This window comes from Nerophis lumbriciformis, linkage group LG28, assembly GCF_033978685.3.
Source record: "Nerophis lumbriciformis linkage group LG28, RoL_Nlum_v2.1, whole genome shotgun sequence".
Taxonomy (NCBI): domain Eukaryota; kingdom Metazoa; phylum Chordata; class Actinopteri; order Syngnathiformes; family Syngnathidae; genus Nerophis; species Nerophis lumbriciformis.
The window spans coordinates 28,036,048-28,098,031 of NC_084575.2; the positions used below are offsets into that span (position 1 = coordinate 28,036,048).

The 61,984-nt window shown below is 39.4% G+C and overlaps 2 protein-coding genes and 1 long non-coding RNA gene across 4 annotated transcripts; 1 reads left to right on the top strand and 2 right to left on the bottom strand.

Annotated features, from left to right (window-relative positions):
• Positions 1-9,095: 9,095 nt before the first annotated feature.
• Positions 9,096-10,612, bottom strand: ppp1r3db (protein phosphatase 1, regulatory subunit 3Db). Its single transcript, XM_061923481.1, has one exon. It carries the CDS (start codon positions 10,122-10,124, stop codon positions 9,219-9,221), a length of 906 nt encoding a protein of 301 aa, XP_061779465.1. The 5' UTR covers positions 10,125-10,612; the 3' UTR covers positions 9,096-9,218.
• Positions 10,613-14,393: 3,781 nt separating this feature from the next.
• Positions 14,394-54,237, top strand: LOC133571026 (solute carrier family 41 member 1-like). 2 transcript variants are annotated; one of them, XM_061923995.1, is made up of 10 exons: positions 14,394-14,714; positions 31,583-31,690; positions 35,696-35,767; positions 43,657-43,801; positions 43,873-44,019; positions 44,986-45,130; positions 45,209-45,288; positions 50,979-51,113; positions 52,192-52,340; positions 53,785-54,237. In XM_061923995.1, exons 1-10 carry the CDS (start codon positions 14,595-14,597, stop codon positions 53,947-53,949), a joined length of 1,266 nt encoding a protein of 421 aa, XP_061779979.1. In that variant the 5' UTR covers positions 14,394-14,594; the 3' UTR covers positions 53,950-54,237. The 2 variants fall into 2 exon arrangements, with proteins under 2 accessions (XP_061779979.1, XP_061779980.1); XM_061923996.1 differs by lacking the exon at positions 14,394-14,714 and adding an exon at positions 27,192-27,386.
• On the bottom strand, positions 27,276-59,237 carry LOC133571027 (uncharacterized). The gene is made up of 4 exons (XR_012051414.1): positions 58,941-59,237; positions 45,001-45,224; positions 43,841-44,011; positions 27,276-27,418 (listed from the first exon to the last, which is right to left on the bottom strand). It is a non-coding gene; the product is annotated as an uncharacterized lncRNA (long non-coding RNA).
• Positions 59,238-61,984: the final 2,747 nt, after the last annotated feature.

Below are 61,984 nucleotides of genomic sequence, written 5' to 3' on the forward strand. Positions count from 1 at the left end.
ACAATCTGTCACTCCTAATCGCTAAATCCCATGAAATCTTATACGTCTAGTCCGGGGGTCGGCAACCCGTGGCTCTAAAGCCGCATGCGGCTCTTTAGCGCCGCCCTAGTGGCTCTCTGGAGCTTTTTCAAAAACGTATGAAAGATGGAAAAGATGGGGGGGGGGGGGGGGGAATGTATTTTTTGTGTTAACATGGTTTCTGTAGGAGGACAAACATGACACAAACCTCCCTAATTGTTATAAAGCACACTGTTTATATTAAACATGCTTCACTGATTCGAGTATTTGGCGAGCGCCGTTTTGTCCTACTAATTTTGGCGGTCCTTGAACTCACCGTAGTTTGTTTACTTGTATAACTTTCTCCGACTTTCTAGGACGTGTTTTATGCCACTTGTTTTTCTGTCTCACTTTGTCCACCAAACCTTTAACGTTGTGTATGAATGCACAAAGGTGAGTTTTGTTGACGTTATTGACTTGTGTGGAGTGCTAATCAGACATATTTGGTCACTGCATGACTGCAAGCTAATCGATGCTAACATGCTATTTAGGCTAGCTATATGTACATATTGCATCATTATGCCTCATTTGTAGCTATATTTGAGGTCATTTAGTTTCCTTTAAGTCATATTAATTTACTTTATATCTCATGACACACTATCTGCATGTAATATGGCTTTTAATATTTTGCGGCTCCAGACAGATTTGTTTTTGTATTTTTGGTCCAATATGGCTCTTTCAACATTTTGGGTTGCCGACCCCTGGACTAGTCTCTTACGTGAATGAGCTAAATAATATTATTTGATATTTTACGGTAATGTGTTAATAATTTCACACATAAGTCGCTCCTGAGTATAAGTCGCACACTATGAAAAAAACTGCGACTTATAGTCCGAAAAATACGGTAATAATGAATATTTTTCTTAGTTAAACGGTCAATAAGATTAAAGTGCAAATGAAAATATAGCTTCACCACATTAGTCATAATTCTTGCGCTTAAGAAACTTCTTTATGGCTTTAGTTGCAGACTTTTTCTGTTTGATATTGTCATTACTGCCACAAGTGGTGGAAAAGTGTATTACAACAGAGTACCGCTGCAGCCCATACCGACCACAGGTATTTTTTGGTGGCCCTCTAGGGGGCGCTGGCGGCCCGAACAATGGTTGAGAATAGAGATGTCCGATAATGGCTTGTTTGCCGATATCCGATGTTGTCCAACTCTTAATTACCGATTCCGATATATACAGTCGTGGAATTAACACGTTATTATGCCTAATTTTGTTGTGATGCCCCGCTGGATGCATTAAACAATGTAACAAGGTTTTCCAAAATAAATCAACTCAAGTTATGGAAAAAAATGCCAACATGGCGATGCCATATTTATTATTGAAGTCACAAAGTGCATTATTTTTTTTTAACATGCCTCAAAATAGCAGCTTGGAATTTGGGACATGCTCTCCCTGAGAGAGCATGAGGAGGGGTTGAGGTAAGGGGGTAGGGGGTGGCGGGGGTGTACATTGTAGCGTCCCGGAAGAGTTAGCGCTGCAATGGGTTCTGGGTATTTGTTCTGTTGTGTAACGGTGCGGATGTTCTCCCGAAATGTGTTTGTCATTCTTGTTTGGTGTGGGTTCACAGTGTGGCGCATATTTGTAACAGTGTTAAAGTTGTTTATACGGCCACCCTCAGTGTGACCTGTATGGCTGTTGACCAAGTATGGGTTCTGGGTATTTGTTCTGTTGTGTAACGGTGCGAATGTTCTCCCGAAATGTGTTTGTCATTCTTGTTTGGTGTGGGTTCACAGTGTGGCGCATATTTGTAACAGTGTTAAAGTTGTTTATACGGCCACCCTCAGTGTGACCTGTATGGGTGTTGACCAAGTATGGGTTCTGGGTATTTGTTCTGTTGTGTAACGGTGCGAATGTTCTCCCGAAATGTGTTTGTCATTCTTGTTTGGTGTGGGTTCACAGTGTGGCGCATATTTGTAACAGTGTTAAAGTTGTTTATACGGCCACCCTCAGTGTGACCTGTATGGCTGTTGACCAAGTGTACCTGGCATTCACTTGTGTGTGTGAAAAGCAGGAGATATTGTGACTGGGCCGGCACGCAAAGGCAGTGCCTTTAAGGTTTATTGGCGTTTTAAAAAGTCGTACATTTTAATTTTTGAAACCGATAGTGATAACTTTGAAACCGATACCGATACTTTCCGATGTTACATTTTAAAGCATTTATCGGCCGATAATATCGGGCTGCCGATATTATCGGACATCTCTAGTTGAGAACACACATTTTGTTGCCTGAAGTCAATAAATATCAACTATTTGTCACATGGCGGACCTCCAAAGAAACAGAGGGAGTAAATAAACGATTCGGGGTCAGCACATCAAAGTGCAAATTCAGCAAATAATTTTGTAGAGCCACAAAACAGAAGAGGAGGGTTTGATAATCAGAAGCGGCGCAGAGGAATGCCACTCATTTTGTACACATGTCGCTTATCTGTGCAAAGGTGATGTCATCAGGGTTATCTTATCCACGTAATCAAGGTTTATGTGGAAAGTTAACTCAAGTAAGACCAAAAAAACACAAAAAAATGTGAACAAAGTCCAGCGGTGGACGGTTATGTGTGTTTTTGTTTTGAAACAAAATGTAAGTCTGACAAAAACAAGAACAAAAGTCCACTGCAGAGGACGTTCATTCTCAGGAAGTTATGACACATTTTTTGTACTTCTGAAACTATGACGGACATTATATGTGACAAATTGTCGGTTATTTTTAATACAAGTTAATACACTCAAAGTTCGATATTCTATAAAACGTGATCGTGCCATAGACCCAGAATTTTCCCCAGTTTACATCACAGTCTGGTGGCTGAGCTAAATCCGGTATGCGTCCTAGCCAGCTCACCGTAGCCTGTAGGCCAGGGGTGCTCATTACGTCGATCGCGAGCTACCGGTCGATCTCGGAGGGTGTGTCAGTCGATCACCAGCCAGGCATTAAAAAAATAGTCCTAAAAATGAGCGATCATAAATCTTCACTATGACGTCACTTTCGTCACTTGATTGACATTCACGGCACCCTAGGGTCTTCTGAGATGACGCTGGCTGCTGCCAGCTCATTAAAATTACCGACTGGAAGGCGAGAAACACTTTATTTCAACAGACTCTGGCGCCGTACCTGTCGTCAAAACTCCAAAGACCGACTGCACAGTTGCACAGTTGCGCTAACAAAACAAAAGTCTCAGAAAGCTGGCGTGCACAAGCTAGCAAGCTACGGAGTTTGCCGACAATGTATTTCTTGTAAAGTGTATACAAAGGAGTACGGAAGCTGGACAAATAAGATGCCAAAAACCAACCACTTTCATTTGGTATTGGACAGAAAGGAGGACTTTTTCCTCCTCCATTCGAAAATGCGGACGTTTTTAGCACCACTGTCTGATTCCAATCAATGCAAGTCATCAGAATCAGGTAATACACCAACTTATATTCTTGTCTTCATGAAAGAAAGGAATCTATATGTGTTAAACATGCTTGTATTATCTTTAAACACATTTAACTTATTAACAATATTAACTATATGTGTTGAACATGCTTGTATTATCTTTAAACACCTTAACTTGTTAACAATATTAACTATATGTGTTAAACATGCTTGCATTATCTTTAAACACCTTTAACTTATTAATAATATTAACTATATGTATTAAACATGCTTGTATTATCATTAAACACCTTTAACTTGTTAACAATATTAACTATATGTATTAAACATGCTTGCATTATCTTTAAACACCTTTAACTAGTTAACAATATTAACTATATGTATTAAACATTATTGTATTATCATTAAACACCTTTAATTTATTAACAATATTAACTATGTGTTAAACATGATTGCATTATCATTAAACACCTTTAATTTATTAAAAATATTAACTATATGTGTTAAACATGCTTGCATTATCATTAAACACCTTTAACTTATTAACAAAAACATATATTTCATAAATAAGTAAATATAAATGATATATATGAATGAGGTAGATCCCCACGACTTGATCAATTGAAAAGTAGCTCGCCTGCAGAAAAAGTGTGAGCACCCCTGCTGTAGGCCGTTTAGGACTGCTACAAACTGGGCTAGTTAGCTCAATACGGCTAATGCTAGCAGGCGTGTCCTCTGTATCATTCAGAATCTTAACAGTATTTACCGTAATTTCCCCATCTGTATTTGAGCCGCATCTACCAAATTTTAAATGAAATATATATTTTCACTGGCAGACTATAAACCGCAGATATATCCCAGTAGGAAATATTTGTTTACATACCTTAATTGTTTACAAACACTGCCTGTCACACAGCAGTAAAACGGCTGATCAAACAAAACAGAAGTCATCGTCATGGACCCACTAGCTAGGGAAGCTAGCTCTCCAATCAGCGTTTTGGTGAGTTTACAAAACTGAAACAATACAAAAAGGATGTCATTGGAAGTTAATAAATACTAACACTGACACTTGTCAGCACGTGTTAGCATATTTGCTAACGCTAACCACGCTGGTTTGATTACATTACAATAGCAAATGCAAATATGCATGAAAACACTCTTACAGACATCACACATGGGACGGTTTAGTAGGTATGAATTGTTTTAGTTGTATTGTAAAATGTACTTACTTGGAGTGATGAATAAAGAATCCTTGTAGACAAATAGTAGACGAAACGGGATATACTTCTGGAAGGAAGGAAGTGCATTTTCAACCTGCAGCAACTGCAGTGAGCACACTCGCCCAAAAGATGGCGCTATAGCACAAACTGTAACACACCATTTCAGTGTCTCTGTCGGTGTGACATGAGAACTGTTTATTGAATCCAAAACATTATGACCGTTAGCAAAGAACAATCCATAAACTAGCCGCACGGTTTTATAAACCGCAGGATTCACAGCGTAGGAAAAAAAAAGAAGATGTGGCTTATAGTCCGGAAATTACGGACCAAGGTGCTTTAGTTTTTATTGGCAAATGTGCATTTTTAAGATTGACAAACATTGCATTTAAATGTTGTGCAACTTCACTTCTTGAGCAAAGCACGAGAGCGTTTGAGAAATAAAAAGCAACCTTGACTTCCCTAACTTGGGGTGTCCCGATCGGTCCGATACCAGCAAAGAAATCGAACACAAGCAGTCCTGCAGCGTGTTTACTTGTGCACAACTGAACAGCCAGTTGGCATCTAAATGTCCTCCAATAAGCACACGCACTTTTGATATTTTATTGTATTTTACTCAAGTCATTTACAAAAAAGGTAAAAATGGCAGACTATAGGCTACTGGGAGCTCGCAGCTACACCACAGCTAAGCGCACAATAGCGCACAAGCTAGACATAAGAGATATCCGATAATATCGGCCGATAAATGCTTTAAAATGTAATATCGGAAATTATCGTTATCTTTTTTTTTTTTTTATCGGTATCCTTTTTTTTTTTTTTTTTTTAAATTAAATCAACATAATATTCTGGTTCCTACATTATATATCAATATATATCAATACAGTCTGCAAGGGATACAGTCCGTAAGCACACATGATTGTGCGTGCTGCTGGTCCACTAATAGTACTAACCTTTAACAGTTAATTTGACTCATTTTCATTAATTACTAGTTTCTATGTAACTGTTTTTATATTGTTTTACTTTCTTTTTTTATTCAAGAAAATGTTTTTAATTTATTTATCTTATTTTATTAATTTAAAAAAAAAAGGACCTTATCTTCACCATACCTGGTTGTCCAAATTAGGCATAATAATGTGTTAATTCCACGACTGCATATATCGGTATCGGTTGATAACGGTATCGTTAATTAAGAGTTGGACAATATCGGAATATCGGATATCGGCAAAAAAGCCATTATCGGACATCCCTAGTAATAAGTGTCCTTAATTGAACAATATTGCATTCTAGAACACAACACTTGTCACTATAAACACGTAGCAAGTAACTATAGCTGCATATTACTCACAGATACAAAGTCTCCCTGACAAAAGCGTATTAGAAAGTATCCAGTAACAAACGTGTCCGCATCTTTGAACCGTGTCATAAGCTTAACCCAGGGGTCGGGAACCTTTTTGGCCGAGAGAGCCATGAAAGCCAAATATTTTAAAATGTATTTCCGTGAGAGCCATATAATAATTTTTAACACTGAGTACAACTTAATGCGTGCATTTTTAAGTAAGACCAACATTTTTAGAGTATAATAAGTCTCAGAATAACATTGTTATTCTGAAGCTAACCATCCATCCATCCATTTTCTACCGCTTTTCCCGTTCAATAATAAGTCAAATGCTTCTTACCATTAATGCGACTTCTCGAACAGGTTATGTAGAAAACGGATGGGTGGATTAAAATGCATGAGATTGTTTTATATTTTGAACGTTATTTTTAACTCTGTGATTACCAGCGGAATTATTCATTATTTATCGTGTTAAGGCGATGTCAGCTAAGATTTATCTGAGAGCCACATGGCAGTCATCAAAAGAGCCACGTCTGGCTCGAGAGCCATAGGTTCCCTACCCCTGGCTTAACCTAATTAGGTGTTAAAAGAAAAAAACAATTACCACTCCACTTCAACTTAAAGACAGCATAAGTTCCTTCCAGACAGTTGATAATAAATAGGTTGGTGTCTTTCCATTTTGGCTAATTTCACTTGATAAAACCTTTTCTAACATTCCACTACTACAAAATAACAAAAGTATGTATAATTCCGGCTGATATCTTATAAGATCAATGTTGGTATCGACCAATACTCAAAGCTCCAATATCGGTATGTATTGTATCGGGACACCCCTACTTATAACCAGTGTTGGGACTAACGCGTTACTTTACGCCGTTAGTTTCGGCAATAACTAGTTATCTAACGCATTATTTTTTATATTCAGTAACTCAGTTACCGTTACTACATGATGCGTTACTGCGTTATTTTACTTTATTTTTTATGTAGTATCGGCTAGAAACAGAAGTGTTAGGATTGAGTTCAAGGCTGGACCCCGGGATGCAGAGAATGGAGGCAAGGTATGCGATAACAAATGAAAATATTTAATAAGTCCAAAATGGTAACTAAGGGTGATGGGGCAAAAGTGCACACCATGGGAAATATAACAAAAGTAGTCTCTTTCAGAGGTTGGCGGAGCAAAGGTCAGGACGCACACAGCGTGGCAAAAACTAGTCCTCTCAAAACAAGGTGGCTAGTAAAACAAAAACACAACGAGGTCAATATTACAGAAATATGCGAAGGCAACATACCAGGGAAGCAGAATCAAGGTAGCACAATGTCAGAGCAGAGTTCAGGAACAATAACCGGCAGGGACCAGCTGCTGGTGGAGACGCGCTTAAATGCTACCAGGAAGTGATTAGCAGCAGGTGTGCCTCGTTGGGGACAAAAGACTGGGGAAGAAACTGAAAAACCAATAGAGAAGGCAGGGAGAAGACAACAAACATAACAAGAAGATCTGAGTGTGTTTTATTGGAGCGCTGCAGTGTCGTCCTTCTGAATGTTCTTGTGTCACAAGCCGGAGGCGGGCTCTGTGTGTGTCTGGGCGTGTCTGTGTTTACTAACAACGGAGCCGTAGTTCTCAACACTCCACTCAAGTTTCTTAACATGGAGATATTCTCACTTCTTTTTTTTTGTCAAGCACAAAGAAAATAACATTTTAGTTAAATATACGTTGTGTCTTGGATCAAAGATCCTATCTACTGCCCAAAAACAACAAGTCAAATCTGCCTGGTTAGGCTTTGTGTATGTCACGTGTGCCTTCTTTAGGTGAAGCCAGGTTTACAGCTATGTTGTTATTATGCTGTTTGTTACTTATGTATGTTATGTTGCAGCTATTTAAAATAGTTTTGTCAATTTGTTCTGGCCTGAAATAAATTGGCCCTTTGAAACATATCTTTGTCTTTGTGTGTTGTATGTAGAGCACATTGCTTAGCAGAGTTCAGTGATGCAAATGCATGTCAAGTTGATCAACACATTGTATTATTCTCCAGTGCAATAACAGTACTGAAATGAAGGCTAAAAGGGCATTAATGGGAGCTTTAAAAAAAAAAAAAAAAGGGAAAAAAAGTAACTAGTTACTTTTCACAGTAACGCATTACTTTTTGGTTAGTAATTGAGTTACTTTTGAAAAAAAAGTAACTAGTAACTGTAACTGGTTACTGGTTTTCAGTAACTAACCCATACTTGCCAACCTTGAGACCTCTGATTTCGGGAGGTGGGGTGTGGGGGCGTGGGCGGGGGCGGGGTTGGGGGCGTGGTTAAGAGGGGAGGAGTATATTGACAGCTAGAATTCACCAAGTCAAGTATTTCATACATATATATATATATATATATATATATATATACATCCTGAAAATATGCAAACAAACTGTGTTTAGATAATTGATACTTCAAACTTGCATAAATAAATATTAAGGAATATAACATAACTTGGCTTCTGAGAGCTTCAAAATGTAATGAATAAAATGCTAAAGTTGTTGATAAACAAGCAATTATTTTAATAATTAAATATGGTCATTTTAAATGAATTATTATGATAATTTAAAATCAATTATTTCAAATATGTTTATTTTAATGTATAATTATATGGCTGGAGTCACGAAAAAATACAAATAAAAATACAATTAATTTTGATGTTTTTAGCAAAATATAGTAAAAATGTATTTAGTTTATTTTATTTTTTTAAATTAATAAATATATTTATTTTTAGGTAAAATAAACATAATACTACACTTTATCTCTAGCCTGGATGATTTAGTTCTTGTCACCCTGTTGTCCTCCAGTCATGAAAAAAGGCTGTCCTCACTCAGGTCCGCATGGAGCTGGAGGGGGCGTGGCTTCCAGCTCCGGCTGAAAATCGGGAGATTTTCGGGAGAATATTTGTCCCGGGAGGTTTTCGGGAGAGGCGCTGAATTTCGGGAGGGTTGGCAAGTATGAACTAACCCAACACTTCTTATAACATGTGAAACAAGGTAGTACATTTTTATGTAAATTGGTTATTCTACATTTCAAATGTGCTTTTATAAAGTCTTCAAACAGTGCACTTTTGCCACAAAATCCTCTTTTGTGCACAACTGGAGTTAAAAGGTCAATAAAAAGCAACTCACATGTGAGTCAACAGTCTCACAGCATTGTTGGCATTAGTGGAAGAAGCATGTCTGTGTGCAAATGTTGCATCGCCCCCGTGTGGCGACTCAGGTGAAATGCAGCATGCTGTCCTCACATTCCCTTGGAACGGTCACCTTGTAGCAGTGGCACGACAGTTTGTAATTGCGCCCACGGTTGTTGTCCCAGTGATCGGAGCCTTTCACACGGTAGCGGACGGCAAACTCCAGCAGTCCTCCCGGCTGCAAAATGAAAGGCGGCACGTGCAGACGAAACCGGAAGACGTCCGTCCCTGGACCGCCGTGGTCCCCCTGGGACCCGCTCGACACCCAGGATGCGGTCGTGTCGGCGCTCGTTCTCCAGTTGGTAAAAGAGTAGCGCACGTCCACCTTCTTCTCATAGTCTAAATTCAGCACTTGAACGGTGCCGGTTATTCCCAGATCCGTGCACGTGACCCGGTCCAGACACACAAACTGCGCGTGCACACGCTCCAGGAAGTCCGGTTGTGTCCCCTGGTTCTCGGGGAAACAGGGTTTGAAGTGAGGCAGGGACAGCTCCAGGGACGTCCCGAAGGCCATCTCGGAGCTCATCAGGAGTCGGAACATAACGTGCTGGGGTATCAGCGGTCGCTCTTTGACTTTGAACACCTTCACTTCCTCCAGGTCCAGGCCCAGCGAGTCCACGAAGCGAACCTGCGGGCTCCTGGGTAGACTCCTCCTCTCTGCGGGCACGGAGAGGGACTGAGCTCGTCTCCTCATGATTGTTTTAGTCGGAGGATGGCTGTGCGAGCTGAGCTTGGAGTCCGCAATTGCGGAGACGGGTCTCGGGCTCGGAGGGCGGATCGGGACCGGCGCCTTGGGAAGTTGAGGTTTGGGATCGTAGACGTATCGAAGTCTAATGGCGGTGGTTTTTGACATGGTTGTGGTGCCGGGCCCGCTGATGGGTTGAAGCTGGCTCCCGCTCATTGCAGCTGTGTTGCTGTGTCTCCACGCCATGTCCAAACATGCGCCGAAAAGATTCCGCACAAACAAATCGAACCTTTTCAGTCAGATGTTTTGTTCTTGACGTTTTTTTGCTCCAATCCCCGAAGAAGACCAAAAACACAACATCTCCAGCAGAAAACACTGCAGCTGATGATCCGGTCCTGAGACTACAACAGTGATATATCGCTTCAAGCTCCTTTGGGCCCAGCCCTTGACATATAACATGAGAAGTGAACTGGGGACGGGAGGTGTAGAGGGAATATTTATAGCAGATAGTGGTGGGCTGTCCTGTCCTTCTCTAATAATACTGCAGTGCCGTTTATTTCACTAAGTCAAAGGTTATCATTCTGTTATAAAGAATACTCAGGATGGAAATGCTGTTCAGAACAGGTACTGTACAATAGGGAAGGGATTTATTAAATGCAGTCTGCTGAAAATGATGGAAAATGCCACTCTACACAGTAACTGACACTGTAGTCAAAGCTGGAATTACTACAAAATATATTTTAAAGGGGAACATTATCACCAGACCTATGTAAGTGTCAATATATACCTTGATGTTGCAGAAAAAAGACCATATATTTTTTTAACCGATGGGTGAATTTTGGCGAATGAAACGCCTTTCTAATATTCACTCTCGGAGCGATGACGTCACAACGTGGCGTCACATCGGGAAGCAATCCGCCATTTTCTCAAACACCGAGTCAAATCAGCTCTGTTATTTTCCGTTTTTTTCGACTGTTTTCCGTACTTTGTATCAGTCCATCTTAGATGAGCTCAGGCCCAGCAAAGCCGACGGCATTTGTGGGTGTTGTTGATAAACGGTTTTCGCCTTGCATAGGAGAGTTTTAACTTGCACTTACAGATGTAGAGACCAACTGTAGTTACTGACAGTGGGTTTCTGAAGTGTTCCTGAGCCCATGTGGTGATATCCTTTACACACTGATGTCGCTTGTTGATGCAGTACAGCCTGAGGGATCGAAGGTCACGGGCTTAGCTGCTTACGTGCAGTGATTTCTCCAGATTCTCTGAACCCTTTGATGATATTACGGACCGTAGATGGTGAAATCCCTAAATTCCTTGCAATAGCTGGTTGAGAAAGGTTTTTCTTAAACTGTTCAACAATTAGCTCACGCATTTGTTGACAAAGTGGTGACCCTCGCCCCATCCTTGTTTGTGAATGACTGAGCATTTCATGGAATCTACTTTTATACCCAATCATGGCACCCACCTGTTCCCAATTTGCCTGTTCACCTGTGGGATGTTCCAAATAAGTGTTTGATGAGCATTCCTCAACTTTAGCAGTATTTATTGCCACCTTTCCAACTTCTTTGTCACGTGTTGCTGGCATCAAATTCTAAAGTTAATGATTATTAGCAAAAAAAAAATGTCTTGATCAGTTTGAACATCAAATATCTTGTCTTTGTAGCATATTTAACTGAATATGGGTTGAAAATGATTTACAAATCATTGTATTCCGTTTATATTTACATCTAACACAATTTCCCAACTCATATGGAAACGGGGTTTGTATAATCATTACAAATAAAGTGTACCTTATAATTATTCTAAGCATGTAATATATACATTTTCGTATTATGCAAATAAAGTAAATAGTCCCATTTTGGCAGAATAAACATAAAGCACCTTCCATACAATGTAAATTAACTTAAACAGCATTTAGGCTCCTACATCATCTATACCAGTGTTTTTCAACCACCGTGCCGCGGCACACTAGTGTGCCGTGAGATACAGTCTGGTGTGCCGTGGGAGATTATCTAATTTCACCTATTTGGGGTAAAAAATATTTTTTGCAAACCAGTAATTATAGTCTGCAAATGATGTGTTGTTGTTGAGTGTCGGTGCTGTCTAGAGCTCGGCAGAGTAAGCATAAATAGATTAACGTGGACCCCGACTTAAACAAGTTGAAAAACTTATTCGGGTGTTACCATTTAGTGGTCAATTGTACGGAATATGTACTGTACTGTGCAATCTACTAATAAAAGTCTCAATCAATCAATCAATCAAATTGTGTAATACTCTTCCATATCAGTAAGTGGGAGCAGGTAGCTAATTGCTTTGTAGATGTCGGAAACAGCGGGAGGCAGCGTGCAGGTAAAACGGTATTTAATGCTTAAACAAAAAATAAACAAAAGGTGAGTGCCCCTAAGAAAAGGCATTGAAGGAAGGGAAGGGAAGGCTATGCAGAACGAAACTAAAACTGAACTGGCTACAAAGTAAACAAAAACAGAATGCTGGACGACAGCAAAGACTTACTGCGGAGCAAAGACAGCGTCCACAATGTACATCCGAACATGACATGACAATCGACATAGTCCCCACAAAGATGGATTAAAAACAACTGAAATATTCTTGATTGCTAAAACAAAGTAGATGCGGGAAATATCGCTCAAAGGAAGACATGAAACTGCTACAGGAAAATACCAAAAAAAGAGAAAAAGCCACCAAAATAGGAGCGCAAGACAAGAACTAAAACACTACACACAGGAAAACAGCAAAAAAGTCCAAATAAGTCAGGGCGTGATATGACAGGTGGTGACAGTACACCTACTTTGAGACAAGAGCTGTAGTGATGCATGCTTGGTTATGCTTTAAAGTCATATCCAACAATTGCGACAACGACTTTTTACTGTCAACTGAGTTTCGTTTTTTAATGATTTCTGCTGGCGGTGTGCCTGTGGATTTTGTCAACGCAAAAAATATGCCTTGGCTGAAAAAAGGTTGAAAAACACTGATCTATACAACATTTTGACCAAAGAACCACCATTACATGTTATGTAGACCCAGTGACGTGCAGTCACTAGAGGCAGGTGAGGCGGGGCCTCACCTGCCATGAGGGAAAGAAAAAAAATGTAAAAAGGAAAAAAATTAATTAAATTGTTATATGTATCCAGTGATTATACTATAATGTTATTTTCCATTTAACTTCACCAGTTTTAGATTATTTGTATTCAAAATCGCTGAATTTTCACATTTGCCGTTCAAATACTGAGAATGAGGCACGTCACTGAATTGTGCCTCACCATGGATTGCGCAATGACTCGGCTAACTGCTGGCCTGCTGTGCAGTGAGACCGTATTGCTATATGAACTATATTATTGCTATATGAATTATATTATACATTTCCATAGTTTAGTTAGCTGAGGTATATAATGTACAGTGTGTTTTGTCAACAACTGTATGTGTGTAACGTATTTCTTGTGCTGAGCGATCATAAAACTGCTGCAAAGACGCACTGTGTGAGGCTCGCAGTAATCCCGCCTCCTGGTGCCGGTTAATGCACCCCCGACGGGAGTGCCACACCAACCAAAGCCCACACCCAAACCCTCCACGTGCAAGACCGAATCCACCCAAAAAAAGTCACTTAACAAGAAGCCAAAAAGTGCAAAAACAACAATGCTCGCGCCGGAGGAGCCGTGAACGACTGCAGGGACACAACATTAGGTACACCTGCAGACTGCAGCACGGATTTCATATTTCATTCATTCACAACTCCTCCAACACAAACACCACTGTTCCCGCACTTATAAGTAAAGGTAAGACCATAATAACGTTTTTTTTAATTAAATGTGCTTTTTTGTGTGCTACAGTTTGTATGTGTAAAGTTAAAGTTAAGTTAAAGTACCAATGATTGTCACACACACACTAGGTGTGGTGAAATTTGTCCTCTGCATTTGACCCATCCCCTTGATCACCCCCTGGGAGGTGAGGGGAGCAGTGGGCAGCAGCGGCGCCGCGCCCGGGAATAATTTTTGGTGATTTAACCCCCAATTCCAACCCTTGATGCTGAGTGCCAAGCAGGGAAGAATGCTGGTATGAGCTTTTAAACATAACCCGTTAACTGCTGCCAATCAAATGGTGAATAAGATACTCTTTAGGGTTCATATGTTTGTAAATCTGACTGTGATGAAGTCCGTGCCTCACCAGCCATGAACCTCACCACACGTCACTGTGTAGACCACAAGGAAGTGTTTTAAATGGAAAGAAAAAAATGCATATAATGACCCCTTTAATGTACTATTTGTATGAAAATAGACCTGAAAAGACCCACTCTTATAATCCCATGTGCCCTATGGTCCGAAAAATACCGTACTGCATATGGAGTATTATTGTTGAAGATGTTTGTAATGCAACAGTGGCCAAAAATATTACATATACTTGTTAAAAAAACAAAAACTCTGGCTTGTTTTTAATGAATACTTAGGCCTACTACGCTACTGCATTTTAATGTTGGTCATTCTTGTGGCACTTGCAGAGCCTTCTGAGGTGGTAGTTGGTGAAAAAGAAGTGATATAGAGAGTACAGAAGTATTCCCTCCTCCTTAGTGGAGATAACACTAAAGAGTGACTCGTCATAGAAGAGTCCATGCAGGGGGACAGAGCTGATCTTTGGACTTTCAGTTTGCAACACAAAGTTGGCACGCCGGCCATCGCCACGCTGCGGAAATAATCTCAAGTCACGATGCTGCTTGAGGGGAAGTTCAGAGAATCCTCCAGAATCATCTGCCTTCAGGTGATGCCTACGTACGTGCTGGCCGGGGTCGGCATGGTGACGGCCGGCATGCTGCTGGACCGAGTGCAGGTCAGTGACACCCGATATCTCCAATTTAGTATTTAATGAGTGCATGCAGTATGTCTACATTTTAGATACAGGTTGTTAGGGCTGCAGCACCTGAAGGCTATGACCTGCATGAAGGTGTGAAGGGTTTGTTTATATGGGACTGAAAGTATCACAGAGCCCTGGGCAGCAAGTCGGGTACAGCTTACCGTCTGAAGCCAAGTAGGACATAAAATATAATAACGATCTAATCCATCAAGTGACTACAAGCTGTCAACATCTGTCTGTCGGTCCATGCTCGCTGTGCCTCCTACGTTTGATTTGTGACATTCAGCTGTTTGGAGGCGTGTGTGTGGCCTTGCAGGTGACCCTGACCTCGTGCAAACAGAAACACTGGCAGCAGATGTACTTTGTCGTACGTGGCGAGTCCAATCTACTTCATTAAAATAATACAAATTGCATGTACGTGCGGGTTAGCTTTTTTCAAATAGATAACAGTAAAATAAATGATTGAATTTACCTAAAAAACAAAATCGCACTAATAGATTTGAACTAAAGTTATATTAATATTAATGCTGACTCATGTGTTTAAGTAAAACAGCGCTCTTTTTTAAACATATTTTTAATGTCTTTATTTATTTATTTATTTTTGTCCACATATGGAACAAATTTAAAATGCCGGAGTCCACTTGGATACTTTCCACATTTTAGTTTCCTCAACATGCAAAAATAAATCTACAGGACCGTATTTTCCGAACTATACGGTAGAGTCATACTTGCCAACCTTGAGACCTCCGATTTCGGGAGGTGGGGGGGAATTGGGGGCGTGGTTAAGATATATACATATAAGAAATACTTGACTTTCAGTGAATTCTAGCTATATATATATATATGTGTGTATATATATATATATATATATATATATATATATATATATATATATATATATATATATAAATAAAAGAAATACTTGAATTTCAGTGTTCATTTATTTACACATTTACACACACATAACACTCATCTACTCATTGTTGAGTTAAGGGTTGAATTGTCCATCCTTGTTCTATTCTCTGTCACTATTTCAGAACACACACATTATACAAATATGCATTATGAAATCAATAAGAAAACGGGAGCTCTAATTTGGGAGTCTGAATTAGGATCAGAAGTTCCTATATAAACATTGCGCACTCACGTCGCCTTTTTGTATTGATTACTGCAGCTGTGCACTGGATTCATTCACAAATACAAACTACAACTCACAAACACTTTAGAGTTAGGCTCCACCATCAGAATGTGTACTTAAACTTATAAAGATCACATGGATATTATTCAGTGAGTTGATTCACCAAAACTAACCTGTTATACAGGAGGAAAAAGCACACAGGACGTTTCAATTGTTCACAGACTGGTCGCGCTCATCAGAATGACAAGACACTTCCGGTCTGCAGGTGATAGCATTCAATTGGGAAGAAACGCCCTACTGCCCCCTACTGACCAATGTGAATACTGATAAATGTGTAATGACAGCTCCAAAAACGAATTCAAACAAGAAAATAAAATAAATAAATCAACACAAAAATGTGACACATTATGGGTGGGTCACATATGCATGTACAGTAGATGGCAGTATTGTCCTGTTTAAAAGTGTCACAACATTGCTGTTTACGGCAGACGAACTGCTTTAAGGTAGACGAAAACTTGACTGCTGTTGTTGTGTGTTGTTACCGCGCTGGGAGGACGTTAATGAAACTGCCTAACAATAAACCCACATAAGAAACCAAGAACTCGCCCTCGATCATTAGCTGTTTATATGGTGGGAAAGCGGACATGAGAACAGGCTGTCAACACGTCACTCAGGTCCGCATGGAGCTGGAGGGGGCGTGGCCTCCAGCTCCGCCTGAATTTCGGGAGATTTTCGGGAGAAAATTTGTCCCGGGAGGTTTTCGGGAGAGGCGCTGAATTTCGGGAGTCTCCCGGAAAATCCGGGAGGGTTGGCAAGTATGGGTAGAGTGCACCGGTATACGAGCAGAACCTACAAAATTTTAGAAGAAAAAATGTTTTTCCTTATATAAGTCGCAGACTATAAGCCACAGATACGTATATACAGGTAAAAGCCAGTAAATTAGAATATTTTGAAAAACTTGATTTATTTCAGTAATTGCATTCAAAAGGTGTAACTTGTACATTATATTTATTCATTGCACACAGACTGATGCATTCAAATGTTTATTTCATTTAATTTTGATGATTTGAAGTGGCAACAAATGAAAATCCAAAATTCCGTGTGTCACAAAATTAGAATATTACTTAAGGCTAATACAAAAAAGGGATTTTTAGAAATGTTGGCCAACTGAAAAGTAGATTTTGCGCTGTGTGCAGGCGCCAAGTCCTGTTGGAACTTGAAATCTCCATCTCCATAGAGCAGGTCAGCAGCAGGAAGCATGAAGTGCTCTAAAACTTGCTGGTAGACTGCTGCGTTGACCCTGGATCTCAGGAAACAGAGTGGACCGACACCAGCAGATGACATGGCACCAAACTTTACACTAGACTTCAGGCAACGTGGATCCTGTGCCTCTCCTGTCTTCCTCCAGACTCTGGGACCTCGATTTCCAAAGGAAATGCAAAATTTGCATGGTTGGGTGATGGTTTGGGGTGCCATGTCATCTGCTGGTGTCGGTCCACTGTGTTTCCTGAGATCCAGGGTCAACGCAGCCGTCTACCAGCAAGTTTTAGAGCACTTCATGCTTCCTGCTGCTGACCTGCTCTATGGAGATGGAGATTTCAAGTTCCAACAGGACTTGGCGCCTGCACACAGCGCAAAATCTACCCGTGCCTGGTTTACGGACCATGGTATTTCTGTTCTAAATTGGCCCGCCAACTCCCCTGACCTTAGCCCCATAGAAAATCTGTGGGGTATTGTGAAAAGGAAGATGCAGAATGCCAGACCCAAAAACGCAGAAGAGTTGAAGGCCACTATCAGAGCAACCTGGGCTCTCATAACACCTGAGCAGTGCCAGAAACTCATCGACTCCATGCCACGCCGCATTAACGCAGTAATTGAGGCAAAAGGAGCTCCAACCAAGTATTGAGTATTGTACATGCTCATATTTTTCATTTTCATACTTTTCAGTTGGCCAACATTTCTAAAAATCCCTTTTTTGTATTAGCCTTAAGTAATATTCTAATTTTGTGACACACGGAATTTTGGATTTTCATTTGTTGCCACTTCAAATCATCAAAATTAAATGAAATAAACATTTGAATGCATCAGTCTGTGTGCAATGAATAAATATAATGTACAAGTTACACCTTTTGAATGCAATTACTGAAATAAATCAAGTTTTTCAAAATATTCTAATTTACTGGCTTTTACCTGTACGTTGTGAATACAAAGAAAACATTTGTAAATGTTTATTTACGTACCATAACTGTTCCCAAACAGTGTCTGTAACACTGCAGTAAAACGGCTGATCAAACAAAACAGAAGTCATCGCCATGGACCCGCTAGCTGCGGACGCTAGCTCTCCAATCAGCTAAACAGACTCAATAAGTCAGCAGTGACGTTTTGGTGAATTTACAAAACTGAAACAAAACAAAAAGACTGCCATTGTAAGTTAACAACACTAACACAGACACTCCTAAACGTGTGTTAGTAGTATATTAGCTAATGCTACTAACGACGCTAGCTTCATTACATTACGATAGAAGGTACAAATACTGTATTTTTCGGACTATGAGTCACAGTGCGACTTATACTCAGGAGCGACTTATGTGTGAAATGATTAACACATTACCGTAAAATATCAAATAATATTATTTAGCTCATTCACGTAAGAGACTAGACGTATAAGATTTCATGGGATTTAGCGATTAGGAGTGACAGATTGTTTGGTAAACGTATAGCATGTTCTATATGTTATAGTTATTTGAATGACTCTTACCATAATATGTTACGTTAACATACCAGTTGGTTATTTATGCCTCATATAACGTACACTTATTCAGCCTGTTGTTCACTATTCTTTATTTATTTTAAATTGCCTTTCAAATGTCTATTCTTGGTGTCAAATAAATTTCCCCCAAAAATGCGACTTATACTCCAGTGCGACTTATATATGTTTTTTTCCTTCTTTATTATGCATTTTCGGCCGGTGCGACTTATACTCCGGAGCGACTTATACTCCAAAAAATACGGTAGTTTGTTCCACGCAATGTTGGTTGTACAATAAAGTTAAAGTACTACTGATAGTCTCACACACACACTAGGTGTGACAAAATTACTCTCTGCATTTGACCCATCCCCATGTTCACCCCCTGGGAGGTGAGGGGAGCAGTGAGCAGCAGCGCTGGCCGCGCTCGGGAATCATTTTGGTGATTTAACCACCAATTCCAACCGTCGATGCTGAGTGCCAAGCAAGGAAGTAAATGGGTCCTGTTTTTATAGTCTTTGGTATGACTCGGCCGGGGTTTGAACTCAGGACCTACCGATCTCAGGGCGGACACTAACCGAGACAGCATGCAAAAACCGTGGCAAACTTTGGACAAAAATGTTCGTTGAAAACTGAATCGTAAAAAAAGTGGGGCGTAGGGAAACTGAAGTACCGATAGAATAAAAAATAATATTATATTATTTGAATAAGGACGATACAGTTCAACATACAGTACAGGCCAAAAGTTTGGACACACCTTCTCATTCGATGCGTGTTCTTTATTTTCATGACTATTTACATTGTAGATTATTATAGTCCGAAAAATACGGTACTGTTTTTTGTGTTAAAAATCGGTTGACTGAGCTGCCAGTTTTTGACTGTAAAATCTACGGTTGTTGTTTTCAACGGTGCATTACTGTAAATGGAAAGACTGTACATTTGTTTTTACTAGGGATGTCCGATGATGGCTTTTTGCTGATATTCCGATATTGTCCAACTCTTAATTACCGATACCGATATCAACCGATACCGATATATGCAGTCGTGGAATTAACACATTATTATGCCTAATTTGGACAACCAGGTATGGTGAAGATAAGGTCCTTTTAAAAAAAAAATAATAATAAAATAAATAAAAAAATAAAAAATATTGAATAAAAAAGAAAGTAAAACAATATAAAAACAGTTACATAGAAACTAGTAATTAATGAAAATGAGTCAAATTAACTGTTAAAGGTTAGTACTATTGTGCTTGCAGACTGTATTGATATATAATGTAGGAACCAGAATATTAATAACAGAAAGAAACAACCCTTTTGTGTGAATGAGTGTTATTGGGGAGGAAGGTTTTTTTGGGTTGGTGCACTAATTGTAAGTGTATCTTGTGATTGTTATGTTGATTTAAAAAATGATACCAATAATAAAAAAAACGATACCGATAATTTCCGATATTACATTTTAAAGCATTTATCAGCCGATAATATCGGACATTTCGAGTTTTTACGGTAGAAAAACTGGCAGCTAAGTTGACAGAATAAAAAAAGAACTTGTACTGTTTTCCAATAACAATATAATGTTGTAAAAACCAATGTCAATTTAACACAAAAATTCTGGCAAGTAATCTGCCCGATTTTTCCGTTAACCCCCCCCCCCCCAAAATAACAGTGGTACTGTTTTTCCATTTACCATAAAATGTTGTAAAAAACACTATTTTACAGTAAAAAGTTGTAAATGTAAAGATTTTACTTTAAAATCGACATATATATATAATTAATAATGAAATCCAGAGGCAAATTCATACATTATTCACTGTTACAAGCGGCCCTCTGATGGCAGCCATAACTGCCATGTGGCCCTCAATGACAACCAGTTTGACATCCCTGTTTTATTATAGCAATGTCCAAACATAAACCAGTTTAAAAAGAAGTATAGGTACATGGTATTCCAGAGGTACAGAGATGAAGAAGGGCTTTGATATTGGCTTGTTTATGTTACAGAAGAGTGTGGGGCTGCCCATTGAGGCAGTGGTGTTGCTGTGGTGGCATCATACCATTTCCATGATAACTAGTGGTAATGGTGTGGCGATGTATGTGTGTAGTGTGTATATGTATGTATATATCTATAATTTATGTATATACAAGTTCATTAAGTTTGTACATTGAGTGAACAGGTAGTTCTAGCTCAGAGTAATTTAAGGGGTGGGATTAAATAAGTGTAAACTTCTTCTCACTCCTTTTCAAATATGTAAAAAAAAAAAAAGAAAAAGAAAGTCCAATGCTCATTTGTTTTTGTTTTTTCTTTTCCATTGTATTCATTTTGTTATAATGTCTGTTAAGGCTATAGTACTGTATTGGATCAGATTTGCTCTTGTTTTTATGCATATTTGAAATAAAAATATATCAATCAATCAATCAATTATAATAATATAGCTATTTTACAGTTCCCAACCACCCCTACCATGAATTGATTACATGGACCCCGACTTAAACAAGTTGAAAAACGTATTCGGGTGTTACCATTTAGTGGTCAATTGTACGGATTATGTACTGAACTGTGCAATCTACTAATAAAAGTTTCAATCAATCAGTTCTTACCCTACAGCACATATATAACCTTAACTTTCTATCATAGCTTTTTATTTCATAACATTTTTAACGTTAACATTATTTTTCTCATAGCCTTTTACAAATAGATAAGATTTTAAGAAAATGCATTTCCAGTCCTATTATTATGAGGAATCTGTAGCAAAAATGTACATGTTCTATCTCTCTTCATATTTCAAGTTGCAGCCAGAAGAGGGAGCTGCAGAGAACAAAAAAAACAAAAAACATTCTGAGTCATCATCCTGAGTCCCGAAGTCAAATTTCATCTTAGTCACGGTCCTGATTACAGTGCGGGAATACTGTTCTCATACGTATACACACACCGAAAAGGAGTAGGAAGAAGCAGAGTGTCCTCTGTGTCACCGAGCGTTTAACATGTTGACATTTATAGTTAAAAGCTATGGTTTATTTAAGTATGTTATACGCATTTTTATTCAAATGAAGCAAACAGAGCGAACTCTTTCAGGCACCTGCTGTCACCCACAAAGGACATGGAAGAGCAGCGGGATGAGGGGCTATGCAAAAGATAAGGCGGTGTGTGTGTGTGTGTGTGTGTGTGTGTCAGGAGGACCAAACGGCAGCATCCACCTGAACACACCTACAGACAGACGCCGGCCCCGTCACGGCGAAGCTCACTCCCCTCCGAAAAAACCCATCCTTAACGTTCATTTTGCAGCCTGACGAAAATGAGGAAGGCGCTCCCGATGAACCAGGAGGAGAAGAAGGAGCACGGGAGAGCTGAGAAGAAGCTCCTGGCCTTCTGGATGTCCTTGTCCCACAGGACGTGGACCCTTTTTAGGCCCCGTGAGAGACCTGGCTTCCGGCGTACTGGGTCGGCCGCCCGGCTCCTCAAAAGTGAGGCATGAGGGGAGTGTGTGTGTGTGTGTGTGTGTGTGTTTGTGTGTATGTGTGTTGGAAAGTGTCTGTCAGTGGCAGAGTGTTAGAAGAGGCCTTACAGACCCGCTGTCAACTGTTAATCTGTATGTGTGTCTGTTCTTGTATTTCTACCCTTCTTGAGACATCAACAAGGAAAAGTACCTTCCATATGAGGACCAGTGAACAAGTTAGGACATAAATCATGGTCCCAATACGGAAAACCATTGCACCTGATAGAGAATGTCTCATTTGCACCCCCGGTGGTGAACTCTATAAATTTTTTCAAATTGACTGTGTGTCGGTTTTAAAAGTGCTCCCCCTCTGGTCAACATATGAAATAACAAGTGTGTGTAAGAAAGTGAAATGCGCCCCCTTTGGACAAAATTAATTTAAAAAAATATATATATATATATATGTATATAGAGACATGCTGTAATAACTAGGGATGTCCGATAATGGCTTTTTGCTGATATCCGATATTCCGATATTGTCCAACTCTTTAATTACCGATACCGATATCAACCGATACCGTGACAAGCTTCTTCTGATTCTCTATCTTCTTGTTATGTGACTCTCATCCTCCGATGTTGCCATTTCTAATATAAAGTAGTGTAAAGTTCTTACTTATATCTGTCAGTGAACTAGCCATTAAAGCGCTAAAACATACCGGTGTAGTGACTATACATTATTCACCCAAGGAACTTTAGTTATTAGAGAGTTCCGGTCGGACGGTTTTTCATGGGCCTTGTTGTTGCATTATTGAGCCACGGATGAGACCACAAGGAAGTGTTTTACATTTAGAAAAAAATAATAATAACATGACCCCTTTAATGCGCCTTATAATCCGGTGCGCCTTTTGTATGAAAATAGACCTGACTAGATATTATTAATGTTGTAAATACAAATATTTATATCTAGAAAAGGTGGTCCTAAAGAGGTAGGCATTTTTCGGTCTCAAGAAGGTAACAAATACAATCATTTGTGTGTGTGTGTTCTTGAATTTCTATCCTTCTTGAGACATCAACAAGGAAAAGTACCTTCCATATGAGGACCGGTGAACAAGTTAGGACATAAATCATGGTCCCAATACGGAAAACCATTGCACCTGATAGAGAATGTCTCATTTGCACCCCCGGTGGTGAACTCTATAAATTTTTTCAAATTGACTGTGTGTCGGTTTTAAAAGTGCTCCCCCTCTGGTCAACATATGAAATAACAAGTGTGTGTAAGAAAGTGAAATGCGCCCCCTTTGGACAAAATTAATTAAAAAAATAAAATAAATATGTATATAGAGACATGCTGTAATAACTTGAAGTAAATAGAGAAGATTAAAAACCAATTACAAACAAAAAAATAACAAATCTTCCCTTTTTTATATTTGCATAGTATGTATATATTATTAATGTTGTAAATACAAATCTTTAAATCTAGAAAAGGTGGTCCTAAAGAGGTAGGCGTTTTCCGGTCTCAAGAAGGTAACAAATACAATCATTTGTGTGTGTGTGTGTTCTTGTATTTCTACCCTTCTTGATACATCAACAAGGAAAAGTACCTTCCATATGAGGACCGGTGAACAAGTTAGGACATAAATCATGGTCCCAATACAGAAAACCATTGCACCTGATAGAGAATGTCTCATTTGCACCCCTGGTGGTGAAATCTATCAATTATTTCAAATTGACTGTGTGTCGGTTTTAAAAGTGCTCCCCCTCTGGTCAACATATGAAATAACAAGTGTGTGTAAAAATTTGAAGTGCTCCCCCTCTGGCCAACATATGTAATAAGTGTGTGTAAGAAAGTGAAATGCGCCCCCTTCGGCCAAAATTAATTAAAAAAATAAAATAAATATGTATATAAAGACATGCTGTAATAACTTGAAGTAAATAAAGAAGATTAAAAACCAATTACAAACAAAAAATGACTAAAAGCTTCCCTTTTTTATATTTGCATAGTATGTATATATTATATTATACAAATATTTATATCTAGAAAAGGTGGTCCTAAAGAGGTAAGCATTTTTCGGTCTCAAGAAGGTAACAAATACAATAATTTGTGTGTGTGTTCTTGTATTTCTACCCTTCTTGATACATCAACAAGGAAAAGTACCTTCCATATGAGGACGAGTGAACAAGTTAGGACATAAATCATGGTCCCAATACGGAAAACTATTGCATCTAATAGAGAATGTCTCATTTGCACCCCTGGTGGTGAAATCTATCAATTTTTTCAAATTGACTGTGTGTCGGTTTTAAAAGTTGTCAACATATGAAATAACAAGTGTGTGTAAAAATTTGAAGTGCTCCCCCTCTGGCCAACATATGTAATAAGTGTGTGTAAGAAAGTGAAATGCGGCCCTTTGGACAAAATTAATTAAAAAAAAATATATATGTATATAGAGATATGCTGTAATAACTTATGTAAATAAGGAACATTAAAAACCAATTACAAACAAAAAAATAACTAAAAGCTTCCCTTTGTTATATTTGCATAGTATGTATATATTATTAATGTTGTAAATACAAATCTTTATATCTAGAAAAGGTGGTCCTAAAGAATTAGGCATTTTTCAGAGGTCTCAAGAAGGTAACAAATACAAGAATTTGTGTTTGTGTGTCTGTATTTCTACCCTTCTTGAGACATCAACAAGGAAAAGTACCTTCCATATGAGGACCGGTGAACAAGTTAGGACATAAATCATGGTCCCAATACGGAAAACCATTGCACCTGATAGAGAATGTCTCATTTGCACCCCCGGTGGTGAACTCTATACATTTTTTCAAATTGACTGTGTGTCGGTTTTAAAAGTGCTCCCCCTCTGGTCAACATATGAAATAACAAGTGTGTGTAAAAAATTTAAAAGGGCTCCCCCTCTGGCCAAGATATGTAATAACAAGTGTGTGTATGAAAGTGAAATGCGCCCCCTTTGGACAAAATTAATTACCGGTAAGAAGAAAAAATATATATATATATATGTATATAGAGACATGCTGTAATAAATAAAGATTAAAAACCAATTACAAACCAAAAAATAACTAAAAGCTTCCCTTTTTTATATTTGCATAGTATGTATATATTATTAATGTTGTAAATACAAATCTTTATATCTAGAAAAGGTGGTCCTAAAGAGGTAGGCGTTTTTCGGTCTCAAGTAAGTAACAAATACAATCATTTGTGTGTGTGTGTGTTCTTGAATTTCTATCCTTCTTGAGACATCAACAAGGAAAAGTACCTTCCATATGAGGACCGGTGAACAAGTTAGGACATAAATCATGGTCCCAATACAGAAAACCATTGCACCTGATAGAGAATGTCTCATTTGCACCCCTGGTGGTGAAATCTATCATTTTTTTCAAATTGACTGTGTGTCGGTTTTAAAAGTGGTCAACATATGAAATAACAAGTGTGTGTAAAAATTTTAAGTGCTCCCCCTCTGGCCAACATATGTAATAAGTGTGTGTAAGAAAGTGAAATGCGGCCCTTTGGACAAAATTAATTAAAAAAATATATATATGTATATAGAGATATGCTGTAATAACTTATGTAAATAAGGAACATTAAAAACCAATTACAAACAAAAAAATAACTAAAAGCTTCCCTTTGTTATATTTGCATAGTATGTATATATTATTAATGTTGTAAATACTAATCTTTATATCTCGAAAAGGTGGTCCTAAAGAGGTAGGCATTTTTCGGTCTCAAGAAGGTAACAAATACAAGAATTTGTGTTTGTGTGTCTGTATTTCTACCCTTCTTGAGACATCAACAAGGAAAAGTACCTTCCATATGAGGACCGGTGAACAAGTTAGGACATAAATCATGGTCCCAATACGGAAAACCATTGCACCTGATAGAGAATGTCTCATTTGCACCCCCGGTGGTGAACTCTATACATTTTTTCAAATTGACTGTGTGTCGGTTTTAAAAGTGCTCCCCCCTGGTCAACATATGAAATAACAAGTGTGTGTAAAAATTTAAAAGGGCTCCCCCTCTGGCCAACATATGTAATAACAAATGTGTGTATGAAAGTGAAATGCGCCCCCTTTGGACAAAATTAATTAAGAAAAAAAAAAAAAAAAAAAAATATATATATATATATATATATATATATATATATATATATGTATATAGAGACATGCTGTAATAAATAAAGAAGATTAAAAACCAATTACAAACCAAAAAATAACTAAAAGCTTCCCTTTTTTATATTTGCATGGTATGTATATATTATTAATGTTGTAAATACAAATCTTTATATCTCGAAAAGGTGGTCCTAAAGAGGTAGGCATTTTTCGGTCTCAAGAAGGTAACAAATACAATAATTTGTGTGTGTGTGTGTGTGTTCTTGTATTTCTACCCTTCTTGATACATCAACAAGGAAAAGTACCTTCCATATGAGGACGAGTGAACAAGTTAGGACATAAATCATGGTCCCAATACAGAAAACCATTGCACCTGATAGAGAATGTCTCATTTGCACCCCCGGTGGTGAAATCTATACATTTTTTAATTTTTTCTCTGGTCAACATATGAAATAACAAGTGTGTGTAAAAATTTGAAGTGCTCCTCCTCTGGCCAACATATGTAATAAGTGCGTGTAAGAAACTGAAATGCGCCCCCCTTAGCCAAAATTAAAATAAATAAATACCGCAACCCCAAAAGGGACAAGCGGTAGAAAAATGGATGGATGGATGTATATAGAGACATACTGTAATAAGTTGAAATAAATAATGAAGATTAAAAACCAATTACAAACATACAATTCACGAACTAAAAGCTTACCTTTTTTATATTTGCATAGTATGTATATATTATTAATGTTGTAAATACAAATCTTTATATCTAGAAAAGGTGGTCCTAAAGAGGTAGGCATTTTTCAGAGGTCTCAAGAAGGTAACAAATACAAGAATGTCTGTGTGTGGGTGTGGGTGTGTGTCCTGCTACTCCGTCATTTACAAAAGTGGCAGCTCGACGCAAAGCTTTTGTTGACGTTCAAGAAGGAAAAGGAAGTCGATCCCTCATGTGAAGATGGATCTCTGACGGACTGACCTCGGCACCGGCGAAGAAGAAGAATGCGTTAAGACGGACCCGTCATGGCGCTGACCCATCTGGCGCTGGAGCTGTGTTTCCAGGGGAAAAAGTTGAGGGGCTTCACCTGCAAACTGACCCGCTCAGCTCACGGCTTCCTCCCCGAGAGTTCTTGGATCATCGCCGCCCAGGTGCTGGTGCCGTACCTGGTGTCCGGTCTGGGCATGGTGGCGGCCGGCATAGTCATGGATATCGTGCAAGTATGTTGAGAATGGAGTCTCCGCTGTGGAATCTGACGTGGGTGGAGGAGAACAAAATTGTACTTAAGTAACAGTACTGTTACTTTAGAGCAGTGTTTCAAAATATATATGTTTCTCAGCTGTGATTCTGTATGGGCGGTACTCAGTTGTAATACACTTTTCCACCACTTGTGGCAGAAATGACAACATGAAACAAACCAAAAAAAGTCTGGAGCTAAAGTTATAGAGAAGTTTTTTTAAGCGCCAAAATTATGACTAAAGTGGTAAAGCTGCATTTTCATTTGCACTTTACTTTTATTGGCAGTTTGATTAAGAAACATGTTTATTATCAATTTAGTTTGAATAACTGTATGTGAATGTATTTTTCGTCCGTTATTTAAGACATACTTGCCAACATTGAGACCTCCGATTTCGGGAGGTGGGGGGTGGGGGCGTGGTCGGGGGTGGGGCAGGGCGTGGTTGGGGGCGTGGTTAAGAGGGGAGGAGTATATTGACAGCTAGAATTCACCAAGTCAAGTATTTCATACACATATATATATATATATATATATATATATACATCCTGAAAATATGCAAACAAAACTGTGTTTAGATAATTGATACTTCAAACTTGCATAAATAAATCTTAAGGAATATAACATAACTTGGCTTCTGAGAGCTTCAAAATGTAATGAATAAAATGCTAAAGTTGTTGTTAAACAAGCAATTATTTTAATAATTAAATATGGTCATTTTAAATGAATTATTATGATAATTTAAAATTAATTATTTCAAATATGTTTATTTTAATGTATAATTCTAATGCCTGGATGCAATAAGGAGTCAGAAAAAATAAAAATAAAAATACAATAAATGTTGATGTTTTTAGCAAAATAAAGTAAAAATTTATTTTTTTATTTTTATTTTTTTAATTAATAAATATATTTATTTTTAGGTAAGATAAACATAATAATACAATTTATCTCTTGTCTGGATGATTTAGTTCTTGTCACCCTGTTGTCATCCCGTCGTGAAAAAAGGCTGTCCTCACTCAGGTCTGCATGGAGCTGGAGGGGGCGTGGCCTCCAGCTCCGGCTGAAAATCGGGAGATTTTCGGGAGAATATTTGTCCCGGGAGGTTTTAGGGAGAGGCGCTGAATTTCGGGAGTCTCCCGGAAAATTCGGGAGGGTTGGCAAGTATGATTTAAGAGTCCCTTCTGATGCATTTAGTACTTATTTTTATAATCAGCCTGACCTAAGCCTAAATTGTATATGTTCAATCCAATCCAATCCACTTTATTTATATAGCACATTTAAACAACAAAATGTTTCCAAAGTGCTGCACAACAATATTAAAAACAATATTCAAATATTATCCTTAGCTCCACCAATGACTGAATAAAAACAACAAATAAATACAAAAAAACAATATAAAATAAAAATGATTAAAAATAATTTTAAAGGGTAAAACCAATTAAAACAGTAAATAGAAATCAAAATTTTAAAAACACAGAGGACAACAGAGGACCACACAACTCACGTAGTGTTAAAAGCCAAAGAATAAAAGTGGGTCTTAAAACGAGACTTAAAACACTCCACTGTGGGAGCAGTTTGAACATGGAGGGGCAGAGTGTTCCAGAGCTTAAGGCCGACCACAGAGAAGGCCCTGTCTCCCCTGGTTTTAAGTCTGGTCTTGGGCATATGTTAGATAAATAATCATCTTTGTCATTCAACATGGTTGTTATCCTGTTCAACTGTAAGTAGGTGAGATATGATTATTGAATACGATTGACCTAAATAATATGACTAATTCAATGCTAGTGTGCTCTGGGCCCCTCTGTAGTGGAAAAAAATGGGCCCTGAGGTAAAAAAAAAAGATTAACAACCCCTGCTTTAGAGTAATAAAGTAAAACGTAGGCATCTAAAATATCTACAGTAAGAGTGAGTAATAAGTAAAAAGAATACTCTGGCACTGCAGTAAAACGGCTGATCAAACAAAACAGAGGTCATCATCATGGACCCACTAGCACCCTTTAGGGTACTAATACCTAAAAATATGATTTTTGGTACTTTTGTGTGTGTTACTGAAAGTTAATACAATCTATTTTTTATTTTATTTAAAAAGGAGTTGATTATGATGACGGCTGTACAGTTGTTATTTCCTGTTCTCTTACATTTGTGAGTTTTCTTACAAGTAGACTGATAGTTACAACTCAAAGATGTTGGATAGCAGTAGTGTGTTGCCTAGCTCGTAAGTAGTCTTGTGCCAGTCTAGTCTAATGTTGCAGCTTACAAAGTGTCTGTACAGTACGTATTGTACTTATTACACATAAGCTGTTTGATTGTAACATGCATCTTAGTTGTAGTTTGATCAAATTTGGAGGCTTTGAAATCACTAATGCTAATCAGTAACATGTCTATGGCAAATACAATGTGAATTAGCATCAAGCTAGAAGTACAAACCCCGTTTCCATATGAGTTGGGAAATTGTGTTAGATGTAAATATAAACGGAATACAATGATTTGCAAAACATTTTCAACCCATATTCAGTTGAATATGCTACAAAGACAACATATTTGATGTTCAAACTGATAAACTTTTTTTTTTTTTGCAAATAATCATTAACTTTAGAATTTGATGCCAGCAACACGTGACAAAGAAGTTGGGAAAGGTGGCAATAAAGACTGATAAAGTTGAGGAATGCTCATCAAACACTTATTTGGAACATCCCACAGGTGAACAGGCAAATTGGGAACAGGTGGGTGCCATGATTGGGTATAAAAGTAGATTCCAAACAAGGATGGGGCGAGGGTCACCACTTTGTCAACAAATGCGTGAGTAAATTGTTGAACAGTTTAAGAACAACCTTTCTCAACCAGCTATTGCAAGGAATTTAGGGATTTCACCATCTACGGTCCGTAATAACATCAAAGGGTTCAGAGAATCTGGAGAAATCACTGCACGTAAGCAGCTAGCCTGTGACCTTCGATCCCTCAGGCTGTACTGCATCAACAAGCGACATCAGTGTGTAAAGGATATCACCACATGGGCTCAGGAACACTTCAGAAACCCACTGTCAGTAACTACAGTTGGTCGCTACATCTGTAAGTGCAAGTTAAAACTCTCCTATGCAAGGCGAAAACCGTTTATCAACAACACCCAGAAACGCCGTCGGCTTCGCTGGGCCTGAGCTCATCTAAGATGGACTGATATAAAGTGGAAAAGTGTTCTGTGGTCTGACGAGTCCACATTTCAAATTGTTTTTGGAAACTGTGGACGTCGTGTCCTCCGGACCAAAGAGGAAAAGAACCATCCGGATTGTTATAGGCGCAAAGTTGAAAAGCCAGCATCTGTGATGGTATGGGGGTGTATTAGTGCCCAAGACATGGGTAACTTACACATCTGTGAAGGCGCCATTAATGCTGAAAGGTACATACAGGTTTTGGAGCAACATATGTTGCCATCCAAGCAACGTTACCATGGACGCCCCTGCTTATTTCAGCAAGACAATGCCAAGCCACGTGTTACATCAACGTGGCTTCATAGTAAAAGAGTGCGGGTACTAGACCGGCCTGCCTGTAGTCCAGACCTGTCTCCCATTGAAAATGTGTGGCGCATTATGAAGCCTAAAATACCACAACGGAGACCCCCGGACTGTTGAACAACTTAAGCTGTACATCAAGCAAGAATGGGAAAGAATTCCACTTGAGAAGCTTAAAAAATGTGTCTCTTCAGTTCCCAAAACTTTACTGAGTGTTGTTAAAAGAAAAGGTGATGTAACACAGTGGTGAACATGCCCTTTCCCAACTTCTTTGTCACGTGTTGCAGCCATGAAATTCTAAGTTAATTAATATTTGCAAAAAAAATTTTTTTTTATCAGTTTGAACATCAAATATGTTGTCTTTGTAGCATATTCAACTGAATATGGGTTGAAAAGGATTTGCAAATCATTGTATTCCGTTTATATTTACATCTAACACAATTTCCCAACTCATATGGAAACGGGGTTTGTAGTTGCTCTCAAAATGTTGGTTGAATCATGTTTTGTTGTCCCCTTGTGGACATTTGTTCACAATGTCCGTCTTTTCAGACGAGGGTCAAATTTTGAGAGTGAAATGACTTATTAATAAATACAAAAAATTGCCTCACTTCCAAATGTGTCCAAAAAAATGTGGCATCTATTGATCTTTAAAGGAGACACTGTGCTTTGTTTCCAGCACTGGGCTGTGTTTCAAGAGATCTCCGAGGTGTTTATCTTGGTTCCAGCTCTAGTGGGGCTGAAGGGGAATCTGGAGATGACGCTGGCATCCAGACTGTCAACAGCAGTGAGTGGAAACATACAGTACAGGCCAAAAGTTTGGACACACCTTCTCATTCAATGCGTTTTCTTTATTTTCATGGCTATTTACATTGTAGATTGTCACTGAAGGCATCAAAACTATGAATGAACACATGTGGAGTTATGTACTTAACAAAAAAAGGTAAAAAAAAATGAAAACATGTTTTATATTCTAGTTTCTTCAAAATAGCCCTGATTACTGTTTTGCACACTCTTGGAATTCCCTCGATGAGCTTCAAGAGGTAGTCACCTGAAATGGTTTTCCCTTCACAGGTGTGCCTTATCAGGGTTGATTAGTGGAATTTCTTGCTTTATCAACGGGGTTGGGACCATCAGTTGTGTTGTGAATGAGAAGGTGTGTCCAAACCTAAGAACTGTAGTGTACGTCAACAAAAAACAAGGTGCCGCACTCACCAGAATGCACTTACTGATTAATTTTTACAAAATAACTTTAAATGGGACTTTGCATAATAGACAAAGTGTAGTCATATTGACGGTGAGGTATCGTCTGAAACTGTGGAAACAACATAGTGGGTTAAGTTTATGCTATTAGGGGGAATGTATATTTTATATTAATTGTTTAGTTGTACTTTATTTTATTTTATAAATAAATAACATTATAGATAATATACAGGTAAAAGCCAGTAAATTAGAATATTTTGAAAAACTTGATTTATTTCAGTAATTGCATGCAAAAGGTGTAACTTGTACATTATATTTATTCATTGCACACAGACTGATGCATTCAAATGTTTATTTCATTTAATTTTGATGATTTGAAGTGGCAACAAATGAAAATCCAAAATTCCGTGTGTCACAAAATTAGAATATTACTTAAGGCTAATACAAAAAAGGGATTTTTAGAAATGTTGGCCAACTGAAAAGTATGAAAATGAAAAATATGAGCATGTACAATACTCAATACTTGGTTGGAGCTCCTTTTGCCTCAATTACTGCGTTAATGCGGCGTGGCATGGAGTCGATGAGTTTCTGGCACTGCTCAGGTGTTATGAGAGCCCAGGTTGCTCTGATAGTGGCCTTCAACTCTTCTGCGTTTTTGGGTCTGGCATTCTGCATCTTCCTTTTCACAATACCCCACAGATTTTCTATGGGGCTAAGGTCAGGGGAGTTGGCGGGCCAATTTAGAACAGAAATACCATGGTCCGTAAACCAGGCACGGGTAGATTTTGCGCTGTGTGCAGGCGCCAAGTCCTGTTGGAACTTGAAATCTCCATCTCCATAGAGCAGGTCAGCAGCAGGAAGCATGAAGTGCTCTAAAACTTGCTGGTAGACGGCTGCGTTGACCCTGGATCTCAGGAAACAGAGTGGACCTACACCAGCAGATGACATGGCACCCCAAACCATCACTGATGGTGGAAACTTTACACTAGACTTCAGGCAACGTGGATCCTGTGCCTCTCCTGTCTTCCTCCAGACTCTGGGACCTCGATTTCCAAAGGAAATGCAAAATTTGCTTTCGTCAGAAAACATGACTTTGGACCACTCAGCAGCAGTCCAGCTCTTTTTTTCCTTAGCCCAGGTGAGACGCTTTTCGCGCTGTTTCTTGGTCAACAGTGGCTTGACACGAGGTATGCGGCAGTTGAAACCCATGTCTTTCAAGCGTCTCTTGGTGGTGGATCTTGAAGCACTGACTCCAGCAGCTGTCCACTCCTTCTGAATCTCCCCCACATTTTTGAATGGGTTTTTTTTCACAATCTTGACCAGGGCGCGGTGATCCCTATCGCTTGTACACTTTTTCTGACCACAGTTTTTCCTTCCCTTTGCCTCTCCATTAATGTGTTTGGACACAGAGCTCTGAGAACAGCCAGCCTCTTCAGCAATAACCTTTTGTGTCTTTCCCTCCTTGTGCAATGTGTCGATGGTTGCCTTTTGGACAGCTGTCAAATCTGAAGTCTTCCCCATGTTTGTGTAGGCTTCAGAACTGGACTAAGAGACCATTTAAAGCCCTTTACAGGTGTTTTGAGTTAATCAGCTGATTAGTTTGTGGCACCAGGTGTCTTCAAAATTTAACCCTTACACAATATTCTAATTTTGTGACACACGGAATTTTGGATTTTCATTTGTTGCCACTTCAAATCATCAAAATTAAATGAAATAAACATTTGAATGCATCAGTCTGTGTGCAATGAATAAATATAATGTACAAGTTACACCTTTTGAATGCAATTACTGAAATAAATCAAGTTTTTCAAAATATTCTAATTTACTGGCTTTTACCTGTACAGTCGTGGTCAAAAGTTTACATACACTTGTAAAGAACATAATGTCATGGCTGTCTTGAGTTTCCAATCATTTCTACAACTCTTATGTTTTTGTGATGTAGTGATTGGAGCACATACTTGTTGGTCACAAAAAACATTCATGAAGTTTGGTTCTTTTATGAATTTATTATGGGTCTACTGAAAATGTGAGCAAAGTATACATACAGCAATGTTAATATTTGGTTACATGTCCCTTGGCAAGTTTCACTGCAATAAGGTGCTTTGGTAGCCATCCACAAGCTTCTGCTTGAATTTTTGACCACTCCTCTTGACAAAATTGGTGCAGTTCAGCTAAATGTGTTGGTTTTCTGACATGGACTTGTTTCTTCAGCATTGTCCACACGTTTAAGTCAGGACTTTGGGAAGGCCATTCTAAAACCTTAATTCTAGCCTGATTTAGCCATTCCTTTACCACTTTTGACGTGTGTTTGGGGTCATTGTCCTGTTGGAACACCCAACTGCGCCCAAGACCCAACCTCCGGGCTGATGATTTTAGGTTGTCCTGAAGAATTTGGAGGTAATCCTCCTTTTTCCATTGTCACATTTACTTTCTGTAAAGCACCAGTTCCATTGGCAGCAAAACAAGCCCACAGCATAATATTACCACCTCCATGCTTGACGGTAGGATTAGTGTTCCTGGGATTAAAGGCCTCACCTTTTCTCCTCCAAACATATTGCTGGGTATTGTGGCCAAACAGCTCAATTTTTGTTTCATCTGACCACAGAACTTTCCTCCAGAAGGTCTTATCTTTGTCCATGTGATGTCAGATGAAACAAAAATTGAGCTGTTTGGCCACAATACCCAGCAATACCGTATTTTTCGGAGTATACGTCGCACCTGCCGAAAATGCATAATAAAGAAAGAAAAAAACATATATAAATCGCACTGGAGCCCGGCCAAACTATGAAAAAAACTGCGACTTATCGTCCGAAAAATACGGTATGTTTGGAGGAGAAAAAGTGAGGCCTTTAATCCCAGGAACATCATTCCTACCGTCAAGCATGGTGGTGGTAGTATTATGCTCTGGGCCTGTTTTGCTGCCAATGGAACTGGTGCTTTAAATGAGACAATGAAAAAGGAGGATTACCTCCAAATTCTTTAGGACAACCTAAAATCATCAGGCCGGAGGTTGGGTCTTGGGCGCAGTTTGGTGTTCCAACAGGACAATGACCCCAAACACACGTCAAAAGTGGTAAAGGAATGGCTAAATCATGCTAGAATGAAGGTTTTAGAATGGCCTTCCCAAAGTATGACTGGACAATGCTGAAGAAACAAGTCCATGTCAGAAAAAAAACAAATTGAGCTGAACTGCACCAATTTTGTCAAGAGGAGTGGACAAATATTCAACCAGAAGCTTGTGGATGGCTACCAAAAGCGCCTTATTGCAGTGAAACTTGCCAAGGGACATGTAACCAAATATTAACATTGCTGTATGTATACTTTTGACCCAGCACATTTGCTCACATTTTCAGTAGACCCATAATAAATTCATAAAAGAACCAAACTTCATGAATGTTTTTTTTTGTGACCAACAAGTATGTGCTCCAATCACTCTATCACAAAGAAATAAGAGTTGTAGAAATGATTGGAAACACTAGACAGCCATGACATTATGTTCTTTACAAGTGTATGTAAACTTTTGACCACGACTGTAGATTACCGACCTGTTTGCTTATGTGCAGAACAACTCTGCTCCTCCAACCTACAGGCCAACACCGGGCAGCTGGAGGAGCCTCAGCAGCTGTGGAAGACAGTTAGCTGTAATCTGGCTCTCATTCAGGTGACACACACACACACACACACACACACACACACACACACACACACACTATATGGCGTTATTATCATCGTGTTTTGGCGGACACCATAATGACATGCATGGAGCTACTTTGGAACTTCGATTAACAAACTTAATTAGGTCTTCAACATGGCGGTAAATCGAAAAGTTTGTACAGTGAAGCAGAGTTCACCATAAGAATCAATGTAAACATAAATAATTGATTCTACACTCGACAAAAGTCCCTATTTTAGTAAAAAACTGCACACTTTGAAGTAGGGTTGTGCGGTATACCGGTACTAGTAAAGTACCGCGATGCTAATGAATCAAAAACGGTACTATACCGCTTCTAAAAAGTACTGGTTTCCTTTTTTTTTTTAAACTGGCATTGCTGTGAGCAGAGGAGCATGTTCGGCAACGCACAATCACAGAGTACTTACAAGCAGACACAGTGTGTAGACAGAAAAGGGAGAATGGACGCATTTTGGCTTAAAGAGGAACATTATCACCAGACCTATGTAATCGTCAATATATACCTTGATGTTGCAGAAAAAAGACCATATATTTTTTTAACCGATTTCCGAACTCTAAATGGGTGAATTTTGGCGAATTAAACGCCTTTCTAATATTCGCTCTCGGAGCGATGACGTCACGGGAAGCAATCCGCCATTTTCTCAAACACCGAGTCAAATCAGCTCTGTTATTTTCCGTTTTTTCGACTGTTTTCCGTACCTTGGAGACATCATGCCTCGTTGGTGTGTTGTCGCAGGGTGTAACAACACGAACAGGGACGGATTCAAGTTGCACCAGTGGCCCAAAGATGCGAAAGTGGCAAGAAATTGGACGTTTGTTCCGCACACTTTACCGACGAAAGCTATGCTACGACAGAGATGGCAAGAATGTGTGGATATCCTGCGACACTCAAAGCAGATGCATTTCCAACGATAAAGTCAAAGAAATCTGCCGCCAGACCCCCATTGAATCTGCCGGAGTGTGTGAGCAATTCAGGGACAAAGAACCTCGGTAGCACGGCAAGCAATGGCGGCAGTTTGTTCCCGCAGACGAGCGAGCTAAACCCACTGGATGTCTTGGCTCACACCGTCCCGAAGATGATCAAGAGAAGAATATCGACCCTAGCTTCCCTGGCCTGCTGACATCAACTCCAAAACTGGACAGATCAGCTTTCAGGAAAAGAGCGCGGATGAGGGTATGTCTACAGAATATATTAATTGATGAAAACTGGGCTGTCTGCACTCTCAAAGTGCATGTTGTTGCCAAATGTATTTCATATGCTGTAAACCTAGTTCATAGTTGTTAGTTTCCTTTAATGCCAAACAAACACATACCAATCGTTGGTTAGAAGGCGATCGCCGAATTCGTCCTCGCTTTCTCCCGTGTCGCTGGCTGTCGTGTCGTTTTCGTCGGTTTCGCTTGCATACGGTTCAAACCGATATGGCTCAATAGCTTCAGTTTCTTCTTCAATTTCGTTTTCGCTACCTGCCTCCACACTACAACCATCCGTTTCAATACATGCGTAATCTGTTGAATCGCTTAAGCCGCTGAAATCCGAGTCTGAATCCGAGCTAATGTCGCTATAGCTTGCTGTTCTTTCCGTCATGTTTGTTTGTGTTGGCATCACTATGTGACGTCACAGGAAAATGGACGGGTGTATATAACGATGGTTAAAATCAGGCACTTTGAAGCTTTTTTTAGGGATATTGCGTGATGGGTAAAATTTTGAAAAAAACTTCGAAAAATATAATAAGCCACTGGGAACTGATTTTTAATGGTTTTAACCATTCTAAAATTGTGATAATGTTCCCCTTTAAAAACTAACGTTAAATGTGAAGCTATAACACTGAAACGTCCTCAGGAAGAGGCGCTTTATACATGGCGGCTAACGTCCATCCACAGTCGGCAGTGTTTTACTTACTTCTAAATCACTAATCCTCGCTTCCATGGTGTCAAATAAATACACAGATGTATGGTATCATCCAGAGGTGGGACCAAGTCATTGCTTTGCAAGTCACAAGTAAGTCTCAAGTCTTTACCCTCAAGTCTCGAGTCAAGTCCCGAGTCAAGACAGGGCAAGTCCGAGTCAAGTCCAAAGTCAAGACTGGAAAGTCTCAAGTCAAGTCCCAAGTCCTGCATTTTGAGTTTCGAGTCCTTTCAAGTCATTTAACCACAGACTAATATATTTACACAGATTGTGTATGCTTTTAAAACGCTGTATTTATTTATTAAAACAAGTGCATTTGAAATTGCAGGGAAAAAGATAGTGCTGACATTGCACTTCAAAATAGCACTATTAACCAGTCATTTTAAACATGTAACTCATTCCTTTACAGAATAAACACATTTGAAAAAAACAAGCGCAACTGTATTTATTTGCACAAAAGTGTTAACATTGTATTTCCATGGCATATTGCATTGTAACTAGTTCCACAGCAGTTTCTATCCTGTTCTTACCTTATCTCATTGATCTCATCTCATACTGTATGTGTGTTTATGTGTGCGTACACATGAAAAACATAACAAATATATGAACATAACAATGAACAGAGTTGTACTTTTTAGATGTCAGGACCCTATGCAATATGTACACATATTCTTAATATAGTATACATTTTAACTGACCTTTATTTGACTATGTTTGTCTTTTTGTAGGTGGCTAAAATACGCGGTGCTGCTGACTGCCGTCTAACGTTACGTTACTGTGTGTGATACATTGACTAACGTAATGTTACTGTGTGTGATACATTGACTAACGTTACGTTACTGTGTGTGATACATTGACTAACGTAACGTTATGTATAGGTACCTCATGAAACCCTGCTTAAAAAAAAATCACTTGACAAAAAGTATGAATAAGGTAGCAAACTGCAGTGGACGCAACAGATTGCCGTGTTTGCAATTACGTTATAACCATAGACATCTTATAAGTAGACGCAGCATTGGTTGCTGTGACGTGAGCAATTTGCCCGCCATCTTGAAGTGGTGATGAGGAGCCGGCGAGCAGCCTAAACTGACAGTTGAAAGGTAGAAAACAAAGATGGTGTTCAGCGTTTTCCTGCTCAAATGAGCAGACTGTTGAAAATAGGAATCGGGGGATTACTTTTCACAAGTAAGATTTAACATTAACGTACTATTGGTTGTATTTTATGAAAATAATATTAACACAGAGTTGAGAAGGATCAAAGATCTTCAATATTTGTATGTGAAAATCACAAAGAAATCTTCTGAGGGAGGATGACGCCCCTACAGGGGTTTGGTTTACAAACTTTCAGCCCCACCTAAAACAAAATTCACCAGCCACTACTGATTATGATGCATTCTCATTTTAGGCAAAGTATAAGACAATACTTTCTTAACAGTATAATTGTAACCAGGAATCAGTCTTCAAGTAACAATATTCAAATACTAACATTGTTGGGAATTTGGTTTTATTCTGAATCCAGTGAAACAGATTGGTGGTTTTAGCTGATATGAAGACTTTCAGGTGTTTATATATGTTTAAGTATTTGGCAGACGCTTTTATCCAAAGCGACTTACATAAAATAATACATATAAAACAATCACTGCAAACATTATCATTTAAGGGAAGAATGTAATAGAAAATATCAATACAAAGTGTCAAGACAGAATAAACTCTCTGCTGCTGAAGCAACAGAGATACAGTCTATAGGTCCCTAAGATACATAGATATCTAATGTATTCATACATTGTTTATGTAGGATACACGCATATGTATATATAACCTAATCATATTGTTTCTTCAACTTAAAAATAGTTTACACTTTTTTTTCCCCTTCTCTGGGATTATATACCTACTCATATATACCTACTCAGTGGCCTAGTGGTTAGAGTGTCCGCCCTGAGATCGGTAGGTTGTGAGTTCAAACCCCGGCCGAGTCATACCAAAGACTATAAAAAATGTGACCCATTACCTCCCTGCTTGGCACTCAGCATCAAGGGTTGGAATTGGGGGTTAAATCACCAAAATGATTCCCGGGCGCGGCCACCGCTGCTGCCCACTGCTCCCCTCACCTCCCAGGGGGTGATCAAGGGTGATGGGTCAAATGCAGAGAATAATCTCGCCACACCTAGTGTGTGTGTGACAATCATTGGTACTTTAACTTTAACTTTATTCCCAGTTTTGATCTCGGACGTCTGGTCACTTATAGCGTATAAGAATATTATATTACTGTTAAGCAAACTATGAATAATAAAACACGCCAAAACATGTGTCTGTTACACACGTATGACAAAAAAGCGCGTGAAAATCAGTGGTATTCAGTGAGGTAAAATGAATTAAATGCGCTGACAGTTCATTGCTCCTGCCAAATGAATTGCACTGAGTGGAGCGGATCACCACTCCAAGATGGCGGCCCCGCGCCTCGTCTGCGCCAGTAGGCAGTAGCGCTCTATGCTGCGTCTACTTATAAGATGTCTATGGTTATAACATTAGCAGTGAGTTTGCAGCCTCACTGATTTAACTACACAGCAAATAAAAGTCACGTTACTTAGCCAATAAACGTTATCTTACATTCAAAACTTACCCTTCTTTGTGCAACTTCAAATGTCGAACGAAGTTGGAAGTTGTTGCGTCTCCGTCTGTAATATTCGAACTGTGTGATTTGCATACGGCAATTCGTTTTTTGTTGACCAAGTCGTAGTTTTTATACCCGAACGAAACCAACTTTAACATAATTGTTTATCACTGGCACGTTGTTGGACAACTCTTGTTCACTGGTTGTCCTGCAATTTGATTGGATGAATGCTGTGTGATGAAAACAACGTAGTTCTAATTTGATTGGCTGTTGTACTGACAGCACACCAGCTGACAGGAATAACACGCTGATAGACAGACGAAGAAAATGAAAAATACGGAGCGCTCCCAAATAACTTTTTAAGCTTTGGATTTTGGGGAAAGTGGCAAGTCATGTCAAGTCATGTCAAGTCAAAAGGCTCAAGTCCAAGTGAAGTCACAAGTCATTGATGTTAAAGTCTAAGTCGAGTTGCAAGTCTCTTTACATTTTGTCAAGTCGAGTCTAAAGTCATCAAATTCATGACTCGAGTCTGACTCGAGTCCAAGTCATGTGACTCGAGTCCACACCTCTGGTATCATCCAAAACTAATGTAAAGTATCAAACAACAGAAGAATACGTGATTATTACATTTTAACACAAGTGTAGATAGCACATGTTAAAACAGAAAATAACCAGACATTAACAGTAAATGAACAAGTATATTAAAAATAATAATTTCTACCGCTTGTCCCTCATAATTTTGACAAAATAATAGAATGGGAAATGACACAATATGTTACTGCATATGTCAGCAGGCTAAATTAGGATCCTTTGTTTGCTTACTTACTAATAAAAGACAAGTTGTTTCGTATGTTCACTATTTTATTTAAGAATAAAATTGTTCTTGGATTGCAATGAGAAACATATGTTTAATGCACCGTAAGATGTTTTATTAAAATAAAGCCATTTTTGCGTTCCCCTTTATTTAGAAAAGTATCGAAATACATATTGGTACCGGTACCTGTGTACTTCTCATTCAATGCGTTTTCTTTATTTTCATGACTATTGTGACTGAAGGCATCAAAACTACAAACCCCGTTTCCATATGAGTTGGGAAATTGTGTTAGATGTAAATATAAACGGAATACAATGATTTGCAAATCATTTTCAACCCATATTCAGTTGAATATGCTACAAAGACAACATATTTGATGTTCAAACTGATAAAAAAAAATTTTTTTGCAAATCATTAACTTTAGAATTTGATGTCAGCAACATGTGACAAAGAAGTTGGGAAAGGTGGCAATAAATACTGATAAAGTTGAGGAATGCTCATCAAACACTTATTTGGAACATCCCACAGGTGAACAGGCAAATTGGGAACAGGTGGGTGCCATGATTGGGTATAAAAGTAGATTCCATGAAATGCTCAGTCATTCACAAACAAGGATGGGGCGAGGGTCACCACTTTGTCAACAAATGCGTGAGCAAATTGTTGAACAGTTTAAGAAAAACCTTTCTCAACCAGCTATTGCAAGGAATTTAGGGATTTCACCATCTACGGTCCGTAATATCATCAAAGGCTTCAGAGAATCTGGAGAAATCACTGCACGTAAGCAGCTAAGCCCGTGACCTTCGATCCCTCAGGCTGTACTGCATCAACAAGCGACATCAGTGTGTAAAGGATATCACCACATGGGCTCAGGAACACTTCAGAAACCCACTGTCAGTAACTACAGTTGATTGCTACATCTGTAAGTGCAAGTTAAAACTCTCCTATGCAAGGCGAAAACCGTTTATCTACAACACCCAGAAACGCAGCCGGCTTCGCTGGGCCTGAGCTCATCTAAGATGGACTGATACAAAGTGGAAAAGTGTTCTGTGGTCTGACGAGTCCACATTTCAAATTGTTTTTGGAAACTGTGGACGTCGTGTCCTCCGGACCAAAGAGGAAAAGAACCATCCGGATTGTTATAGGCGCAAAGTTGAAAAGCCAGCATCTGTGATGGTATGGGGGTGTATTAGTGCCCAAGACATGGGTAACTTACACATCTGTGAAGGCGCCATTAATGCTGAAAGGTACATACAGGTTTTGGAGCAACATATGTTGCCATCCAAGTAACGTTACCATGGACGCCCCTGCTTATTTCAGCAAGACAATGCCAAGCCACGTGTTACATCAACGTGGCTTCATAGTAAAAGAGTGCGGGTACTAGACTGGCCTGCCTGTAGCCCAGACCTGTCTCCCATTGAAAATGTGTGGCGCATTATGAAGCCTAAAATACCACAACGGAGACCCCCGGACTGCTGAACAACTTAAGCTGTACATCAAGCAAGAATGGGAAAGAATTCCACCCGAGAAGCTTAAAAAATGTGTCTCCTCAGTTCCCAAACGTTTACTGAGTGTTGTTAAAAGGAAAGGCCATGTAACACAGTGGTGAACATGCCCTTTCCCAACTACTTTGGCACGTGTTGCAGCCATGAAATTCTAAGTTAATTATTATTTGCAAAAAAATAAATAAAGTTTATGAGTTTGAACATCAAATATGTTGTCTTTGTAGTGGATTCAATTGAATATGGGTTGAAAAGGATTTGCAAATCATTGTATTCCGTTTATATTTACATCTAACACAATTTCCCAACTCATATGGAAACGGGGTTTGTATGAATGAACACATGTGGAGTTATGTACTCAACAAAAAAAGGTGTAATAACTGAAAACATGTTTTGTATTCTCGTTTCTTCAAAATAGCCCCCCTTTGCACACGCTTGGCATTCTCTCGATGAGCTTCAAGAGTTAGTCACCTGAAATGGTTTTCACTTCACAGGTGTGCTTGAAGCTCATCGAGAGAATGCCAAGAGTGTGCAAAGCAGTAATGTGTACATACATGTCATATAATGTTATTGTGCTCAAGGTTTTTTCCTGGTCTCAAACTAAGCTCACTCAGGAGTTGACATGGCGCCGCTGATGTTCCCGTTCTATTTATCCTGTAACTTTGTGTCTGTTCTTGGACGGGTGTGTACTGAAAATGTAATACCGTTGTACTTTTTAAGTGCATTGACAACAAAATTCATCGATCCATTCAAGACCCGATGGTATGAGCGGATCTTGAGTGAGTCACTGTTAAAAAGCAATTAGCCGAGAGACAGCTCTTATCTCAAAACACTCTTATTTGATCAAAACTTGATTTTTCAGTTTATTTTTTCTAGTAAAAAAACTTTGGGCCCCTAAGTTAACTCCATGGTCTCTCACCCAGTTGACCTGCATGTTTGTGGGCGTGCTTTTATGATAGGTTTAGGCACCGCAGACTACTTCCTGTTCTTATAGGTGTTCCATTAAAAATGATCAAATGTACTCTGAAGGTCCAGGCTACAGTTGTTGGCTTCCTGGCAGCCGTGGCGGCAGTGAGTCTCGGAGTTGTGAGCAGAGGGAAAGTCGACGTTCTTCACGCTGCCATCTTGTGTGTCAGCAGCGTCACCACCGCCTTCGTGGCCGCGCTAACTCTCGGTCAGACAAAACACAATAACCGCCGGTGGAAGGACGTACCTGGTCGTCATCTTCTTCTTGTCCTTGGCCAGGTCTGGTGATGGTGGCGGTGATCGTGTGCTCCAGGAGAGTGGGCGTCAACCCAGATAACGTAGCCACGCCCATCGCTGCGAGCCTGGGTGACCTCATCACTTTGTCTTTGCTGGCAGGGATCAGCAGCTTCTTCCTGTGCTACAGAGGTGAGGGTCTAGATCAGGGGTGGACAAACGTGTTCATTTGGGCTGGCGAGACGTCACAAGTTAAATAAGGAATCTGACCTATATACATACATATGTACAAACCCCGTTTCCATATGAGTTGGGAAATTGTGTTAGATGTAAATATAAACGGAATACAATGATTTGCAATCATTGTATATTCAATTGAATGCACTACAAAGACAAGATATTTGATGTTCAAACTCATAAACCTTTTTTTTTTGTTGCAAATATTAATTAACTTAAAATTTCATGGCTGCAACACGTGCCAAAGTAGTTGGGAAAGGGCATGTTCACCACTGTGTTACATGGCCTTTCCTTTTAACAACACTCAGTAAACGTTTGGGAACTGAGGAGACACATTTTTTAAGCTTCTCAGGTGGAATTATTTCCCATTCTTGCTTGATGTACAGCTTAAGTTGTTTAACAGTCCGGGGGTCTCCGTTGTAATAAACTGTGGTGTCGTTTTGGCATTTCCAGTAATACACCGAAAAAATCTACAGTTGTTGATTTGTGGTAAAAAAAAACAAAAAGAAACTGGCAGCTCAGGTGCCAAAATTGTACTGTAAAATTGCAGTTTTTATTTACAGTGAAAAAACTAATGTAAATTTTACAGTAAAATTCTGGCAACTGAGCACTGTTTTTCCATTTACAGTAATATACACTACATTTTAAGGTGAAATTATTGCAACATACCATTTTTTTTTTACATTTTAGTTAAAAAAAATCTACTAATAAAATGCATTAAAAAATTGTGTAATAGTATTCACTGTTAGAAGCGGCCTCTTAGTTTTCAGTAAAAAAAAAAAAAAAATCCTACTGACGTTCCTGCACATGAGTTGCATAATGTGGTTGTAGCCACAAGAGGGCAGCAATGTCCACCTCTGAGGTTTCTTCCAAAGGACTATTAGATGATATAGAAATATATGAGGCATGTATTCTGTCCAGACATGTGGTACCTACCTCCTGCAGTGTGTGGCTTCTTCCTGCTTCTGGTGCCGGTCTGTGTGCTCGTCGCCCGCCAGTCTCCGCCCGTCACAGAGGTCTTGAGGTCAGGCTGGCAGCCGGTGATCTTGGCCATGTCCATCAGCAGGTGAGCTGGTATGTTTCCTTCTCTCTGCCCGGACAAGACCCGGCATTCATGTGACTCCCGTGCTGCCGTCTCCCCCAGTATTGGTGGTCTGATCCTGGATAGGACAGTGAGCGATCCAAACTTTGAGGGGATGGCAGTGTTTACACCCGTCATCAATGGTGAGTGAGATATAAGGTCTCAAAAACCTTCATTCACCAAAACTTCTCAAAAACGATACGACACGTACAATAACACTTTGGTTTTTGTACGCACCTGTTCAAACTTTTCTCACCAAGTACCACCATAATGACCGACAACAAAATACAGTAGCGTAGTAGGTCTAAGTATTCATTAAAAAATAAGGTAAGTACAAACCCCGTTTCCATATGAGTTGGGAAATTGTGTTAGATGTAAATATAAACGGAATACAATGATTTGCAAATCATTTTCAACCCATATTCAGTTGAATATGCTACAAAGACAACATATTTGATGTTCAAACTGATAAACGTTTATTTTTTTTGCAAATAATCATTAACTTTAGAATTTGATGCCAGCAACACGTGCCAAAGAAGTTGGGAAAGGTGGCAATAAATACTGATAAAGTTGAGGAATGCTCATCAAACACTTATTTGGAACATCCCACAGGTGAACAGGCAAATTGGGAACAGGTGGGTGCCATGATTGTGTATAAAAGTAGATTCCATTAAATGCTCAGTCATTCACAAACAAGGATGGGGCGAGGGTCACCACTTTGTCAACAAATGCGTGAGCAAATTGTTGAACAGTTTAAGAAAAACCTTTCTCAACCAGCTATTGCAAGGAATTTAGGGATTTCACCATCTACGGTCCGTAATATCATCAAAGGGTTCAGAGAATCTGGAGAAATCACTGCACGTAAGCAGCTAAGCCCGTGACCTTCGATCCCTCAGGCTGTACTGCATCAACAAGCGACATCAGTGTGTAAAGGATATCACCACATGGGCTCAGGAACACTTAAGAAACCCACTGTCAGTAACTACAGTTGGTCGCTACATCTGTAAGTGCAAGTTAAAACTCTCCTATGCAAGGCGAAAAGCGTTTATCAACAACACCCAGAAACGCCGTCGGCTTCGCTGGGCCTGAGCTCATCTAAGATGGACTGATACAAAGTGGAAACGTGTTCTGTGGTCTGACGAGTCCACATTTGAAATTGTTTTTGGAAACTGTGGACGTCGTGTCCTCCGGACCAAAGAGGAAAATAACCATCCGGATTGTTATAGACGCAAAGTTGAAAAGCCAGCATCTGTGATGGTATGGGGGTACATACATACATATACACATATACATACATACACATATATATATATATACACACATATATATATATATATATATGTATATATACATATATATACATACATATATATATATATACATATATATACACATATATATATATACATATATATACATTCATATATATATATATACATATATATGTATATATATATATATGTATATATATATATATATATATGTGTGTATATATATATATATATATATATATATATATGTATGCGACTTTTTATTTTTAATACATTTGAAAAAATAAAAACATTTTTACATTGACATTATGAGGTATTGTTTGTAGAACTTTGAGGGGAATTGTTTTTATTTAATTTTCGAATGAGGCTGTAAATTAAAATGTGGAAAAAGTAAAGCGCTGTGAGTACTTTTTGGCTGCACTGTAATTCTGTCAGCGGTAGGACTGACAACTTCAGTTAAAGCGCTCGCCTGATCCGACTGCATTCAGTCTTCTATTTGTGCAGAGTCTCTTCCATGCAGCTGCAACTCTCACCACAAACTATTTCTGCTTGAATTGGGTCTCCCGATACAGGATGTGCATTTGCATTCCAGTGCAGCACTTTCACTTCCTGTAGCGTTGAACGAATCCTCACGTTTTGGTCCGATTCACACCCATGCTGGAAAACTCCGTGACCATGCCCATGTAGTTCTAGGTCAACCCAAAATGTTGAAAGAGCCATATTGGACCAAAAATACAAAAAAAATATATGTCTGGAGCCGCAAAAAATGTAAAGCCTTATACAAGCGTTATAATGAAGGCAACACATGATGTAAGTGTCTATATTAGCCTACTATCAAAATGACTATGTGTCTGTTGCAGGCTGACGCAAATCTTTGTTGGCAGAAATGCTGATTTATTTCTTTTACACATTTTTACAACTTTAGTAAAACGGAGGCTTCTCAGATGGTGAGATAACTCCTGGAAATTACTGGTTTAGAATTACCAAAAGGTATAGATGGGTTTGTCCAAGTTAAAGGAAAGGCAGGCTGTCTTCTTCTAATGGATATTTTACGATCTTTGCAAGCCCGGGTAATGTTTGCTGTGGTCTGGAACAACATGGCACACAGACTATCAGAAATGCAGCCAATATTGCATACAGATATGTCATGACTTGAGACATGCAAATGTAAATTAAATACACAGAGGACATAAGGAAAGGAAATTAAATGAGCTCGAATATACCTACAAACGAGGCATAATGATATGTTGAAGAGGTTCATTTGGCCAGAGGTGGGTAGAGTAGCCAGAAATTGTACTCAAATAAGAGTACTGTTACTTTAGAGATTTATTACTCAAGTAAAAGTAATGAGTAGTCACCCAAATATTTACTTGAGTAAAAGTAGAAAGTATGTTGTGAAAAAACTACTCAAGTACTGAGTAACTGATGAGTAACCTGTTTGTTTAATGATGACGGCAACAAATAATGCACAAAAACATAAAAATAGCAATGAACAAATTCAGAGCCAGGAATATCTCTTAAGCAACTAAAACATTAATATATATTAAATAATAATACATTAACATAAAAAAATTAAGGCAAATTGAGCCACAATAACTTAACAGCACCATAAGCTCAGTATGCAGAGATTACAAAGGAAAATAACAAGTTAGCCTTTACGCAAACCATAAACTGATAGGTGTGGGCTGCACCTGGGAACACACTGTGCACTTCTGATTGGTGTTTCTATGCATGTGTGTGTGTGTCTCTGTCTGTCTATGAGGCTGCAGTGCGTTAATAAATGTCCCCACACTATGTACATTTGACAGTGATTCATAGCAGGGAAGCTAACAACAGCCTACGGTGACAGACAAAATATCTACTAACGTTACTTACCGCGATGTGCTTTCTCAAATTTGATGTTGAGTTCATGTAAACTTAAGCTTGTTGTTGTTTGCCGCTGAAACTTTATGTGCAGTTAATCACGTGACCGCCTGGCTCTGTTTGATTGGTGAAACTGAGTCAAACGTCACCAGTGACTGTATTTGATTGGTGAAACGGAGTCAAACGTCACCAGTGACTGTATTTGATTGGTGAAACGGAGTCAAACGTCACCAGTGACTGTTTTTGATTGGTGAAACGCAGGCATGCGATAGATCCTACTTTGAAGGTCTGTCTGACAGACCAAAACAAACAAAGCGTGCATTAACAGATCGATAAAAATCAGTAGCGAGCTGAATGTAGATAAATGGAGCGCAGTAAAAGTAGTGTTTCTTCTCTATAAATATACTCAAGTAAAAGTATGTTGCATTAAAACTACACTTAGAAGTAAAATTCATCCCAAAAGTTACTCAAGTAGATGTCATGGAGTAAATGTAGCGCGTTACTACCCACCTCTGCATTTAGCCTACTGATGTGTATTTATAAATGGTTGATTTATATAGGCTAGTAAGGTAAAGTTTTGTACCTGACGACAAGTTTCGGCTACCTTGCTTCTGCAGCCTTCATCAGAGGTGTCACGTGACGTCGTCTGTGACGTGTTATATGGATTTTTCCATCCCACCTGAGGGTGGTGGGATGGCGGTGTCCCCTGGGGTCCTCAGGTGGGATGGAAAAATCCTTATAACACGTGACAGACGTCACTCTGACATCACGTGATACCTCTGACGAAGGCTGCAGAAGCAAGATAGCCGAAACGTGTCAGGTACAAAACTTTACCTTACTAGCCTATATAAATTAATTTTCCTGAGGGAACTCTCCTGAAGGAATCAATAAAGTACAATCTAAATCAACCATTTATAAATAAAGAGGCATAATGATGCAATATGTACATACAGCTAGCCTAAATAGCATGTTAGCATCGGTTAGCCTGCAGTCATGTAGTGACCAAATATGATTAGCACTCCACACAAGTTAATAACAACAAAGCTCACCTTTGTGCATTCACACACACACAGCATAAAACGTTTGGTGGACAAAATGAGACAAAGGAGTAGCATAAAACATGTCTTTCTGTGGCAGCGTAGAAGAAAGTTGAACATGTAAACAAACTACGGTGAGTTTAAGGACCGACGAAATTAGTAGGACAAAAGTGCGCTCATCAGTGAAGCATGTATGACATAAACAGTGGGATTTCTAACAATTAGGAAGGTTTGTGTCATGTTTGTCCTCCTACAGAAACCATATTAAAACAAAAAATATATTTTTTCCACTCATCTTTTTCCATTTAATACATTGTTGAAAAATCCTGGGAGCCACTAGGGCGGCGCTAAAGAGCCGCGCGGTTGCCGACCGTCCATCCATCCATCCATCTTCTTCCGCTTATCCGAGGTCGGGTCGCGGGGGCAGCAGCCTAAGCAGGGAAGCCCAGACTTCCCTCTCCCCAGCCACTTCGTCCAGCTCTTCCCGGGGGATCCCGAGGCGTTCCCAGGCCAGCCGGGAGACATAGTCTTCCCAACGTGTCCTGGGTCTTCCCCGCGGCCTCCTACCGGTCGGACGTGCCCTAAACACCTCCCTAGGGAGGCGTTCGGGTGGCATCCTGACCAGATGCCCGAACCACCTCATCTGGCTCCTCTCGATGTGGAGGAGCAGCGGCTTTACTTTGAGCTCCCCCCGGATGGCAGAGCTTCTCACCCTATCTCTAAGGGAGAGCCCCGCCACCCGGCGGAGGAAACTCATTTCTGCCGCTTGTACCCGTGATCTTGTCCTTTCGGTCATAACCCAAAGCTCATGACCATAGGTGAGGATGGGAACGTAGATCGACCGGTAAATTGAGAGCTTTGCCTTCCGGCTCAGCTCCTTCTTCACCACAACGGATCGATACAGCGTCCGCATTACTGAAGACGCCGCACCGATCCGCCTGTCGATTTCACGATCCACTCTTCCCTCACTCGTGAACAAGACTCCGAGGTACTTGAACTCCCCCACTTGGGGCAAGATCTCCTCCCCAACCCGGAGATGGCACTCCACCCTTTTCCGGGCGAGAACCATGGACTCGGACTTGGAGGTGCTGATTCTCATCCCAGTCGCTTCACACTCGGCTGCGAACCGATCCAGTGAGAGCTGAAGATCCTGGCCAGATGAAGCCATCAGGACCACATCATCTGCAAAAAGCATAGACCTAATCCTGCAGCCACCAAACAAGATCCCCTCAACGCCTTGACTGCGCCTAGAAATTCTGTCCATAAAAGTTATGAACAGAATCGGTGACAAAGGGCAGCCTTGGCGGAGTCCAACCCTCACTGGAAACGTGTCCGACTTACTGCCGGCAATGCGGACCAAGCTCTGGCACTGAGCATACAGGGAGCAGACCGCCACAATCAGACAGTCCGAAACCCCATACTCTCTGAGCACTCCCCACAGGACTTCCCGAGGGACACGGTCAAATGCCTTCTCCAAGTCCACAAAACACATCTAGACTGGTTGGGCAACGGTTGCCGACCGTTCTAGGGTTATTCAGAGGAGAACAGAGTACATGAATATTGCAGGACATTAACCTTGATGGTAAAACTCCTTCCATGTACTTTTACACTCTTGTCTGTTTACTGTTGCATATACAACACTGACAACGCTTGTCAAAGCAGGTGTGGGAGGCAATCTGGTCGCCATCCAAGCCAGCAGGATGTCTACCTACCTGCACTGTTGGAGTGTTCCTGGAGCTCTGCCGTTCAAAATGACCATGAAGTGTCCAGGACCTGGTGGTACCTTCTGCTCCTCAGGTCAGAGCCAACCAGAAAAATTATACAAATTGCAGAAATAAATGTGAAGACTGAGCTGTCAGATTTGATTGACCTCAAGCACTTTGTACTCACCTGTAGTGTTTCTCATTCCTACAATGGTCCGCCACAGACACATTTGTCGTGATTTTAGATTGTGGTTACATTTCCATGCAGCAGGTGGCGGTATGCAACTTTTTAACACAGCAGCAGGCGGGAACTTAGCAAGTATTCAGACCTCAAATGACAAAAAGAACATTTGTACTTCTCAACAGGGGTTGATTTCGATGTGAGTGGTTGAAGTAGCACGTCATTCAAGATACCGGACAAGTGGTTTATCCAATCTCATACAAGGATTTTTTTTTACAAGGCCCTGCCTTCTGAAATACCTACTGAGAACTCCCAGATCTTTGTGTGGAGCTCAGCGAACTGCAGTCAGGTTAGAGTATTTCAGAACTATAACAACTTATCATTCTTGGCCTTGTAAAAAAAAAAAAAAAAAAAAAGCGTAGCCTACACTTATATGACCCAATGCAAACAACCTTCGCTAGTCATGGAGCAAACATTTTTTTATATTTGAACACAAAATGTCAACAGACATGGTCACACATAACAGTTTGTGGATAATAAACAAATAAAAAACGTCCATGCACCATAAAAAACATCAGAATTACACCCATTTAAATCCATCACCAAGCATGATGGGAAAAAATACAAAACACTGTCCTCACACTTATCCATGTGGGGCGCATTTTAGCTACTTGATATTTGTGATTGACTACAAAACTTTAGGGAGATTGTCATGAAAGTAAACATGGTAGGAGCTCAACTTTCACATACTTTTAATATTCAATTATATTAATTATACATCCATTATAGTAATATTTATTTATATTTTACTTTACATGCTTTTTTAGCACAATGCAGCCATTAGGGGAAAAAGTTTGGACACCCCTGATCTAACCCAACCTACCCACCACCACCAAAAGATAGCATTTCCGTAGAAATCACTTGTCTGTATATTTTGTATCTTAGCATTTTTCACCGTAATTTAAGCATTTTTTTATTATTTTTTATTTAGATGTGAATTCCAAATCAGCCAGAGTCCTCGTCATCCTTGTAGTCCCCGGTCACCTGCTCTTCTTATACATGATCCACCTTCTACAGGCCGGACACACGGCCATGACGGCCACCTTCATCGCCTGCTACCTGTCCGCAGCTCTGCTTCAGGTCAGATCACACACAAAAATAGCATAATTACTTGTGCAATTTAAGGAAATATAATTATTTTTGCTGATTTAAAAAATACTTTCATACCTCAAAATCAAATTGAATAAAAAGGAAATGTTTACTGTGCATTTCATATTAGTGATTATGATTTTAAATTAAACAAAAAACATGTCTAAAACCGTTGCTTAATTATTGGTCTGCCGAGACTTTTCTTTTCAAAGTGGATAGTTCAGTGATTATGACAGTTGTGCAGGTCTGGAACCCCAGGTTGCAGAGACGGCAGTGCAGGCTAAAGATGTTTTTGTTTAATGACAAAACACAAAGCAACACGATGAGGTACAAAGTAAATGATCCAGCAGCGTCCTACGGTTAGTGATTGCCAGCAGGTGAGTCTCTTAGTTACAAAGCCAAGAAACCAGAAGTAAAGTGGCTGGGAAACAAAGGCAGACAGGAAGTAGAACAAAAAATAATGGTGCTGGCCAGGAAATATTACAAAATACAGGAAGGTCCCGTATTTTCCGGACGATAGAGTGCAATGGTATATAAGCAGCACCCACTCAAGTTTTTTTTTAGGAAAAATTAATGTTTTTCCATTTATTAGCTGCACCGTTGCATAAGTCGCAGATATATATGTTGCAAAATGAATATTTACACACCTAATTGTTTCCAAACAGTGTCTGTAACACGGCAGTAAAAAGGCTGATCAAACAAAACAGAAGCCATCATCATGGACCCACGAGCTGCGGAAGCTAGCTCTCCAATCAGCTAAACAGACCCAATAACTCCACTGTGACATTTTGGTGGATTTACTGAGAAAATTGTGAAACTGAATCAATACAAAAAGACTGTCATTGTAAGTTAATAGCACTAACACAGACACTCCAAAACGTGTTGGCATATTAGCTAATGATGATAGCACGTACAAATATGCATGAAAACACTCCTACAGACAACCCAAATTAGACCGTTTAGTAATTATAAATAGTTTTAGTTATATTGTAAAAATGACAAACGTTGCTTGGACTGATGAATGAAGAATCCATACGAGTAGTAACGCTATGGACGGCTGGAAGACTGAACGGCACTATACTCCCAGTTGAAAGCACTAAATAAGACACAGCAGCACCTGCAGTGAGCAAACTCGTCCAAAAGATGGCGCCATAGCACAAACAATAAACACATTCTCAGTGTGTTTGCTTGTTGTTTTTTTATTATGGCCATCAGCGAAGAAAAATCCATAAATTAGTCGCAACGTTTTATAAGCCGCAGGGTTCAAAGTGTAGGAAAACAGTAGCGGCTTATAGTCCGGAATTTATTGTAAGTTCACGCATGACCTAATAAAGGGACCTTCTTACCTGCACGCCTTTGCACCCTGGGGTCACGCCAACAAGCGAGATGCGGTACCAAGACCGATACCTTACTTCCAAGTGTTGTCACCGGGCAGGTGGTGATTCTGCTGCACGCGGCCAACGTGATGGTGAGGTGGCTGTGGCAACGGGGCTTGGACCCGGACAACTTCTCCATCCCTTACCTGACAGCTCTGGGGGACCTGCTGGGAACAGGTTTCTTGGCCCTGAGCTTCAGACTGATTTGGAAGATCAGCTTGTGAGAGCCTTGGAATTGGACAGACCGGGACTCGAAGGCCCATGCAAGACTTGAGAGGTTCTACTTCCGGGTTTTTAGTGTCATGATGCCAGTTCTTTGCAGGATTCAGTGCATCCGGAATGTATTCACAGCGCTTCACTTTCTGTCATGTCACAGCCTTATTCCAAAATGGAATAAATTCATTTTTTTTGTCCTCAAAATTCTACACACAATACCCTATAATGACAATATGAAATGTTGTATTTATTTGTGCACATTTATTAAAACTAAAAAAGGCACTAGAACCTGTAATTGCTGCCAATAGTGCATCAACATATTGAGCAAAAGCTGTGAATACTTATATTATATATTTTATTTTTAATAAATGTGTAAATATACAGTATATATATATATATATATATATATATATATATATATATATATATATATATATAGCTAGTGAGTGGAGAGACAGACATGAAAACAAGAAATGCCGAAACGTAAATGCAACTTCACGGATGATTTGCGGAAAAAATATTCGTGTTTTCGTCCTGGCCGTGACACATGGGAAGCAGAATGCACTGTGTGCAAAGCAGGAACGTATATACTGTATCTGTGGTAAATAAAGGGGCCAAAGATCTACAAGCCCATATCGACACTACAAAGCACAAAACAGCTGTGCAGGGCGAGCGCTCGTCTGCTAAATTGACAGAGTACTTTGTGTGACCTGGAAAAGGAGAAGACATTGTAAACGCAGCAGAGGGTGTTTTAGCATTCCACACAGTTACAGAATATAAGTGTGACTTATTTTGTTATACTGTCAAGCAGTGTTGGCGTTGTCGCACTTTTTGTGTCTTTTTAAGCATTGAAATCAGAAAGGACTTTTTTTTATTTACCGCCCGGCTTGCTTGTTTTTTTATTGTCTCGATTACTGCTTTCCGCCAGTTTATATTTGCCGGGTCACATTTCCGTCCCCGTTTATTGTGATTTTATTGGTCGTAAATTTTGATTGGCCGAAAGTTTTGTCAATGACAAACACTTCCTCAGTTTGCACTCGCACAAGAGGTAACACAAGAGGTGCTGTCAAAAGGAAGACTTGATGGTAAACACTAAGGTGAGTGTAAAGTCAACCTTTTTAACTTCATCCTGTGCCAAGTTTCCAGTAAATGACTTGTTTTAGTCCTTGTGAGTCCATGGAAACTTCACTTTAATCTCCCGCAGGATCCACATTGTTCCAGGATGGAGACAGGCTAGCTGTTAGCTTCAAGCTAACTAGCACCAGATCAGACTCCTCCACCCCAAAAACATACTTCTAAAAATGTGTTTTCCATTCATCCATCCATTTTCTACTTCTTTTTTTATTATTTTTTTTAATGAATGAAGTAACGTTTATGACAACCTTTTTCCAAAACACAATATAGAATGTGAGATATAACAGGATCCATTTATCATTTGTTTTCAAAACGCTTACAAAAAAGTGGGCACCCAAAATATTACTGTGGTACCCCATTTTTTATGACTTGATGGGGTCCCTGGGACCCCATTTTGAAAATTCCTAGCGCCAACACTGCTGTCAACAGAGGAGAAAAATGCTTTATTTAAATAAATATATTATTTATAAAGCAAGTTCGAGTAACATTGGCAAATTTTCACCTAGTCCCGGCCTTGGCGTGCTGCCCGCCTTGGCACGCATATACAGGTAAAAGCAAGTAAATTAGAATATTTTGAAAAACTTGATTTATTTCAGTAATTGCATTCAAAAGGTGTAACTTGTACATTATATTTATTCATTGCACACAGACTGATGCATTCAAATGTTTATTTCATTTAATTTTGATGATTTGAAGTGGCAACAAATGAAAATCCAAAATTCCGTGTGTCACAAAATTAGAATATTACTTAAGGCTAATACAAAAAAGGGATTTTTAGAAATGTTGGCCAACTGAAAAGTATGAAAATGAAAAATATGAGCATGTACAATACTCAATACTCGGTTGGAGCTCCTTTTGCCTCAATTACTGCGTTAATGCGGCGTGGCATGGAGTCAATGAGTTTCTGGCACTGCTCAGGTGTTATGAGAGCCCAGGTTGCTCTGATAGTGGCCTTCAACTCTTCTGCGTTTTTGGGTCTGGCATTCTGCATCTTCCTTTTCACAATACCCCACAGATTTTCTATGGGGCTAAGGTCAGGGGAGTTGGCGGGCCAATTTAGAACAGAAATACCATGGTCCGTAAACCAGGCACGTGTAGATTTTGCGCTGTGTGCAGGCGCCAAGTCCTGTTGGAGCTTGAAATCTCCATCTCCATAGAGCAGGTCAGCAGCAGGAAGCATGAAGTGCTCTAAAACTTGCTGGTAGACGGCTGCGTTGACCCTGGATCTCAGGAAACAGAGTGGACCGACACCAGCAGATGACATGGCACCCCAAACCATCACCCAACCATGCAAATTTTGCATTTCCTTTGGAAATCGAGGTCCCAGAGTCTGGAGGAAGACAGGAGAGGCACAGGATCCACGTTGCCTGAAGTCTAGTGTAAAGTTTCCACCATCAGTGATGGTTTGGGGTGCCATGTCATCTGCTGGTGTCGGTCCACTCTGTTTCCTGAGATCCAGGGTCAACGCAGCCGTCTACCAGCAAGTTTTAGAGCACTTCATGCTTCCTGCTGCTGACCTGCTCTATGGAGATGGAGATTTCAAGTTCCAACAGGACTTGGCGCCTGCACACAGCGCAAAATCTACCCGTGCCTGGTTTACGGACCATGGTATTTCTCTTCTAAATTGGCCCGCCAACTCCCCTGACCTTAGCCCCATAGAAAATCTGTGGGGTATTGTGAAAAGGAAGATGCAGAATGCCAGACCCAAAAACGCAGAAGAGTTGAAGGCCACTATCAGAGCAACCTGGGCTCTCATAACACCTGAGCAGTGCCAGAAACTCATCGACTCCATGCCACGCCGCATTAACGCAGTAATTGAGGCAAAAGGAGCTCCAACCAAGTATTGAGTATTGTACATGCTCATATTTTTCATTTTCATACTTTTCAGTTGGCCAACATTTCTAAAAATCCCTTTTTTGTATTAGCCTTAAGTAATATTCTAATTTTGTGACACACGGAATTTTGGATTTTCATTTGTTGCCACTTCAAATCATCAAAATTAAATGAAATAAACATTTGAATGCATCAGTCTGTGTGCAATGAATAAATATAATGTACAAGTTACACCTTTTGAATGCAATTACTGAAATAAATCAAGTTTTTCAAAATATTCTAATTTACTGGCTTTTACCTGTATGTGTCCTCTTTTTGACATTTCAGAATATGTTACAGCAGGGGTGCTCATTACGTCGATCGCGAGCTACCGGTCGATCTCGGAGGGTGTGTCAGTCGATCACCAGCCAGATATTAAAAAAATAGTCCTAAAAATGAGCGATCATAAATCTTCACTATGACGTCACTTTCGTCACTTGATTGACATTCACGGCACCCGAGGGTCTTCTGAGATGACGCTGGCTGCTGCCAGCTCATTAAAATTACCGACTGGAAGGCGAGAAACACTTTATTTCAACAGACTCTGGCGCCGTACCTGTCGTCAAAACTCCAAAGACCGACTGCACAGTTGCGCTAACAAAACAAGAGTCTCAGAAAGCTGGCATGCACAAGCTAGCAAGCTACGGAGTTTGCCGACAATGTATTTCTTGTAAAGTGTATACAAAGAAGTACGGAAGCTGGACAAATAAGATGCCAAAAACCAACCACTTTCATGTGGTATTGGACAGAAAGGAGGACTTTTTTCTCCTTCATTCGAAAATGCGGACGTTTTTAGCACCACTGTCTGATTCCAATCAATGCAAGTCATCAGAATCAGGTATCTTGTCTTCATGAAAGAAAGGAATCTATATGTGTTAAACATGCCTGTATTATCTTTAAACACCTTAACTTGTTAACAATATTAACTATATGTGTTAAACATGCTTGCATTATCTTTAAACACCTTTAACTTATTAACAATATTAACTATATGTGTTAAACATGCTTGTATTATCATTAAACACCTTTAACTTGTTAACAATATTAACTATATGTGTTAAACATGCTTGTATTATCTTTAAACACCTTTAACTTATTAATAATAACTATATGTATTAAACATGCTTGTATTATCATTAAACACCTTTAACTTGTTAACAATATTAACTATATGTATTAAACATGCTTGCATTATCTTTAAACACCTTTAACTTGTTAACAATATTAACTATATGTATTAAACATACTTGTATTATCATTAAACACCTTTAATTTATTAACAATATTAACTATATGTATTAAACATTCTTGTATTATCATTAAACACCTTTAATTTATTAACAATATTAACTATGTGTTAAACATGCTTGCATTATCATTAAACACTTTTAACTTATTAACAAAAACATATATTTCATAAATAAGTAAATATAAATTATATATATGAATGAGGTAGATCCCCACGACTTGATCAATTGAAAAGTAGCTCGCCTGCAGAAAAAGTGTGAGCACCCCTGTGTTACAGTGTCCAAAATATGAAATATACTTACCTTGTTTTTAATGAATACTTAGGCCTACTACGCTACTGTATTTTGTTGTCGGTTATGGTGGTACTTGGTGAGAAAAGTTTGTAGTGCGTACAAAAACCAAAGTTTCAATCAATCAATTAAAGTCTTTATATTGTAAACAAATAATTGTATTTAAATTAATATATTAGGGGTGTCCAGAAAATGTTTTTCTTCGATTTAATGGCGATTCTTATTTGTAACAATTCTAAATCGATTTTTTTTTTTTATTCAAAAAGCGTTTTTTTTTTGGGCGGGAAATAAATCGAACGTATATGCGACGAGTCCTCGGTGTGAATTCATCCGACCAGAACGCCATTAATAAGCGATAACCGTCACAATTATTCGCCAAAATAGACGGTTATTAAATAAATAGTTGACAACGGAGCAGAAAACAGGTAAAAAAATAAAACGTTTTAAGAACTCACGTGAAAGTTCCACCACTCCTGTCTCCGCCTGCTCGCCCACAGACACGCTCTTCGAGCAGACGTCGAAGCAAAAATGTCCCGCAAAATACTTGTCCTTTTCCTTCTTAATCTTCTCCGGCCATAATTTGATTCAGAAAATGTTGACTTTGATAACACAAAATGTTTGAAATTGCCACAATTTACGCCAGTACTGAGACCGACTCGAGCGGAAGTCCGCAGTGCGTATGACGTCATGTCCGGCTCAGAGTACGTTCACATTAAAAGTCGCTTTTTTTGGGTAATGTGGACCATAGCATCGAGCGCAACTGCCTACTGTCGCTGACGAGACGCGGGGCCGCCATCTTGGAGTGGTGATCCGCTCCACTTAGTTTAATTCATTTGGCAGGAGCAATAAACTGTCAGCGCATTTAATTCATTTTACCTCACTGAATACCACTGATTTTCACGCGGTTTTTTTGTCTTACGTGTAGCTATGATAAAGGACACATGTTTTGGCGTGTTTTATTATTCATAGTTTGCTTAACAGTAATAGAATATTCTTATATGCTATAAATGACCAGACGTCCGAGATCAAAACTGGGAATATAATCCCAGAGAAGGGGGAAAAAACGGTCAGCTATTTTTAAATTGAAGAAACAATATGATTAGGTTATATATACATGTGTATATCCTACATAAGCAATGCATGTATACATTAGATATCTATATATCTTATAGACTGTATCTCTGTTGCTGCAGCAGCAGAGTTTATTCTGTCTTGACACTTTGTATTGATATTTTGTATTACATTCTTCCCTTAAATGATAATGTTTACAGTGATTGTATTTTGTATGTATGTCGCTTTGGACAAAAGCGTCTGCCAAATACTTCAACATAAACATATATAAACACCTGAAAGTCTTTATATCAGCTAAAATCTGTTTCACTGGACTACAATCTTTATCTATTCAACTTTATGTTATTCAAGTATGACATTTTTTAATTGTAATTAATTAATTAAGCAATTCTATTATGGTCATACTCTTGTTTGCTAGTGGCAACGATTTCAGTTCTATTGAAGATCTTTGCTCCTTCTCAACTCTGTGGTAATATTCTTTTCACAAAATACAACCAATAGTACGTTAATGTTAAATCTTACTTATGAACAGTGTTGGGTTAGTTACTGAAAACCAGTAACTAGTTACAGTTACTAGTTACTTTATTTAAAAAGTAACTCAGTTACTAACTCAGTTACTTACACCAAAAAGTAATGCGTTACTGTGAAAAGTAACTATTTAGTTACTTCTTTTTTTCTTCTTTTTTTTTTAAAGCTCCCATTAATGCCCTTTTTGCCTTCATTTCAGTACTGTTATTGCACTGGAGAATAATACAATCTGTTGATCAACTTGACATGCATTTTTATTTTCCTTTTGACATAATGAATGAAAAACAGTGCAACATAAAAAGGCATTCCTCCTTTCTTTAAACTTGGACCAATGACCATTAATAAAAAACAAGTTTAAGTGCAACATTAGAAGAAACATCATCTTCCTTGAAACATAAAGCCTGACATCTGGAGTGATGCTGCTGTCTTCCACACTTGGAGCCATGGATTGTAGAATACTTGTTTTCAGTGGCAGGATCATTGACACAGATGGTGAGGTTTCAGTGCTCAGTAGAGATGGAACACTTTTAAGCACCTGGAGGACCTCATCTGCCACTCTCACATCATCATCAGACAGGGTGACATTTGTCTTCAGGGTGTTGTGGGTCAATGCAGAGTATACAGCTGCCTGCTGCTCCAACATATCATAAGTGGAGTTCCACCTCGTTGGGACATCATGTATGAGCAGGCAGCTTTAGCATTTCTTGCTTTGTCTTAAGCACATGAGCAGCTGTTGTGCTTGGGTGGAAGTAGGAAACCTTCCTGATCCTCCCAAAGAGGCGCTCCATCCTATTGACTGAGATTCCTTTCTGTGATGCCAAATTCACTACATGTGCAAAGCACCTATCTGTGGTCCCAGTCCTGCCTCATTCTCTGTAATTATTAGATTTTTGGCATTATCACGTGTGACTGGGATATCTTTATCTTCCATTCCTCCACTGCTTGTGTCAGCACCTGCGCAAGGTGACTCTCGTAGAGGGGGCGTGTCTTCTCATCTCCCAGTCTGCTGTGATGAAGTGAGCGCTTATAGTTCCGCTGGACGTCCACCCGTCTGTCATGAGCGCAACAGATGATGCTCGGGATAGTTCATCCACAACTTTTTTCTTCTCCTGCTCATAAAGATCTGGCACAATCTTATTGCTGAAGTGGGTGCGCGACGGGATGTCGTAACGTGGTTCAAGCACGTTCAGCGTGTGTTTAAAACCCTCGTTTTGCACAACCGAGTCTGCACCTATAAACACACCGATTAAATGGCGCGGGGCGTTCAAGCTCCTCCGTTACTCCGCTCGCCATGACCACGCTGTGTGTGGACTGAACGTGCCAACAACTTTTTTTTTTGTTTCATATATCAAACCGCGGATCACTTGTGTGCCTCCCCACACCCACACACACACACACACACATAGACCGCGCCTCTTTTCTTCTCTCCGGCTTGTGACAGAGGAAGATTCAGAAGAACGACACCGCAGCGCTTCTGTTTCTAGCCGATACCACATCAAAAGTAACGTAAAATAACGCAGTAACGCATCATGTAGTAACGGTAACTAAATTACTGAATAAAAAAAAATAACGCGTTAGATTACTAGTTACCGCCGAAACTAACGGCGTTACAGTAACGCGTTACAAAGTAACGCGTTAGTCCCAACACTGCTTGTGAAATCCCCCGATTCATATTTTCAACACTCCGCTCATTTGAGCAGGAAAACGCTGAACACCATCTTTGTTTTCTACCTGTCAACTGTCAGTTTAGGCTGCTCGCAGGCTCCTCATCACCACTTCAAGATGGCGGACGAATTTCTCTCGTCACAGCAGCCAATGCTACGTCTACTTATAAGATGTCGATGATGTGAACGGCCACTAGAAAGATCGGATTTGACATTAAAAAAAAAATCCTGCTTCT

What these genes read in the sequence shown, in the direction of transcription:
- ppp1r3db (XM_061923481.1), bottom strand. Translation starts at nt 10,124, where the DNA reads ATGGCGTGGAGACACAGCAACACAGCTGCAATGAGCGGGAGCCAGCTT.
- LOC133571026 (XM_061923996.1), top strand. Translation starts at nt 27,192, where the DNA reads ATGGCGCTGACCCATCTGGCGCTGGAGCTGTGTTTCCAGGGGAAAAAG. An exon ending in GTAATCTGGCTCTCATTCAG is followed by an intron (nt 35,768 to 43,656) that starts GTGACACACACA and finishes TGTACTCTGAAG; the next exon opens with GTCCAGGCTACAGTTGTTGG. An exon ending in GTTTACACCCGTCATCAATG is followed by an intron (nt 45,289 to 50,978) that starts GTGAGTGAGATA and finishes TTGTCAAAGCAG; the next exon opens with GTGTGGGAGGCAATCTGGTC.